The sequence below is a fragment of the Marmota monax genome, unplaced genomic scaffold (genome assembly GCF_021218885.2).
Source record: "Marmota monax isolate L192 unplaced genomic scaffold, Marmota_monax_Labrador192_F-V1.1 WCK01_AAM20220418_F8-fsc00055, whole genome shotgun sequence".
NCBI lineage: Eukaryota > Metazoa > Chordata > Mammalia > Rodentia > Sciuridae > Marmota > Marmota monax.
In genome coordinates, this window is record NW_026695205.1 from 13,123,714 (window position 1) to 13,192,536 (window position 68,823).

Consider the following 68,823-nt stretch of genomic DNA (forward strand, 5'->3'; position numbering starts at 1 on the left):
TGGAGAGATCCAGCTTTATTTTCTGGAGAGGTAACAGTGAGATCTCAATTCCAAGCATCATAGTACAATGTCCCCACCCCCAACATATGTAGAACACAAGCTCTACTCCTGGGAGTTGAGCAGTATTGGGGGTTGTCCAGGTACAGGCTTTGGAACCAGAAAGACTGAGCCAGGTCTTGACCCACCACATGTGAACTCTGTGATCTTTGAGCAAGTGACCTTCTGTACTTCAGTTTGCCCATCTGTAAAGTGGAAGGAACCGTAGTTCTATCCCAAAGGCCTGGGTGAATGCATGCAATGCTTTTGAACAGGGCACACAATGAGCCCCCAAATGTCAGCCATTGCTACAAATCTGCCAAGATGGGCAAAGAGCCCACTGTCCCAAGTCCCCTTCCCTTGGAGATCCCCAATCTCTGTGCTTATTGGCATTTATAACAAGATTGCTCCTAGAACAAGCATGAAGCCGAGATGCTGAAGCAACCCTCAGGGTCTCTGGAAGGCTACAGAATTCTTCATGGTTTTATCTTGGGATCTGTGTTCCTAAGTGAAGTGTGACAGGACAGTTGCTACTCGAAGCCTCGTCTCACAGGGGGTCTGGCCTCTCAGCCCCTCCCCACTTCCCTGGGTCAGGTTCTTGGCCTTCCTCTCACCCCTGCACCAGGACCATGGCTGTTCTCTGCTTTGAATGATTGGGTTGTTTGGGAGTAAGGAAAGGGTCACTGAGTCATCACCCTTTGTCCCCACAGGGGTCTTGAGAGGCAAGAAGAGAGCCCTGCCTTGTGTGCCTGGGCCAGACAGAGGCATCCACCCACACTCAGGCTGACAGCACAGCAGAGCTTTTGGCAGTGGCCAGGGTGGCTGGAGGGCAGGGATGGAGCTTATAGTGGCACCTGGCACCTTGGTGTCTGCCTGTCTGCCAGTGTGGGGCAGTGGGCCCTGGGAAATAGGGGTTGGCTGCCCCATCTCTGGCCAGGGAGTGGTTTTACTTTTTGCACTGGGTCTCCAAATTACGTAGTGAGTCTGACACTTTCTCAGGTTGGTAGCCATGGATAGATAACACCAGATACATTTGTGGAAAAACCCATTTCTACCAGAGGACTTTGGTAAAATCCTAAAATCCCATCAAGTTCAAGTCTTAGATCTTATCTGTGTCTAGATCATAACCAAACCCTTGCAAATATGCTCTCTGCTGTAAATTCCTAGTAGAACCCCCTCAGGGTCCAGTGATAACAATGGTAAGCAGGCAAAGACCAGAGGCCATCCAGCAGCACCTGCTCCAGCAGATTTGCTGGGTCAGGGCCGAGAACACCAGGGAAGACCATCCAACTCAGCAAGCAACAGGAGCTTTCCACTGGGAATAGATTCCTAAGCAGAAAATAGACATCACAAGCCACCTGGAGGCAATTTCTTGGGTGAAGATGGTTAATAAATAGCTCCACATGGGGTCTCCCCAGGTGGGAGAAGGAAGGGGCCCACCAGCCTCATGGTGTGGTGAATGGTTCCACCAGGGTCCCCCCAGGTGGGAAGAAAGTGTGGTGAATGGTTCCACAAGCCCCATGGGGTAATATTCCATTATGTATCTATGCCACATTTTCTTTATCTATTCATCTGTTGATGGGCATCTAGGTTGGTTCCATAGCTTAGTTATTGTAAATTAAGCAACTATAAACATTGATATGGCTGAATCACTGTAGTATGCTGATTTTAAATCCTTTGGGTATAAACTGAGGAGTGGGATAACTGGGTCAAATGGTAGTTCCATTTCAAGTTTTCTAAGGAATCACCATACAGCTTTCCAGAGTGGTTGCACCAATTTTCAGTCCCACCAGAAATGTATGAGTGTACTTCCCCCCACATCCTCACCAACATTTATTGTTGCTTGTATTCTTCATAATTGCCATTCTGACTGGAGAGGTACAATTGTCCCCAAAACAAAGGGTCATGGAATAAACAGACCCTGGGCAGAGTCGGGATCAGTATGGGGGTGAGACACCTGTTCTGGGAGAGAAGACCACCAGAGCCCTGGAGCTTTCTGGAAGAGGGACCGGAAGCTGGATCATGCCCTAAATCATGGAAAGTGTATGCAGCAGATAGGAGGCAGGCATACACTGACAGAAGAGCGAGGGCCGGGAGCTCAGCCTGGGCCCTGTCGACATGCTGTGTGGCAGCCAGGCTTCGGATGTGAGTCTGTCCCAAGCCAGACCTGGCTTGCCTCCAGGGTGGGGAAGACCACAGAGAGCAAGCTGCAGGCCCAAGTAGGCAAGCCACAGGGCACTGCAATCAGCAAACAGTCAGCACTGGCTTCTTGAATGAGTTGATGCTGAAAATGTTCCTGGTTTTAGCAGCATGCTCTTCTCTGCCAGGGAACACAGTGTGTCTACCAGCTACCTTCACTCTCTAAAGCTGACCTACACAGCAGCTGGAGGGTAAGTGCAAGCTCAGGTTTGCCTTTGGTAAAAAAGGTACAAGCCATGAGCTGGGAATCGGGGTTTTGGTTCCAGCTCTGCTCTAAGTACTTGCATGGCTGTTGGCAATCCATCCTATACCTCTGCATCTCAGCTCCTGTCCCAAAGAGGCAGCAGGACAGAAATGTCACATTATCTCTGAAGTCACTCTGTCAGCTTCCCACAATGGCCACATTGCTGCACACACAGTTAAAACACAATTTTCATGGTGAGATTACACAAAAACTGAACATCACAGGCTGCGCAGAACCTAGTCATTTTCCAGGCGTTTCAAGATCTGCACAGATGGAGGAGTCTCGTCCTTGAGGTTGTAGGGCCAAGGGCAGCCCCACGGTGTGCTCAGGCCTGGGAGCATGTTCCAGCTGGTCACTTTATCTGGAGGTTTACATGTTGTCCAGAAGGAATGTCCTATGCTCTGCTGCCAGACAAGAAATAGAAACCGCAGCAGAGAGGTTGCAGGTCTGGTTTGCGCTCTGGTGCCTGTGCATTAGGGTGGGGACAGGGAGGATGACAGGCACCAGGAGTGGAGAAGAGTGACACTGTGAGTGTGGTGGAGTCACTCACAGTCCTGCCCTACTCTACACCTTAGCCAGCTACGTGCTCCCCTACATTTCCTGTCAGATGCATGTGGGCCAGCAGCGGCCATCTGGACTCTAAAGTCATTTCTAGTCACAACAGGCAACTAAATCTAGTTAAAAACAACAGCATTACTCAAACCATCTGCCTTAGACTTGAAATGGCACAGTTAAGAAACAAGAGATGTCTCCTCCGTGGGGACATGGAGGATTGAAAGACATGGCCCCCACACATGGCTGACAGCAGCTGGCAGGTTCTAGACAAAGCACAGGGACTCCTCATGTGGATAACTGCTACTCTGCCCCCTCCTGCCGACCTGTGAGGAACACTGCACAGAGGCTCCTCAACGGGTTCCCTGCTGCTCTGTCCCTGGATGCCAACCTGGGAGGAGCACTGCACAGAGGCTCCTCACCTGGATCCCTGCTGCTCTGCCCTCTCCTGCCCACCCATGAGGAGGGCTGCACATGCACACACCTTGGTTCATTCTCTCAGATACATTTGGAAACAAGGTTTTGCTGCAAGCAGGGGCATATTAAGGGTATGTTGTCTTCAGCATTGCCCAGAAAATTGCCCTCTTCCTCAGAGCAGTGCAGGCTACCCAGGCCTCTGTGCAGGGACAGAAGGCTGCTCTGGTAACCCCATTGGTCCTTACTTTGTACCATACATGGCAGGTGCTGGAGAAAACACTTCCAGTCCTCCTCTCCAAGGCACACCTGGAAGTGTGGCTGTAAGACGGTGGTGGCCATTTGAGGACAGGAGACCATATGCCGGCAGTAGGGAGCCAATCCTACACCCTTTCCAAGGATGAGTTGAGATGTCTGCTCAGCTCAGGTCACCTTATGGCTACACTACAGGATCAGACACAGCTGGCCTGAGGAGCTCTGGATACCATCCCCTCCTGTCTGAAATATGTGTCCTGCCACATACAACCAGGCTATTGGGCAGATCTCTTCAGCTTTTTGCTTCCAAGACTGGTTCAACTCACCTGAATGCCAGCTCTGTCCCTCCTCCCTCCAAACTACTATTTGACCCAGTTATCCCACTCCTCAGTTTATACCCAAAGGACTTAAAATCAGCATACTACAGTGATTCAGCTATACCAATGTTTATAGTTGCTTAATATACAATAACTAAGCTATGGAATCAACCTAGACAATGGCTGGGAACAGTTTCCAAGGGACAGAACTTCCAGAGCCAAAACCAGCCCTAGTGCCTTCAGCCAGTCTCCCTGCTTTGTTACCCCTTACTCTCCTTTCTGGTCACAAGAAGATGAGACAAAAAGTATCTATGTCAAAAGCTGCCTTGAGAGAAATTAAAGAGATAATATATAAAAGGGTACAACAGCCCTGGTCCATATTCAGCACAGAGAGAGAGCTGGTCATGTGACATGGGAAGGGTCCATGTTCAGCACAGTGAGATTGCAGTCATCAAGTACATGGAAAGGTTTCCAACAGTTCTGGTTCACTTTAAACCTGAGGAGTACTGTTCAGTATCTCATGTGACCCCTAGATTCTCCTTTCATCTTCTGTATTCTTCCCACAGTCCCTAAGGAGAAGGACCATATGTTTTTCTGTTACCCATGTAGATATCTATATTCTCCCATAGTCTCTGAGCTTCTGGAGGAATAAGATTGTGGATTATTAAATCCTGCCTTCTCTAGTATAAAGCATTTTCCATCTAGTAGATATTGGAAAGTGTGTTGAATTAAATTGTTTGGAGAACTTCAACTAATAATAACTTTTATTTAATGATTGTTAAATGTATTGGGCCTTTTTCTAAGAACTTATTTATATTGATAGGTAATTTATTTAGATTTGATCTCACATATTCTTCTAGTTCACAAGTTTGGCTTTTAGAAGCATGAAGGAAAATGGGTACTTTAAACAGAGAGTTGTGGAATTAAGCCAAGATAAAGCACTAACTGGAGAAGTGGAAATGAAGACAATCTCTCACACTCAGCAATGGTAGAGAGATGTCAAAGACTATTGAGAGAAGGTGACTGGGTGGAGTTGGCTGGGCCTTGGGAAAGCTGACTGATGGCCAGAGGGAGTCATGCCACTCAGAGTGAGACGTGCTCAAGATAGCAGAAAAGCAGATAAGCACAAAACAACCACGATGGGTGCCAGGGGTGCCCCGAGCCAGCTGTGAGACCAGGCAGCACTGTCAGAGGCTGACTGCATCCAGTAGTACCTACTGAGGATGGCATGGAAGGGGCTGGAGCACTGGAGAGCCAGGGAGGCACTCAGAGAGGGCCTGGAGTCCTCCTGATGGCAGCAGAGGAAGGAAGCTCCATTGTGGCAGCCTTTCTTTCCCCCCACCAAGGGAAAGTGTTGGCAGACATCCATGAGGAGAACAGGCCTATCAAGTGGCACTGGTGCCAAGGTCGGTGGAAGGACACAAGCATGTCCTCGCCATGTCAAGACCTGAAACTTCTTGCCCAGCTAAATCGTGTGACTGGCACTAAAAGTCACACCCCCCCCCCATTTTTAACATTTTATGACTTTTTAAAAAGTTTTTTCATTCTGTAATTGTATGAATATAACTTCTGGAATTGGACAAGAACTAATGTGAACTTTGGGGCAGAACCCTCTGGGAATAAGTTTTGTTCTGACAAAGAAAAGAAGTTTTTATATCATTTTAGCATCCAAGAAAAAAAAATTGAACCTCATGGAATAGTCTTGCCCTTTTAAAAAGTATTTTTAAATGTCCCTTAATATCTATCATGAAACAAATAGCTTCCACATAGGTCACCTTAGCCAGAAGTGGTGGCCAAGCCTGCGATCCAAATGGCTGGGGAGGATCACAAGTTTAGGAGGATCACGAGCCTTAGCAACTTAGTGAGGCCCTAAGAAACTCAGTGAGGCTCTGTCTCAAAATTAAAAAACAAAATAAAAAAGGGCTGGGGATGTGCCTCAGTGGTTAAGCACCCTTGGGTTCAATCCTTGTACCAAAAAATAAAATAAAGTAAAAGCCCATCACCTCAAACAATGAAAGACAAATTTATGCTAGAGCCTTCTGTGGCTTCAAGAGGAAGAAGGTTACTGTAGAGGAAGGCAGGGAGGGGCGAGGCCCTGCTGACCAGCTCAATCTGGGACAGGGCCCACCAATCCCTGGTTTGCCGCAGAGGCTGGGTATAATGGTGTAGAAGCACCACCCGGTGTCAGGCCCAGGGACTGCAGCAAGGTTTTCCAAGACCTGAGGGAAGCTTTAACTGGAGACCTTCTGTGCTGTTCCAACCACAGCTTAATTTCAGGCCTGTGGGTCATTTCTGTAGCACAGGCAACTGAATCCCACACAATCTCCAAAGTCTGTACTTGATGATTTAAAAAACTGTCTCAATGCAAAACAGCCCTAGGAGCTTGGTCACATCAGCCACATTCGCCTGTTTTCAATGGCAGCAACCCTCCTGGGAGTGCAAGCTCAGTAGCAGGGGTCTATGTGCTGAATGTCCCTGTACTTCATGGTCAGGAGTCAGGGGCACTCCCTGGGCCTCATGGCCGCGACAGTGAGCATTCCCTGGACCTTATGGTCTGTGGCAGTGAGCACCTCCTGGACCTCATGGTCAGTAGCAGTGAATATTCCCTGGTGGCAGTGAGCATTCCCTGAACCTCATAGTCAGTTGCAGTGAGCACTCCCTGGATCCCATGGTCAGTGTTGGTAAGCCCTCTGGATCCCCTGGTCAGTGGTGGTGAGTGCTCCCTGGGTGCCATGGTCAGTGGTTGTGAGTTCTCCCTAGGCCCGGTGAGAACTCCCTGGACCTCATGGTCAATGGCAGTGAGCACCTCCTGGATCTCATGGTCAGAGGCAGTGAGGAGTCCCTGGACCCCATAGAAACAGCATTCCCTGGGCCTCATGGTCTGTGGTGGTGAGTGCTCCCTGGACCTCATGGTCAGTGGTGGTGAGTGCTCCCTGGTGCTTATGGTCAGTGGTGATGAGCACTCCCTGGACCTCATGGTCAGTTGAAGTGAGCACTCCCTGGACTCCATGGTTCAGAGTGTTCCCTCGGCCTCATGGTTAGTGGGGGTGAGTACTCCCTGGGTCTCAAGGTCAGTGGGTGGTGAGCACTGAAGTTTGCCTAAAATGTCAATCTTCTCAATGGAAGCTTCTCCTTTCCTAACTCTCAGTGCCCTGGCCCTTCTCTCAGGTCTGCTGTCCTCTCTGGTCTGTCCCTACCCTCATGCGCACGCTCCAGGCACAGCTCAGCCTCACTCACATCCCTGCTGCAGCTGGAGAACACTGCCCCTGTGTAATCTCCAGGACATTCTCCTTGGCCCAACACCTGCTGTGCTTACAAGCAGGAATTTAGGTTCTGGGAATAAGAAACGAGGGATTGTGGCATGGGGATGTGGGTGTTGGAATAGGGTGTAGACAGGGAACATGGGTACTTCAACTGCAACACAGGGTCCCCATGGTGTTTCTTCCTAGATCACCAGAAACACTAGAAACACTAACATTTTGCTTCCCTCAATCAATTTCTTCCAACAGCCTCTACTTATGGCTAGTAAAAATGAAAATGTCTGTAATTCCCCTTGCAGAGTTGGCCAAGTTGTAACGGAGCAACTGCTTTATCCCAGGTAGGTTGACTGAGTCCAGGCAGCCTAAAGAAGAAACCTGGGGTATGCCTTTATTAAATGGGTGGATAATCCATGCCACAGAAAGTCTGTTCACTTTGTATATGGAATTGCAACAAAGCCAGCAGCGTGCCAGGTGTGACAGCACAGATCACCAGGAGTACACATGTGCTGCTCTCCCTGACTTGGTCACTGCTTCCCAGACTTCTGGGTGAGGTGCCTGCTGACTCTATTTCCTTGCAGCTTCTTTTTTTTTGGTTTTGATATAAATGATCTCCACACCACTGAGAGGCTTCTGCTGATGACAGGACAAATGGCACTCGGGTTTTTAAGTAATTTCTCTGTGGTTATAATTTCCTTAACACATTACCTATTTTGTATCCTGTTTCTTGTTTGCAGAATATTTTTTAGAGATGGACAATTTCAGAATATCTGTATCTTTTAACTTATGCTTTCCCTACTAAATTTTGACTTCCTTAAGGCAAGAATTGTTTTCACCTTTCTCAGTATCTCTTGCTAGCACAAGAGTAATGCTCAATGCGAGTGTGCTAATATAGCTCAGAAAGAATAATGGTTGGATCTGGAGGAGACATCTTGACTGTGGTGACAGAATTCCTAATTCATGTCCAGGACTGGAAGTAGAATCCTTGGCACTGGACTTCAAGAACTAGCAGATCGAAGGGAAAAAGTAAGCCTTCCTAACAGTACTCAGATTTGTCACATGGCAATCTCCTGCACCCTCTTATCTTAGGCAATTTGAAATTATTTAACAAAATTTCATGAACTGGTACTTTATAAACAACAGAAATGTATTTGTCATAGTACTAAGGGCTACAAAGTCCAAGATCAAAGTTTCTGCAGATCTGGTGTCTGGTGAAGGCCTCAATCCTAGTTTATGGATAGCCATTCTCTTTTTGTATCCTCGTGGGAGGGAAGGAGTGGAGGTCTGGAGACTCTTTTCTAGGGACACTAATTCCATTCCCAAGAGTTCCAACCTCATGACCCAATCACATTTCTAAGGTTCAATCTCCTGTTGCTATCACATGATGATGGTGAGTTTTCAACATATAAAATGTGAGAGAATGCAGTCCATAGTTCTTCTGAACTGCTGCCCTACTTCAAAAAATGGAGAAAGGAGGATGAGGCAGGGATTAAACAGAGACTTCACTTTTTTTATTTGGCCACAGGTGACACTGATGGGCACTCTTGACTGCTGCTGTAACTTCTAGGAGCTTTCACAGTCAACCATTTCCATCTCAAAGCCATCCTCAGTCTCTTTTCTTGATGGAAGGGAGGCTAGACAGAGCTGTGAAGCCAAGTGCATCTTTAACTATCCAGGTTCACAGACTGCATCAGAGAAGAACATAAAACAGCCATGTGACACCAGGGTCTCTTTCTTGGGCAGTTGAGTTCAGAACCATGCTGGGCCACTTTGAAGCAAGAATGCAAATGAGAAGATCAGGTTGTTTGGTGAGGTCTGCCATCATGAAAGGTAAAGGAGTGGCTCTTCTCTGACCTGGGCATCTCACTCCTGGAATATTGCTCTCAAAGGTTCACTAGTGCTGTGGTCTGCAAACTTCTCACTTCCTTCCTCTCCATGAGATCGTTCAGGAAGAGTCAAGATCATTATGGTTTAGATATGAACCTTTTCCCCCAAGCTCATGTGTGAGACAGTGCAAGAAAGTTCAGAGGTGAGCCAGTGCTGGGTATGTTTCAAATTTCCTGCAATAAGCAGGTATTGATTTCATACTTGCCAAATATTAAACATTATCATTAAAAAAGAAATATTTTTCATGTGAATATTCATTCAATTTATTGCTAAGTTAAAATGACTCCTATTTTCTACCTTTTGAAAAGAGACAGGAATGAAATTCAATTCCATAAAAGATTGGGGTCCTGAAGGGCCTGGGGTTCCCTGCTATAAATCTAATTTATCTTGACACAATATATACAAGCGATCTGGATGTGAATTTTTCCATCATGCATGCTACATCTAGAGTTAATTTCTACTATACTTGTCATTTTAAGTTAAAGAATTATTTTTTATTTCTCAAAGACAGACACATTTTCAGAAAGTTTTAATTAAAGGAGTCACATGAAAAGCAGTTTGGTAGTGCAAGAAGACACCAAAGTAGACTCATCACTTTGGAGTCCATTACAATCATGTGAGGCTTATAAGACCAGGGACACTGGTGTAGGCCTCAGGAGGCCAGGGGACCCAGTGGGCATCAGGTGGTACGGGCTTTAGGAGGCCAGGGGGCACTAGTGAGCCTGAAGCAAGTAGTTGCACAGGGTCACAGTGCACAGCTCCCAGGAGTCCTTGGTCATGAGTGAGCAGAGCAAGGGAGCTCTAGAGGAGCTCCAGTGGACCTGGAAAAATTAGAATCAACTCCAGAATAGGTAAATCAAATGGTAAAGATGGTGGGCAATACGCATGTGCTCCTGGTAATTTCTAGCACTTGAGCAAAATCTGTTGTGCTTGGTAATTAAAATGCTGCAGTAAAAAGAATGAGGTAGCAACTGATCACAGAAAGTCATGCAGATTATACTTCTATAAAAATTGGAATTGAAAATTAGGTCACATGGAGAAAGAAAGAGCTCTGGGGAACTTCCTTAAAAATCCTTACCATGAGTTGAATTGTAGCCCCCAAGAAGACTTGTTGAAGTCCTAAGTCTGGTACCTGTGACTGTGGCCTTGTTTAGAAACAAGCTGTTTGTGGATGTAATCAACCTAGGAGGGATCACAGGAAGTTAGGGTGCTGGTGTTTTTACAAGATGAGAGGAGGCACAGAAAGAGGCAGAGTAAAGAAGGTCATGAGAAGATGAAGGTAGGTTGCAGTTATGCTACCACAAGCCAAAGAATGTGGGAGACCCCAGAAGCTAGAAGAGGCAGGTGGCCTTCCCCCAGAGCCTGCAGAGGAAGCACAGCTGCCACCTGGACTCTGACTCCCAGCATCCAGGACTGTGGAGAACACATTTCTGCTGCTTTAGGTCACCCACTTGTGGTACTTTCTTACAGCTGCCACAGAAATTGATAGCTTTGGCCTGCAGAACAGGGCAGAGATGGGTGTTTAGCCATGTAGGTAGGTGTTCTGGGACTAGATCATCATGGAGGGCACATGTTCCTTAAGTCACCTGTTAAACTGATGGAGAGATTTGCAGTGTTAGCTTAGTACCTTCGAGGATTCTGACTTGGTGAGGGTGGCTGCTGCTGTTGCTTTGTTGCTGTGTGGCCAGAGATTGAAGCTTGTTGCTAGAAATCAAGGGCCCTTCTTGTAAGGTTCTGAAAAAATAAATAAAATTGATAAGCCCTTAAACACTCTAACAAAAAGAAGGAGAAAAAAATTACTAAAATTTGTGATGAAAAAGGAAATATCATGTCAGACATTATTGAAATACAGAAGATGATTAGAAACCATTTTGAAAATTTATGCTCCAGTAAAATAGAAAATCTTAAAGATACAGGCATATGATTTGTCCAAACACAATCAGGAGGACACACACAATTTAAACATATCAATTTCAAGCAAGAAAATAGAAGACACCATTAAAAGCTTACCTTCCAAGAAAAGCCCAGAACCATATGGATTCTCAGCCAAGTTCTACAAGACCTTCAGAGAGAATTAATACCAATACTCCTCAAATTGTTCCATGAAATAGAAAAGGAGAGAGCCCTTCCAAATATTCTATGAAGCTAGTATCACCCTGATACTAAAACCAGACAAAGACACATCAAGGAAAGAAAACTTCAGACCAATGTCCCTTGCTGGGAGCCATTAGCCAAGTAGGTATGACAATTTCCTTGCCAGCGTACCCCATGTTGCTGACATGTTGCAGTGACATTGAATGTAAGTGACCTTGCTCAAGGACCAAGGCAGATTAGGGTGTTCCCGGTTTTAAGATAATCTTGTTTAGGGCGTTCCCAGTTTAGGTTCCAGGTTTAAGGTTTAAGATTATTCCTGCTGGGAATAGGGCGTATCCTGCTGCCTGAGTTCCCCTTGAGTTCTCATGGGATTCAGACAGTATATTTTTGGAGATAGAAGCCCAGTGGAGGTGAATTTGGGCAGAGAACGTGGATTTGGGCAGAGAACGTGGATTTGGGCAGAGAACTTGGATTTCCCCAGAACGTGATTGTAGACGGCTGGTGTGAGTTCGGGAATAAAGAGTTGCTGTTTGAATCTACAAGCTGTGTGGTGGCTCGTGATTTTGTGCCCAGCCAGACTGCGGCATTTGTGCCCAGCCAGACTGCGGCAGTCCCTGATGAGCATAGATGCAAAAATTGTCAATAAAATTTGTAATTCTGGCAAATTGCATACAAAAACATACTAAAAAGATAGTGTACACAATTAAGTGGGGTTCATTCTAGGCACACAGGGTTGGTTCAACATACTGAAAACAATAAGCATAATACATCACATCAATATACTTAAAAGACAAGAATCATATGATTGTCTCAATAGGTGCAGAGAAAGCATTTGGCAAAATACAGCACCTTTTCATATTAAAAACACTAGAAAAACTAGGGATAGACAGAAAATACCTCAACATTGTAAAAGCTATCTGTGCTAAGCCCAAGGCCAACATCATTCTAAGTGGAGAAAAATTGAAAGCATTCCTTCTAAAAACTGGAACAAGACAGAGATACCTTCTTTCATCACTTCTATTCAACAAAGTTCTTGAAACTCTAGCTAGAGCAATCAGACAGACAAAAGATATTAAAGAAATATTCATAGGAAAAGGAGAACACAAACTATTACTATTTGCTAATGACAATTCTATATTTAGAAGATCCAAAAGATTCCACCAGAAAACTTCTAGACCTAATAAATGAATTCAGCAAAGTTGCAGTATATAAAACTAATACCCATAAATCAAACATGTTTCTACACTAAGTGATGAATACACTGCAAGAGAAATTAGGAAAACCACTTCATTCACAATAGCCTCAATAAATAAATAAATAAAGTACTTGGGAATCAATCTAACAAAAGAGGTGAAAGTCCTCTACAATGAAAACTACAGAACACTAAAGAATTAAATTAAAGAAGATCTTAGAAGATAGAAAGATCTCTCATGATTTTGGATAGGCAGAATTAATATAGTCCAAACGGCCATACTGCTAAAACTGTTATACAGATTCAATGCAATTCTTATTAAAATCCCAGTGGTATTCTTCATAGACTAAAAAGAGCAATCATGAAAATTCACTTGAAAACATAAGAGACCCAGAATAGCCAAAGCAATCCTCAGAAAGAAGAGTGAAGCAAGAGCCATCACAAGACCTTAAACTCTACTACAGAGCAATAGTCACAAAAATGGCATGATATTGGTACCAAAATAAACATGTAGACCAATGGTACAAAATAGAAGACACAGAGACAAATCCACATAAATATGGTTATTTCATACTAGACCAAGGTGCCCAAAACATAGATTGGAGAAAAGATAGCCTCTTCAACTAATGGCCCTGGGAAAACCAGAAATCCATATGTAGCAAAATGAAATTAAACCTCTATCTTTCACCCTGCATAAAAATCAACTCAAAGTGGATCATAGACTTACACACTAGAACAGAGATCTTTCACCTAATATAAGTAAAAGTAGGCCCAAGTCTTCATCATGGTGGCTTAGGACCTGACTTTTGAAAACAAGACCCCTAAAGCATAAGCAGTAAAATCAAGAATCAATAAATGGCATGGATTTAAACTAAAACACTTCTCCTCAGCAAAGGAAACAATCAATAACATAATGAGAGAGCCTACAGAATGGGAGAAAGTCTTTACCACATGTATCTCAGATAAAGCACTAATCTCCAGGATATATAAAGAACACAAAAAAACTTAACACCCTAAAAACAAATAATCCAATCAATAAATGGGCTAAGGTACTGAACAGACACTTTACAGAAAAAGAAATACAATCAATCAACAAACAAATGAAAAAAAATTATCATTGCTAGCAATTAGAGAGTTGCAAATCAAAACTATGCTAAGATTTCATCTCAGTCAGATGGCAATTATCAAGAATACAAGCAATAATAAGTGTTGGCAGAGATGTGGGGAAAAAGGTACTCTCATACATAGTTGTTGGCACTGCAAATTGGTGCAACCACTATGGAAAACAGTATGGAGATTCCTCAGAAAACTCAGAATGGAACCACCATTTGATCCAGCTATCCCACTCCTCATTTTATACCTTAAGGACTTAAAATCATCATACTATAGTGATGCAGCCACATCAGTGTTTATAGAAGATCAATTTACAATAGCTAATTGATTGAACCAACCTAGATACCCTTCAACAGATGAATGGATAAAGAAAATGTGGTACATATACACAATGGAATATTACTCAGCCATAAAGAAGAAAGAAATTATGGCATTTGCAGGTAAAGGGGTGGAACTAGAGAATATCATGATAAGTGAAATGAGCCAATCCCCAAAAAACAAAAGCTGAATGTTTTCTCTGATAAGCAGATATGGATCCATAGTGGGGTGGGGAGGTAGGGAAGGATGGGAACTTTGGTTTGTGTAGAGGGCTGTGAGGGGAGGATTAAGGCTGTGGGAATGAGACAGACATTATTACCCTATGTACATGTATTTATACAACTGGAGTGACTCTGCACCATGTACAGCCAGAGGAATGAGAAGTTGTGCTCCATTTGTGTATAATATGTCAATATGCCATATATAACTAATTTGAACTAAATAAATAAATAAATAAATAAGGTGGAACCACAAGGCAAGGTGGACACACCTGAAGTCCTAGAGCTGCAAAGGTTATGATGGCTTGTGCTGCCCAGAATCCTTCAGACTCTGAAGGCTGAGGGAGAAGATACAAAGTTTAAGCCAACTTCATCAATATAGCAAGATCTTGTCTCAAAATAAAAAATTAAAAAGGACTGGGGATGTAGCTCTGTGGAAAATACCCCTGGGTAAAATCCCCAGTTAAAAAAAAAAACAAGAAAGAAAAAGAAATTGGACCTTTAAGAGGTCATAAAGCAATCAGAGCTTTGTCCCGTGACATTAGCAGATTAATAGGTTTATGGGTTAACTTGAGAAAAGTTGGTCCATTCACACCATGAACAGATTAATGGACATACGGGTTAACTGGACAATGAGGTTGCTATAGAAACCAGCTATCTTGAGAATCCCAGTCCCTTCCCTCTTATGTGATTTCCTGAGCCACCTCGATATTCTGCCAGCAAGAAGGCCATCACTAGATTCAGCCCTTCAATCTTGGACCAGAACCTTGAGCCAAAATAAACCTCTTTTATTTATAATTAAAACAAACAAACAAACAACATTACATCTGAAACATGAATAAAACAGAAAGGCTAAGAGAGCTCTTAACTTCCTTTTTGTGGAAAAAGTGGCAAAATACATATTTCACATTATCAGCCTTTAAACAAACCAGGCTCTGCTTATTACTTTCCAAAAAATACATTTAAATTCCTATCCCAGTATAAAGAGTAACACAAAATTTTATATATAACTTATTGATAACAGGTTACCCTTATCCAGTTATAAAACATTAAATAACATAAATAAATGCCAATCAAATTTGTTGTTTCTATATAAACCTGAAAGAGACTATTGCTACAGACAGTTTTAGTTTAGAAAACATCATCTTGGTAAAGGGCTCACAAGCCTTACATTTTAAAGGACTTGTATACTGTAAGAACATGAATATATCCAAAATATGAAAAAGCTAGTAATGGTTAATGTCACAATTAACTAAGTTTAACTTTTAAAGTAAAATTTAGAACCCATAGTGTAAAATAATTATAATCAAAGGTCTGCATATGTTAGCAGGACTAGCAAAAGTGAAAGGATAGCTTTAGATCTCTTAAACATTTAGGAAACAGTGTTAATAATCAGAAATAGACATAGTTAAAACAGATAAAATCCAGGTTTTTAAATGGCAGTGTGACCCTTTTATTTCAGATACAATGTAGAAAAGAGAACACTTATTGGTTACTACCCCAGAGCTCTCAGGAGTGGCTAGTGAGAATGTGGCCAGCAGCTCCCAGGAGGCTCTGGAGCAAGAGCTGCAAAGATTATTATGGCCTGTGCTACCCAGAATCCTTCAGGACCTGCAGTTCCTAGAGCCCTCTGCATAGAGGGCAGCATGGACCAAATGACTGAGCCTTAAGGGACCTGCAGCTTGCAGAGACCTCTGCAGTGAGGTCTGTGTGGGCAGAATGACAAACTGTACTTCTCATATCCCTTGGGTGCCTGCTGTTCCCAGGAGCCTATGAGTTGAGAGCTGCAAAGGCAGAACACCAGGCTCAATGCAGGGTATGTCTTCACTGCCTATAACTCACAGAGGTTTCTGTGATGAGAGCTATAGTACCTAGAATCTCCAGGGTACCAGGGAAAACATGGGTCTGCAGTTCTTGTGGTCCTCCCAGTAGGGCTATGCAGGAAAACACTAGACTACATTATCCAGAATCCACATGGGCTGCACCTTCTAGGATCCTCTGTGGCCATCAAATCATTAGCCTACATTACCTACAATCCTCAGGGGCTAAAGCTCCCAGAACCCTCTGTGGTGAATGGGCAAAACACAGGACTATGTTACCCACAAATCTTAGTTCCAGCAGCTCCCAGGATCCTCTGTGATGAGAATTGTAGGAAACAGAACTTAACTATACTACCCAGAATCATTTAGGGGACATGTTGCCTGGGTGAGAATGTGGCCTGCAACTCCTAGAGGCCTCCACAGCAAAGGCTGTTCATGCTAAAGTTTAGATTACACTATTCCATAATTCACCAGGGGATACCCTGATGACTGTGAAGCCTACAGTCCAAGAACCCTCCACAGTGAGGTCTGCATTACCAAGGCAAGCATGTGGCCTGCATTTATCCTGGCCCTCACAGGAGGCATGCAGGCAAAACACTGACTTACATTACCCAGAATCCTCAGGAAACTGTAGCCCCCCAAATACTATGTGGTGAGGGCTGCAGGGTAGAGAACTGAACTACACTACACAGAATTCTTGGAGATGTCCAGGTGCCTGTGTGGCCTGCCACTCGGAGGTCTACACATTGAGAGCTGTGAAGGCTGAAGGCAGAATCCCCCAGGGCCTGCAGCTCCCAGACATCTACCTCTTGAGGACTGCATGAGCAAGATTTGTATTGCACCACCCAGACTCCTCAGGGGTGTCCAGGCAGGCTTGTGGTGTGCTGATACTGGGAGCCTTGATGGTGAGGCCCACTTAGGTAGGATGGACTGCACTGCCCAGAGTACTCAATAGCCTGCAGCTCTAGACCTCTGAGGTCAGGAATGCTTGAGCAAACTGGACTACAATACCCAGAATTCCTGGGGCCTCAGAGCTCTGAGGAGCAACTATAGTGTGTACTGCACCAACCTAGCACCAGGATACAATGTTCATGATCCTGGGGGTCCTGAAGCCCCCAGATGCCTCTGCAGTGAAGGCTGCATGGGGTATGAGGGTGAATCTGCTACTTGCAGTTCTCATAGTCTTCTGGAGTGAGGGCCACATAGGCAGAACACCAGTCTCCACTGCCAGAGTCCTCCAGGGCACTTGGGATAGCAAGTAGCACACAGCTCTGATGGTCCTGATGGTGAGGGCTGTGTGGGCAGAACACCAAATTAGACTGTCCAGAATCTCTGGGAATAACTGTGCACCTCCCAGAGGCATTCATGGTGAGAGCTGGGAAAGAAAGACAGACTGAATTATCTAGAATGCCCTAGGGCAAGGGGATGCACCCTGCAGTTCCCAGAGGCTGCTGGGGGCTTGGTGTGAGCTCAGGGTCTCCCAACCTTGAAAGCAGTCAACATGAGCTGGGATTTAAGTGCTTTTCTTAAAACCCATGATCCTAAAATTCAGCAGTCCTTGGCTACATCACTCAGTCACTTCCTCTCAAAGACTGCACTTCGCAGAGGCCTCTGTGTTGACCTGTTTTGGGCCTTCTGCCCTTGGGCACAAGATTGAAGTGTCCAGGGCTCCCTGCAGGTGCTCATGTCTGCACCTCTGCCTGCCTGGCCCCTGGCTACAGCAGTGCATGGCCTGGTTGAGTACAGGGGCTGGGTTCTCAGAGAGGTCATCTCTTGGCTTCCCTTTTCTCCTCTCCTGAGATTCCACTTCTGGTGATGCCACAAATAAACACAGCCAGACTTAGTTAGAGAAGTGGGAACAGATCCTATTCAGTCACAGCTGTGGTTACAAAGAGGCGCTGACGGATTCGCCCAGAAGACCAGGCACCGCGCTGCCTCTGCGCATGAGCAGAGGCTTGCACTGGCCAGGGCCATCAGGGTGTGGTGCCTCTGCAAAGAGCAGAGGCCTGCATTGGGCGTGGCCATCAGGGAGTGGTACCTCTGCGCATGAGCAGAATCCTGCCCGGGTTGGGGAAAACAGGGGGCGGTGGCTCCCAGTTCCATCTTTGTCCCGCCTTCTTCAGGGTGAGAGCTAGAGCTTTTGCCTCAGGAACAATCATGAGCTTGATGCGTCAACCACCAGGGACCGGCAGAGCTCCATTCTCTTCAGACCAGCCTCCGGGAGATGTGAAGTTTGAGGGTACTGTGGGTCATGTGTGTGGGGAGACGGAGCTCCTACTCAGACCCCCTTCAGCTCTGAGGAGGTCCTCCCAGCTCGGGGACCCTGGGTCCTCTGTGCGTCTCGGGTCTGAGGAGGTCCTCCCAGCTTGGGGACCCTGGGTCCTTTTTGTGCCTGGGGTCTGAGGATGTCCTCCCAGCTTGGGGTCCCTGGGTCCTCCGTGTGCCTGGGGTCTGAGGAGGTCCTCCCAGCTTGGGGACCCTGGGTCCTTTTTGTGCCTGGGGTCTGAGGATGTCCTCCCAGCTTGGGGTCCCTGGGTCCTCCGTGTGCCTGGGGTCTGAGGAGGTCCTCCCAGCTTGGGGACCCTGGGTCCTTTTTGTGCCTCGGGTCTGAGGATGTCCTCCCAGCTTGGGGTCCCTGGGTCCTCCGTGTGCCTGGGGTCTGAGGAGGTCCTCCCAGCTTGGGGACCCTGGGTCCTTTTTGTGCCTGGGGTCTGAGGATGTCCTCCCAGCTTGGGGTCCCTGGGTCCTCTGTGCGTCTCGGGTCTGAGGAGGTCCTCCCAGCTCGGGGACCCTGGGTCCTCCATGTGACTCAGGTCTGAGGAGATACTCGCAACTCAGGGACGCTGGGTCCTCCGTGTGCCTGGGGTCTGAGGATGTCCTCCCAGCTTGGGGTCCCTGGGTCCTCCGTGTGCCTGGGGTCTGAGGAGGTCCTCCCAGCTTGGGGACCCTGGGTCCTTTTTGTGCCTGGGGTCTGAGGATGTCCTCCCAGCTTGGGGTCCCTGGGTCCTTCGTGTGCCTGGGGTCTGAGGAGGTCCTCCCAGCTCAGGGACCCTGGGTCCTTCGTGTGCCTGGGGTCTGAGGAGGTCCTCCCAGCTTGGGGACCCTGGGTCCTTTTTGTGCCTCGGGTCTGAGGATGTCCTCCCAGCTTGGGGTCCCTGGGTCCTCCGTGTGCCTGGGGTCTGAGGAGGTCCTCCCAGCTTGGGGACCCTGGGTCCTTTTTGTGCCTGGGGTCTGAGGATGTCCTCCCAGCTTGGGGTCCCTGGGTCCTTCGTGTGCCTGGGGTCTGAGGAGGTCCTCCCAGCTCAGGGACCCTGGGTCCTTCGTGTGCCTGGGGTCTGAGGAGGTCCTCCCAGCTTGGGGACCCTGGGTCCTTTTTGTGCCTCGGGTCTGAGGATGTCCTCACAGCTTGGGGACCCTGGGTCTTCTGTGTGCCTCAGGTCTGGGGAGATACTCCCAGCTTGGGGACCCTGGGTCCTCCATGTGCCTCGGGTCTGAGGAGGTCCTCCCAGCTTGGGGTCCCTGGGTCATCCATGTGCCTTGGGTCTGAGAAGATACTCCCAGCTCAGGGACCATGGGTCCTTCGTGTGCCTCGGGTCTGAGGATGTTCTCCCAGCTCGGGGACTCTGGATCCTTTGCATGCCTTGGTTTAGGAGGTACTCCCATCTGGGGGACCCTGGGTGCCATATATGCCTTGTGTTTAAGGACATACTTCCTATTCAGGGAGCCTGGGTCTTTCATGTGCCTCGGGTCTGAGAAGGTACTCCCAGCTCCATAACCCTGGAGTCTGAGTAGGTACTCCCAGCTCGGGACACTAGGTCCCCTGTGTGCCTTTGATCTGAGGAGACACTCCTAGCTTGGGTACCCTCGTGGGTCATATGTATTGAGACAGGGAGTTGCCTTCTTCTCAGCTGATTCAGGCCTACTCCCAGCTTGGGGACAATGTGGTTTAAGTGTAGAGGGACATGGAGCTTCCTCTTAGAGCAGACCGAGGAATACTACCAGCTTGGGGACACTTTGTGTTGTGTCTACAGGGATGTCTAGGGTCCCTTCTCTTTAGACTAGCCTCAGAGAGATACACAGCTTGGGGACACTGTAGATCAAATCTATAACTCCATTCTAAGACCAGCTGTGGGTCAAGGCTATAGGGACACCTAGAGCTCCATTCTTTTTAGACCATCCTCAGGCAGATGCCTGACTTGGAGATAGTGTAGGTCATGTGTGTAGGGTCATCCAGAGGTCCCTTCTCCTCAGAGCAACCTCAGAGCAATGCCTTGCTTGGGGACACTCTGAGTCATATCTACAGGGACGCCTAGAGCTCTCTTCTCAGACTAGCTTTAGAGAGATCCTGGCTTGGGGATACTGTGAGTCAAGTCTATAGGCATGCCCAGAGCAACCTCAGCGAGATCTTCCAGAAACTTCTGGATAAATAGGCAGCAGGTGAGGAAAAGGTGGAAAGAGTGAAGAGAAAGCAGATTTACTCCTTGCCCCCATTTGAGAGCTGAGGAAGGAGCCTTGCTCTTCGTCATTATTTCAGCAGGCTTGCTTTCGGAAAACATCCCTTCATGAGGCTCTGATTACCTGTCATCATAACACAGCTAGTTGGGTGATTTCTGGGTAACCCTGGCACAGAGGGAGGAGGAATTGTTTTAATTGCCAATTCTTACTGTGTTAAAGCAGGAAAAATATTTAAAAATTGAAAAGTAGATGTATGAAACCCACGACGTATTTTAAGTTTAAATATGCTATTTCTAATAAAGCCAGAATTTGTGAAAAAATAGTTCATGGATTTTATGGAACTAAATTAATCAACATTTTGATTGAGAATACATTTTGTCTTTGATTGAGTAGATCAGTTTAATTGGCAGTGTGTTTGTAATGGTATGCTAAATACTGTGCTGACATTCTATATCTGCTGAAATATCTTGACTAGATAAGGCCTTGGTATTATACCAAAAAGTTAATTGAAGAAATTCATTTAAAATAATTGAGAAAATTAATTTAAATTAATTGAAGAATTTATTTTAAGTAATAATTTCACTCTTTCCTCCTAGATTGTGAACATTTTAAGTAAATCCAGAATTGTTAAAAGTCAGTTAACACTCAACTGTGAATCCCTGTGTTCCTGTTTTTTTCCCCAATGGGAGATCTATAAGCATCATTTCAAACTTTTTAAGCTGATTGATCATTCATAGTTTTGTTATTTTAATCTTTTGTTAATGTGTATTTTTACTAGGATATTACCCATTCCCTTTAGGTTTCCAATTTTATGCAGTAGGTTTCTGCAGTTTGATTTTTAATTTCTCCTCTAACTTCTGCTATTTTCATCAGCAATATTTTTAAATATACTTTTTAGTTTAGATTGAATTATCTTGTTTGACAATTCTCATTATCTCAAAAAATTTTAATTATCTTCTGCTTATTAAGGTCTTTGGGGCTGTGTGTGTAGCTTGGTGGCAGAGCCAGAGTCCCTGGGTTCCATTCCAGCACCACACACAGACAGTATGTCTTTGACAGGACCCGAATGTCAGGGGAATTGTTTAAAATATTATGTATTTTTACACACACACACACACACACACACACACACACATACGCACACACAGATCTTTTCCAAATTGGGTTGAAATTATTCTAAGCAAAATTTGCTAATCAATTTTATAGATAGAAAGAGGATGGTAATGTTTTAAAATGCCAACTATTGATATTACATGATGCTTAAAACAACTGAAATAATTACTGTATATAAGAGAAAATTCAGTAGGTTCTTTAAAAAAAAAACAGATACATTTACCAAAAATAGATTTTGCAAAAGCAGACATTTTCTACCTTTTCAAATTTAGAAAGCATATTCGTATATCTTATTAAAGTTTTACATTCAACAAGTAGTTAGTTTCTCTTACTCCTTGCAAGCAAGGGAATTGACCTTCTAATAAGCATGCTTTATATATTGTCAGAAGTTCTTCTTGGAGACCTCAATTAAGTGTTTCTCCTATATTCAAAATATCATAAAAGCATTCCAGTGACCTTTTGATTTTATCAATTTTAATTTTTTTGAAATTATGTGTGTATATATTAGTACTTACTAAATATTACTTTGTGTGAGAAATGGACTGATTTCATTTTATATAAATGTTGGTGCCTCTATGTGCTTCAAAGGTAGTGTTTAGAGTAGAGTTGAGTATAACTCATATTTTGAAATCATTAAAAATGTACATACACTTTTTACCATATTTTAATGGATTAATTTGAAGTAATAGAAGTGGAGATTATACATGTTAATATCATTAGCTGAACAATAATTAAATATAGTAGAATTATTTTGGGGTGTTCAACATAATGGCTTCCACCCTTTTCTATAAATGCCCTAGTTGTCTCATATTATATGCTTGGTTTGGAGTTATTCTTTTTAATTTATTTATGGTGATGAGGATTAAACTCATAACTTTGACCATGCTAGGCAAGCAATGAATTTCAGCCCTTTTAAAATATTATTTTGAGACAGGTTTTGCTAAGTTCCTGAGGTATTTAGGCTGGCTTCAAACTTTGTGATCCTCATGCTTCAACTTCCAAAATAGCTGTGATTACAGGTCCAAATGCCTAGTATGGCCTAGATAATTTTTATGTCATTATCATGTTTCTAATTCTTAATAATTTTCTAATCTATATTATAGCCATTTGCTTCTTATAAATGGTCATCAAATTTTTTTTGTTCTCACAGGATATTTAATGTGAATATACTTTATGATGTGACTCATATGTTCACAATAGGCTATTTCTATTATACAACCCACTGTAAGAGTTTTTTGATTCTGATAGTCTTAAATGTTTTTCAGGCTTAACATTTTCCTAAGAGTGATAATTGTTCACTTTCTATTTGATTACACAAATAAGGCACTGATTTTTAAAAAATTTTGTGGTGCTAGGGATCAAACCCGGGGCTTCTGAATTATGGATAAGGTATGCTACCACTGAGGTACATCCCAGCCCCATAGATTCTTTGTTTTTATTAGCTTTATGACTAGCTCTATCAATGAGAAACTTACATAGAAGTACAACTACAGTTGAAAGCATTCAAGAGTTTGGGCATCCAATATTTTTTTGCGTTTTCTAAAATATAATTTCCCCATAAAACTCAGGAATATCTAAGATCATTCATAAACCATGCTTTCATTGATGTTTCTCTAGTTTTACCACTTCTGAAGAGCATCATGGAGGTAATTGACTTTGATATTCTTTTAAATTTTTCTTTTTTAGAAAGCATCATATGTTATTGTCACAAATTCTGTTTACATTTTTTTGTTTGAATATTTTTCCCAGTGGCAAATTTGATGCTATTACTGTTAAAGGATATGCATAAAAATGAACAAAAGATAAGAATTATTTTCAATGAATTATTCATTCACAATGAATCAATATGCTTTTGTAACATTTTTTTTATCATCACTCTTTTGAAGAATTTCAACCATGACTTGAAACAGTGTCTCTAAAATGGATATTTTTTCTCTAAAGTTTTGAAATTTTTAGAGAGAAAATCCAGAACCTAGCAATAGCAAAATAAATAATGATAAATAAGTTTAAACATGTTATTACTTTAACATAAAATATATAAAAGAAATACTTATCTTACATTATGTTAGTTTGAAATATTTTTGTTATAAATGCTCTTAACAAAATGCAGAACTAGTTAAGAATGTCAATTATTAGTAATTAGCATTCTGAGTAATTAAACGAGCAGGTGTTTGAAAAAATATAGCCATGTCTTAAGATTTTATTTTAGAGTAGTTTCATGTTTATGCAGAAATTGCAAAGAAAGTGCAGAGATCTACTGTGTAACTTCTACCCAGTTTTTTTCTCTTATGACTTACGTGAGCTATCTCAAATGTGTTAACATCCTACATAATTTTTCATGATGAACAGATACTGATATGCCCTTATTAACTAATATCTGTGTTTCCTTGATTTTCAGTACTGCCTCTTTCAGTTCCAGGACCCCATCCAAGATCCCGCCTGATGTCCAATCATCCTGTCTCCATAGGCTTTTCTTGGTGGCGACAGTTTCTCTGGCTTCCTTTCTATGATGCCCTTGATGGTTGAGGAGGACCTGACAGTTGAGGAGTACCTGTCAGGTACTTTTTAGATTTTCAGTTGGTGTTTTTCTCCTATGTAGACAGATTATGGTTTGGGGAAGGCATATTACAGATGAAGTGCTTCATTTCATCTTCATTTCATATCCTCAAGGTGAATTGTTCATGTTAATATTAACTGTGCTCATCTGACTGATGTAGTGTTTGCCAGGTTTCTCACTGTGAAGTTATGTTTTTTCTGCATGTCCACGTTATATATATTGTTTTGGAGTAAGTCACTGTGCAAAGCCCCCTCTTAAGGAGTGGGAAGTTAGGCTAACTCCTTGGGAGCCAAATGTCCACCTCAATTATTTGAAATTCTGCATGAGAGGTTTTTATTTAACCTCTTTTGTTTATCTGTTTAGTCATTTATTTGTACCAATGTGAGCATCTGGATATTTACTCCAAGTTTTGTTTGTTATCCAACTCTATAGTACTTTGTTGCTTAATTCATTCCTGCTTGAAGCCTTTGGGAATAGCTTTGACCTTTCTTTCCACTGGGAGTTCTTTCTATTGTTTCCTGTTTTCTTTTAACATACTTTAATGATTTTGTACAAAATTCCTACTTCTGATAGCAAGTTGGAGGATTACCCTGACTCATGTCTTTACTGTCTCAGTCATAATATCAGATACTTCTTCAAAGAGCCCTAGGTCTTTTGATTAGTGATATTAAAAACTTTCATCTGGCCAGTTGTGGTGGCACATGCCTGTAATCCCAGCAGCTGAGGCAAGAGCTTCACAAGTTTAAGCCAGTCTCAGCAACTCAGTGAGGTCCTAAGCAACTTAGTGGGACCCTGTCTCAAAATAAAACATGAGAAATGCTGGGAATATGGCTCAATGGTTAATCACCCCTGGATTCAATCCCTATTACTAAAATAAATAAAGACAAGAATTAAACAAAAGAAACTCCTCCCTCCCCCCAAAAATTCATTTGGCAGGTAAATGTACCCACTGATCTTGACCCTGACAACTGACAATGCAAAGAAGTTTATATGTGTGTTCTTTTTTTTTTAATTATTCTTTTTAGTTATACATGATGATAGGATGCATTTTGGCAAATTATAAATATATAGAGTATAATTTATTCTATTTAGGATTCCACTCTTATGGTTGTACATGATGTGGAGTTACTCTGGTCATATTTTCAAATACAAGGCTAGGAAAGTTATGTCCAATTAATTCTACTGTCTTTTCTATTCCCATCCCCACTTCCCTCCCTTTGTCTAATCCAATGGATTTCTATTATTCCCCTCCCCAACCTCCCTTGTTTTGGGTTAGCATCCACAAATCAGAGAGAACATTCAGTGGTATTTTGGGGTTGGCTATTTCACTTAGCATGATATTCTCCAGTTCCATTCATTTACTGGCAAATGCCATTATTCCATCATTCTTTATGGTTAACTAATATTCCATTGTGTATATATACCACATTTTCTTTATCCATTCATTCATTGAAGGACACCTAGGTTGTTTCCATAGCTTGATGATGTAAGTCCTTTGTTTATAGACCAAGGAGTGGGTTAACTGGGTCCAAGTGGTGGTTCCATTCTGAGTTTTCTGAGGAATACTCCATACTGCTTTTCATAGTGTTACACCAATTTGCAGTCTCACCAAGGTGTCTGAGAGTACCTTTCTCCCCATTTCCTTGCAACATTTATTGTTACTTAAATTTCTTTATAATTGCCATTCTGACTAGAGTGAAGTGGAATCTCAATGTATTTTTAATTTGCTATACGTATTTTTTAATCTAAACACACACCTAATTATAAATCTTTTATGTGGGACTATCTGTGTTTCTACTAAGCTAAATGTGAGTTTATTCTGATCTTCAGGCAATGGACTGTGATCCATTTGACCCAGATCCTTCTAGGCTTCCCCCCTTACCCCCTTGCTTATCTGTAATTTCCAGTCTTAGTAATGAGAAACCTGGTTTCTAGCATCTGCTTTCTAATTAATTCATTGTCCCATTGTGCACAATTAATTCATTATTGTTCCAGATTACAGGTTTTGATGTAAGAAATGTATATTTGGCCTCTGCCCCCCCATTTCTGGTGGAGAGCTCATAAAATACTCATACTTGCTAAGTGATAGACATACTATCTACTGAAGTCTCTAAAAAACATAATAAGGGCTTCATTGAGGACTGAAACTTCTGATATACATAATATTCTCAGTCAGGGCTTTCACATTTATATAAAATTCTTATTGAGTTTTCTGCTATTCATATAATGTCCTCAGTGAAGCTCCATCTATGTAAAAGATGTAATGACTCAATGATGTATTTTACAGAATATACTCATTGAGGTCTGTAACACTCAATAATATTTTCAATGATTCCTCTGACACTCATGTAATGAGGCCTCTGTTATCTATAAGGTCCTCACTCTGACAGTTTTCATAAGGTGGCAGCAGTCAAATCCACTGCTGCTATCTGGGATTTTCTTTCCTATCCTGGGGAGGATTGTTTCCCCTTAAGTCTGCTTTTTTCCCCAGATCTTTAGATGCAGATGAACACAATACCTTTATTTTGTTTATTTAGTTTTTTTTTTAATGTGGTGCTGGTGATCGAACCCAGTGCCTCATGCATGCTAGGCAAACGCTATACCACTGAGCCACGACCCCAGCCCAAGTCTATCTTTTTCTTAACATCCTAAGTGGGTTTTTTTTTGTTTAATTTATTAAAGTAATTTTATTCCTAATTGTCACATAGTAATTAGACATATGTTGGTATTATCCTGAGAAGTTAGAGCAGAACAGTTCAACCACGTACAGGGGCAATGTCTTCCCCACTTTGTCTTGATGAAAGGACTCATGTCAATGGGATTATCCTCATAGGACTGGTGTTGATTAAAAAGTCTTCATAGGGGCTGGGGATGTGGCTCAAGTGGTAGTGCACTCGCCTGGCATGCGTGTGGCCCGGGTTTGATCCTCAGCACCACATACAAACAAAGATGTTGTGTCCACCGAAAACTAAAAAAAATAAATATTAAAATTCTCTCTCTCTCTCTCTCTCAAAAAAAAAAAAAGTCTTCATAGGATTATAGATTAAATTATAGATTAAAGTGGCCTTACCAGATTGATATTGATTAAAGTAGCCTTACTGGATTGGTATAGATTAAATTTGCCTTATTGGATTGGTATTGATTAAAATCTCCTCACAGTATTGGCATAGTCCAAAATGGCCTTACCATGTTGATATTGATTAAGCAGTTTTCACAGGGCTTGGATCATGTAACTTCTCACAGTGGCCCAATGTTTGGAGAGGAATGAGCCCAATCTGTATGATGGGCTGACTCCTAGCTCTCACAGTCCTTATGTTGAAGTCCTAACTCAGTAGCTCAGAATGTGACCATATTTGGAGACAGGATCTCTGCTTGCCCTGGAGTGAGTCCTGAATCTGTTTTCTGAGCCCTTTTCTCCTCCCTATGCTCAGTTATAGACCTGGATAGGAGTCCACAGAGCCAAACCACAGCTGACCCAGGACTGTGTCAACACCCTTCAAGGAGCCTCAGAGTCCAGCTTCTGGGAGGCCATCACACTTCTCACCTATGTCCTAGCATGCCCCAGGTATTCCTCAAGCCTGGAAGAAGAGGAGGGCACTACTTCTGGCCTCTCAGGTTCCCTGAGCTCAGCAGGGTGTGTAAAGTTGGGGAACAGCTATCTGCCTGCCTTCCACAGCAGCATTGGGCCCCTGTGACCCCAGCAGGAATTCTGTCCCAGAGTCAGGGCAGAGGGAGTGACTACTGTGTCTTAGGCTGCTATAGGGTGTGGCAGCTCTGAGCTCTCTCAGGAAATATTCAGAGCCCTGGGCTCATCCCAGCCTCAGCCTATGGCCTTTCCTGAAAATGGGAGGGTCTAGAGTTCCAGTAGGGTGTAGCCTGTGATGAGCTGGTCAATTAGAGACAGGGACTGAGTGATGACCTCCAGGTCATTTTGCTTCCTATGCTGGACACGCAGTGGGTTCAGTCCTGAAATTTCCAGGACCCTGGAACTTCATCATCCGGCTTCATCATGTCCATTTTGGGGAAAATGGACTAAAGTGCCTGAAGCTGACCCTTGACTAGGACAGGACCTCCTGGGAAGGGGTACCCATGCAGTGTCCAGAGGTCATCTGGATGGAGGCAGGAGGCCCCTCCTTAGTTCCTGTGCTCAGCCCCTATGGAAAAAGGTGTCTACTCTCAGTATACTGACAGCCAGCCCTGCTTCCCTTCCACCTATCTGACTTTGTCTTATGGGTGTGGCTCCCAGCCTGTTCTGTGCTCTCCCTTAAAGGGTCAGGTGGGCCCAGTGGGCACAGGTGAGATACCATAACCAAGTGGAGTATTCCTGAGGGACTCTCCCTGCTGAGATTAAAAGAGATTTTTTGTCTGTTCCAAAGTGTGGATGGCAAGAGGGGAGCTGAAAGAGAATATGAGGGGTGGTTTGTTCAGCCCTGAACTTTCTGGGATCCAGGGCTTTGGGGACATAAAATATGGGTAGAAAATATTTAAACCATAGTGCCATCCTTTTAGATCAAAATATAGGATGATGGGCTCTATTTTAGCTAAAATATGCAAATGTATGTTGAATAACCAGAACAGTGAATTTCAAAAGTTGTGCATCAGGACTAGGTAGTGGCACAGCTCTCTGCAACACTAAACAAGCTAATTAATCAACAGAATCCAAGATCAGGATGCATTTGCAACCTGTGGAAAGAGATGAAATTAAAAGTTGGGATGGGGATATGAAGCTGTAGCATAATGTCCTCTAAGGGGATCAGAGGTGGGTCACAGGGGCCCTAATGGCATCCACTTCCAGGTTCTCCCCTAGATGTGGTTCTGTGGGGATACTGGGGGAGCCTCCATGTTTGTCTGCTGGCAGCTGGAAGTTTGCTGGGGCCCCAGCAAACTTCCAGCTGCCAGCATTTGTCTGTTGTTCCTCAGGAAGCTCCTTTTGGCAAAAATGCAGGCCTGTGTTGTGCTTGAATTTTTCTGAGTTTACCACCCACATCCAGAACTTTTTAATCTCTTTCCATAGGCAGCAACTGCATACTGAGCCTGAGTTTATCAGCTGCATATACAGGTGTTTCTATTCAGAATTCACTTTTCCCTCTGTGAGGTGTGCAAAGGTAAAGGCAGTCCAGAGTAGAGATCTGGGGGAGCTCAGAGACTCCAGGGCCTCCATGGCATGTATTCATAGCAGTTATGCTATTTTATTACCCATTGAAGCACATCCTGATTGCTTAAGGTATTGGGGCATTGTGAATAGAACTACTATATGTAATAGTGTGCTGTTATCTCGATATACATTTTTGAGGCAGTTGTCTATATTTTTAGGACCATGTGGTGAAACCATGTCTAACTTTGGGGAAAATGCCCATTTTTTTTGATAGTGTTGAACTGTTGTGTGCTCTTCCAGCAATGCACAAGAGTGCCTGTGGCTGTTCATCATCCTCATGGTTGATACTACACTTACTAAAGACCTTAGCAGCTCGGTAGGTGTGCAGTGCACTTGGGGTCTTAGTTTGTGCTTTTCTCATGACAGGTGATACTAAGAATCATTTCTATGCTTCTTTACCATCTTGTATCTTTCTTGTGCATTGTCTGTTCAGATCTTTACCCATTATGTTGTCTTATTGTTGAGTGTCTTACTATATTTTTTACACAAGTTTGTTTTAGACATATACTTTCCAAAGATTCCCCCAGTGTTTGACTTGTCTTTTCATTTCCTTAATATGATTTTTTTACAGAGGAATTTAATACAGTCCACATTATCAGGTTTTTCTTTCATGGATTTCTTGTTGTTATTGTTTGTTTGTTTGATAGCAGGGATTGAACCCAGGGTGCTTAACCACTGAGCCACATCCATAGCTTTCATGGATTTGGGGGGTGGGTTGTATTTAGAACCTCATCATGAAACATGTGGTCATGCACATCTTCTAGAGTTTTACAGTTTCCCATTTTAAATGAAAATCTAGAGAGTAGTTTGATAGGTTCTGGCATCCATATGTGTGCCTTCTTGAAGTGTGTGTCCTTTTGAAGTCAGTGATGTCTAGTCTAGGTTTAAAAACAGTTTGTTGGGAATTTCTGGAATGCACTGAATCTTCAGATCAGGTTTGAGGTAGTTTCATCTTAATTGTATTGAGACCTGAACAAAGACTATCTCTGTATTTATTTATATTTCATTTGATTTCTTTCTAAACATTTCAAGAATTTCTGAAGTATGATAGTACTTTAATACTTACATATAAATACTTCAAATTTGGGGTCTCTATTTTAAATATTAATGCTTTAAATTTTTTCTTATTCCAGTTTATATATTTCACAATTTCCCCTACATGATGGCTGAAATATAGGAAATCAATGAAATTTTGTCTATGGGCCATGTACTTTGCTGCTTGCTATCTCCATCCATTCTGATCAAGACATAGGAGGTAGGCTCTATTTCTTTTCAATTTCCAAAATCATGACCTGGAATAGTCAGAACTATGAATTTAAGAGCTTCATTGTGCCTAGCACAAGGGGGTGCAGCTCTGAACAGTGAACACCCAGCATCCTGCACTGTCTACAGTGGCCAGCAGGGAGCCACTTTCTCTGATCAATTGCTTATGGGGGCTGTGTTCTGTGCTCTAATCATACTTCCTTCTCCTGGGGACCCACCTGAGAGATGCCACATCTAGGGACTCCTAGGGGCTCTATCTAAGGTGTAGACCAGTGTTTTTTGTTTTTTTTTTTAATCCTGGGGACACACCTAGAAAGATACCATGGCCTGGGGTGCCTGGTGGATATATCTATGGTGAGGACCAGAGCTTCCTTCTCCTTGGCACCTACCCATGGAGACTCCACTGTGGATTCAGGATGCCTGAGGTCCATGTGAGGAAAACATGAGGAAGAAGCTTCCTGTGCACTACCTGATGGGCTGAGAAGTAAGTTCTGCCATGTTCTTTACTTTCTCAGGTAATATTTTAGGAGAACTTATTTTACAACAGTATTTCTTACTGAGGCTTTGGCTGCTCATTATCATGGTATGTCAATGTACTTTGTGTGGCTTGAGTGTCTGAGGACACAAATGCCCCCTCAAGATGGTGCAGGGAGGACCCAGTGCCTGGAGTCTCACTGGGGCCTGAGGGTAAGGGCTCATGAAAATGCAGCAAGAAGCTCTCAGGAGCCTCTAGGGTGAGAGATGCAAAGATTATGATGGATTGCGCTACCCAGAATCCTGGGTAACTGTAGAATCCTCATTGCAGTTACCAGAGCCTTCTGCAGGGAGGGCAGCATGGGTCAAATGACAGACTGTGCTACCCATAATTCTTAGGGACCTGCAGCTTGCAGAGACCTCTGCAGAGAGGGCTGTACTGACAAAAAATCAAACTATGCTGCCAATTACTTTTGGGTGCCTTCTCTACCCAGGAGCCTCTGGGGGTGAGAATTGTAAAGGCAGAATACCAAACTTCAATGCTCAGAATATCTGGGGATGCCTACATACCCTGTAACCCTGTAAGTCCCAGAGGATTTGGTGGTGATGGTTTTGTTGGTAGAGCTTACATCCTAGAATCTCCAGGGTCCCAGGGAAAGCATGGGGTCTTCAGCTCCTGTGATCCTCAGCAGGACTGTGCAGGCCAAACACTAGACTGCATTATTAGAACCCTCAGGGACTGCAGCTTCCAGAATTCTCTGTGGTGAGGGGCAAACCACTGAACTGCGTTACCCACAATCCTAAGGGGGAACTTTAGTTTCAGAATTTTCTGCAGTGAGTAGGAAAAACACAGGACTAAATTACCCACAAATCTCGGTGCCAGTAGCTCTCAGGATCCTCCGTTGTGAGGACTGTTGGACTGAGAGCTTAACTACAGTATCCAGAATCCTTGGTGGGGTGTGTTGCCCGTTAGTATGCAGCCTGCAACTCCCTGAGGCCTCCCAAGTGAGAGCTGTGCATTATGCAGGTCAGACTACACTACCTACAATTCCTGGGGACACACTGGTGAGTGTGCTGTCTGCAATTCCAGAAGGCTTCCACAGTGAGGTCTTCAGTACCAAGACAAGCATGTGGCCTTCAGTTCTCATGGCCCTTGCAGTAAGGGCATGTAGGCAAAACACTGGACTACCTTATCCAGAGTCCTCAGGGGGAACTGCAGTTCCCAGGATCTGCAATAGTGAGGGCTTCAGGGTAGGGAGCTGAACTATACTACCTAGAATTCTTGGAGGTGCCCCATGTCCATGTGGCCTGGAACTCTCAGAGGCTTCCACAGTGAGGGCTATGGAGGTAGAGGGCAATACTATACTACCCAGAATCCCTGGGGGCCTGCAACTCCCAGACACCTTCCTTTTGAGTACCGCCTGGGCAAACTTTGTATTGCACTACACAGACTCCTCAGGGGTGTCTAGGTAGGCTTGTGCTACAAAGATCCCAGAGCCGTGATGTGGGTGAAGTCCACTTAGGTAGGATGGATTGCACTACCCAGAATAATCATGGCCCACAGCTCTCAGTGACCTCTGCGGTCAGAGCTGACTGAGTAGAACTGATTACAATACTCAGAATTCCTGGAGGCTCCGAGGTCTAGGTAGTCACTGTACAGTTGAACATAGCCCCAGGCTATAATACCCATGATCCTTGGGGGCTTGCAGCTCCCAGAATCCACTGTAGTGATGCTGCATGGACAGAACACCAGAATACACTGTCTAGAATCCCTAGGGATGCCTGAGTGACTGTGTAGCCTGCAATTTCTAGAGACCTCTGCAGTGGGGGCTGCATTGTAGAAGACTGGATTTCACTACCCAGAATCCCGGGTGTGGGTATGAGGTTGAATGTGCTACTTGAAGCCCCCATAGGCTTCTGGAGTGAGGGCTGAATGGTCAGAATGCCAGACTACACTGTTCAGAATCACTAGGGGTTCCTGAGTAGCCTGCAGCTCACAGAGACCTCTGCAGATTGGCTGCATTGTAGAATTCAAGACTGCACTACCCAGAATCCTGGGGGTATGAGGGTAAATGTGCATGCTACTTGTAGCCTCTGGCTTCTGGGGTGAGGGCTGCAGGGGTAGAACACCAGAGTCCTCTGCCAGGGTCCTCAAGGGTACCTGGGCCAGCACATGGCACACAGCTTCCATGGTCCTGAAGGGCAGAGACGGTGTGGGCAGAGCACCAGACTACACTGTCTAGAATCCCTGAGAACCCTGAATCTGTGTAGCCTGCAGCTCCCAGAGGCATCTATAGTGAGAGCTGGACAGGCAGGACAGACTGAATGACCTAGAATGCTCTCAGAGACTACTGGGAATTTGGTCTGAGCTCAGGTTCTTCTACCCTCCTACAGTGGTCACCCTGGGCTGGGAATTAACAGATTTTCTTAAAACCCCTGATTCTGAATTGGAGCAGTCCCTGGCTAAGTCACTCTGTCTCAAAGACTACACGTCCCAGAAGCCTCTGAGGTGGTCTGTTTCTGGCCTCTGCCCTTGGGCTGAGGGTCTAGACTCCCTGTAGCTGCCTCCCTCTGTGCCCCTGCCTGCCTGTCTCAGGCTGCTGCAGCACTTGGCCTGGTGGAGTGCAGGGAGGGGGTCTCCTGGACTCCATTTCTCCTCTTCTGAGATTTGACTCCTCAGGTGCCACAGCCAGACCTAGTTAGAGCAGTGGGAACATATTTTATTCATTAACTGCTGAGGGTGGAAGAAGGTGCTGACATTCGCCAGGGAGCCAGGACAGGCCCCGCCTCTGAGCTGGGAGGAGCTCCTGCACAGCGCATGGCCAAAGGGGCGTGGTCAATAAGGGGCAGGGCCTTGCCGCCAACTTTAATTCTGCCTCCTTGAGAATGAGGAGCTGACTTCCCTCTCAGGACCAACCGGGAGAGCCCCAGTCCTGGGAGTGTTGGGTCACTCCACAGGGAGGGGCAGAGCTCCCTTCTCAGAGCAGATTGAGAGAGACACCCAGGTTGGGGACTCTCATGGGTCATGCCTCCAGGGGCTCAGGGAACTCCCTTCTCCTCAGAGCAGCCTCAGCGCGGACTCTTGGCTTAGGGACTTTTGTGAGTCATGTCTTAGGGATGCCCGGGGCTTTCTTCTCCTCACATTGGCCTGAGGGAGAAGCCAGATGTGGGGAGCCTTGTGGGTAACAACTCTATGTAGGCCCTGGCTTTTCTTCTCCTCAGAGCGGCCTGAGGGAGATGCCTGGTGGGTGGACCCTCGTGGTTTATGTCTCTTTGGATGCCTGGGGTTCCCTTCTCCTGTGAATAGCCTGGGGAAGATGCCTGGCTTGGGGACCCTCATGGGTTATATTTTTAGAGAAGTCTGGGGTTTTCTGCTCAGAGCAGCCTGAGGAGATGCGTAGCATGGGGACCCTCATGGGTCATGTCTCTAGGGACACCTGTGATTCCCTTTTCCTCAGAGCAGCCTCAGAGAAATGGCTCAGAAGCTTCTGGCAGCTCTGGCAGCTGGTGAGGGGATGGTGGGAAGCATGAGGAGCAAACCCTGTCCTGGACCTGAGAGCTGAGGGCATCCTTGGCTGTCAGCCCCTCTCTGTCCTTCACAATTTCATCCTGGCTCCCTGTGCAGCAGTGACCCTTCCTTAGGCTATGACCCTCATCATCTTAATATAGTGACCCAGGGTGGTTTCTAGGGAATCTGGCAGGGAGGAAGGAGGAATGTGTAGGGAGGGAGGAATGTACAGCCTAAGGGAAGGGGACCCCAGTCCACTTCCTTGTTTTCCTTAGTGTTTAAATGGTTTGCTTTTTCTTGCAGTGTTAAAATAGTAGAAAAAAATTGAAAAGTACATATGTTAACAGCCTACTATGTTATTTTAAAAAACTTTTTTAATTTTTATTTTGGGGTACTGGGGATTGAACTCAGTACTTATTTTGTTGTTGTTGTTGTTGTTGTTGCATGTGATCACTGAGCCATATCTCCAGCCCTATTTTGTATTATAGAGACAGGGTTTTACTGAGGTGCTTCATGCCTTGCTTTTGCTGAGGCTGGTTTTGAAGTCGAGAGCCTTCTGCTTCAGCCTTTTGAGCTGCTTAAGTTTAAATATATTACTTCTAACAAAGCCAGAATTTATTAAAAATACATCTCCTGTTTTTTGTGGAACTGAACTCATGAACCACATTTTTCTTTTTCTTTAATCTCTGCTTAGTTTTTCTTTCATTTTTTTTTAGTTGTAGAAGGGCACAATATATTTATTTTATTTATTTATTTTTATGTGGTGGTGAGGATCAAAACCAGTGCCTCACATATGCTAGGCAAGCGCTCTACCACTGAGCTACCACAGCCACACGTTTTTCTTTTGGTGGACAGTTTAATTAGCAAGAAGCCACCCCTCCAGGACCCTTTTTTTTTAAAAAAAAAGAGAATTTCAATATTTATTTTCCAGTTTTCGGTGGATACAACATCTTTTTATGTGGTGCTGAGGATCGAACCCGGGCCGCATGCATGCCAGGGGAGTGCACTACCGCTTGAGCCACATCCCCAGCCCTCTCCTGGACCCTCCAGACCCTGCCTCTCCTCTAGACCCCACCCATATTCTATGGCCCTGCTTGTCCTCCTGAACCACCCTTCCCCCTCCTTCCTACCATGCCTCTCCTCTAGGTCCTACTCATGTTCTATGGCCTGTCCCTCCCTCAGGTCCCATCCATCTGCAAAGCCCTGCCCCCTTGTGACTCATTCTCCCCCTCCTTCAGACCCTTTCTCTCCTCCAGATCTTTCCCTTCTTCCTGTCCTGCCCCTCCTGCAGACCTCACCCCTCCTCTTTTTAATTTTTTGTTGTTGTTGTTGCACATGGACACAATGCCTTTATTTTGTTTATTTATTTTTATGTGGTGCTTAGGTTTGAACCCAGTGCCTCACACATTCTAGGCAAGTGCTCTACCACTGAGCCATAACCCCAGCCCAACCCTCCTCCTCTTTAAGACCCTGCCTCTTCTCCAGACCCCACTTATCTTCCAGGCCCCCCCTCCTCCTGACCTTCCATCCCCCTCCTCCAGACTCTGCCCCTGCTCGTCTAGGATGAGCAGCTCCCTGGCTGCTGTGCTAATTGCCAGTATATTTGTCATGGTGCACAAATAACATCTGTTGTATAAACACTGAGGTTCTGCATTGGATGAATTATCTTGACTATTATCAAAATTTGACATACCATAAAATAAATTTAGAAAAGTCACCTTTCTCTCTCTTTTATTCTCTATAGATCATGAACATTTGAAATAAAATCAGAATTTGTTAAAGGGCAGATGACAGCCAGCCTTGAGCCCTGATGATCCCAGGATCCCATCCAGTGGGAGAACTCTAAGTATCAGTCCAAGCTTTTGTATGCTAATTGATTCATTTATTTTTCTTATTTTAGAGTTATTTTGCTATGTAATTCCCCATGGCCTTCAGTTCTGTGTAATAGGTTTTTCCTATTCAATTTTTAATTAATATTCTTTAAATTTTCTACAGAATTTAAAAATTTTTTTTTTAGTTGTCAGTGGCTCTTTTTATTTTATTTATTTATTTTGTTTATTTATATGTGGTGCTGAGGATTGAACCCAGGGCCTAACACATGCCAGGCAAATGCTCTGCCTTTGCACCACAACTCTAGCCCTGTATAGGATTTTTAATTCTGTGAACTTCTATTTTTTATTCATTTTCTATTTGATTACACCAATAAGGAATATTTTAAAAATTTCTTTTAGCTTACTTTGTTTTTGATTGAGAAAATTGTTTTGAGAGAATTGTCTTGTTTGGAAATGCTCATAATCAAATGATTTTAATTAATTTCCGTTTATTAAGACATGTTTGAGACTGGGTGTGCAGCTCAGTGGCAGAACACTTGCCTGGCATGTGAGAGGCCATGGAGTCCATCCCAGCACCACACACACAGAAGATGTCTTTGACAGGACTCAAGCATGAGGGGTATAGTTTCAAAAGATCATGTATTGGGGCTGGGGTTGTGACTCAGTAGTAGAGCACTCGACTAGCACGTGCGAGGCCATGGGTTTGATCCTCGGCACCACATAAAAATAAGTAAATAAAACAAAGGTATTGTGTTGAACTACAACTAAAAATAAAGAAAAAATTTTTTAAAAAGATCATGTATTTACACATATACACATATACCAAAGTGCGTCTTCCAAATTCATATGAAATTATTCTAAGAAAATCTCAAATCAGTTTTAAAAGAGAAGAGGGATGATGATGTTTTTAATGTTAACTATTGATATTTCATGATATTAAAAACCACTATAGATGAAATCTCCTGAGATGCAAATCATTACAAAATGTAAGAGACAAGTCAGTAGCTGCTTTTTTTGTAATTCAGATACATTTACTAAAAATAAGCTTTTTTTAAAAAAAGATATTTTCTTCTTTTCAAATTTAGAAAGCATTTCCATATGTCCTATTAAAGTTCTATATTCATCAGAAAGTTCTCTTATTCCTTGCATACAAAGGGATGAGCCTTCTAATGAGCATGATACTTTATGTTGTCAGGAATTCTTGTGGGAGAACTCTTTTAAGTGTTTTGCCTTTGTTCAAAATATCATTTAAAAATGTATCAATTTGCTTTTGATTTCAGAAATTTGTCTTTCTTTTGAAATTATGTATTTATTAGAATTTAGGGTTATTTCATGTAGGAAATGCCATGATTACATTTTATCCTAATGTTGGTGCCCCTATGTGCTTATAAGATGACTTTTAGAATGCAGTTGAGTATCTCACTCATATTTGTTGGATTCGTTAGAAAAGTACATGCACTTTTGATCATATTTAAATGGTTGCATTTGAATTATTAGAAGCAGAAATCAGACATGTTATTATTGTGAGCTGAACAAAGTGCAGGTTTACTTTGTTGAGGAGGTTGACATAATGGCTTCTGCCTTGTTCTGTACCTGCCATAGTTGTCAGATGTCTCACCCGGACATCCTGCCTCAGCCTCCCAAGATGCTGAGATTACAGGCATGTGCCACCATGCCAGGCTTAGTTTTATCTTTATACAGAAATTGAAAAGAAAGTGCAGAGATTTCCCAGGTAGCCTCAACCTGGTTTCTTCCCTTGTTATGACTTCGGTGAGCTGTCTCTAAAGTGTTAACATCTTAGACCATTTGTCATGAAGAAAAAATAATGGTATGTTAACATTAACTGAAGTCACATATCCTTTGGATTCTCAGTTCTGTGTCTTCCTGTTCTAGGATCTCATCTAGGAGCCAACATGACATCCAGTCATCATGTCTCCATAGACTTCTCTTGGCGTGACAGTTTCTATGAACTTCCTTCTTCTGATGACCTTGACAGCATTGAGGACGACTTGTCAGGTATTTTTTAGAATTTTTTTTGAATTTTCCTTTTTTTTTTCATTTTTAAACTGGGGCTGTGGGTCTGGGGGAGGCAGGTCACAGAGGTGAAGAGCTGCTCTGTCATCTCTTGTCCTTATTGTCATATTAGTATTGACTGTGCTCACCTGGCTGAGGCAGTGCCTTTCAGGTTTCCTTGTGTTTCTCATATTTAGCCTGGGGCTATTGGACTGGGGAAGCTGGTCACTGACATGAAAAGCAGCTCTATCATCTCATGCCCTCAAGGTGAAATGGTAGTATTGATTGTGCTCACCTGCTTGAAGAAGGGCCTTTCAGGTTTCTTACTGTGAGGTTACTCTTTTTTTGCATGTCCACATTGTCTGTTCTTCTGGAGGAAGTCATAATGCAGAGCTCACGCTTAGGGATCAGAGAGTTAGCTCTACCTCCTTGATGACTGTGTCTCTCTCAATTATATGGAATTCTTCTGCACAAGAGGTTTCTACTCAACCTCATTTGTTTGTGTATTCAGTCATTTATATATATCAGTCATCTGGATAGTTTCCTTAAGCTGTTTTTTGTCCCCTCCCTTTTAAAAATACTACTTTGCTGCTCAATTCATCCCTACTTTAACCATTGGGAATTCTTTCCATTGGAGATCTTTCCATTATCTCCTGTTGTCCTTTAACATATTTTCTGGTTTTGTCCCAAAGTTTTTTCTTTCTGAGATTTAAATTACCCTGACTTATATATTTACTGTCTTACTCTTAGTATCAGCCATTTCTTCAAAGAGTCCTGGCTCCTTTGATTAGAGAGTGATATTAAAATCTTTCATCTGGCAGGGGCTGTGGCTCAGTGGTAGTGCACTCATCTGGCATGTGTGAGGCACTGGGTTTGATCCTCAGCACCACATAAAAATAACAAATAAAATAAAGGTCTTTAAAAAAGTCTATAAAACATATTTCATCTTGCATCATGATCCACACAACTGACAATGCAAAGAAGTGTATATGTATTCTAATCTTTTCATATCCCCTAGTTATAACTATGTTTATGTGGAACCATCTGTGAATGTTTTAAGCAAAATGTGAGTTTATACTCATCTGCAGTCAGTGGATTCTGACCCCTTATGACATAGATCCCTCTGCCTTCACCCCTTGTTTATCATAACTTCTCACCCCATCTAGCTCCCAGTTTCTGACATATAATTAATTCATTGTTTCATTATGAGCAATGAATTTATTATTGCTCCAGATTATGGGCTTTGACATAATAAGAAATACACATTCAGGGCTGGGGATGTGACTGAAGCGGTAGCGCGCTCTCCTGGCATGCATGTGGCCCGGGTTCGATCCTTACCACCACATACAAAGATATTGTGTCCGCCGAAAACTAAAAAAAAAAAAAAAAAAGAAATACACACATTCAGCCTCTGCACCCAGTTCCTGGTACAGCACTCCTAAAATCTTCATATTTTCTGAGTGACAGAGGTGTTAGGAGCATTTTTTGTTCTAATATTGATTCTTTTACCTTGGTTATTTGCACAGAGCTCCTAAATCCTGTAGAATCTCCTGGGGGCCTAGGAGGGGCTTGTGCTTTAATAAGGACTTTTGGTGGGCTCTAGGGCAGCTTCAGGATGGAGGATGGTCATGAGAAAAACCACAGGCAGGGTGGTGTACCCCAACTCCATGTAAATGGAGACTCCTGTGCTGGGAGGCTCCTGGGCCTCATCCTGCACAACTTTTCCTCTGTAATTTGGTCTTTTCTAGAATGTCATAAAAGGTAAACCATACAGCATGTAGCCTCTTCAGCCTGGCTTATTTTACTTAGCAGTATACCAGGTAGGTTTTATCTATGTCTCTGTGAAGGGTGGCAGTTCATTCTTTTATATTCTGTGTTGGTTATGCATTCAGCTATGGGAGGACATTCTTATTTATGATCTGATCAGCATCATAGAGCTGCTATGCATAATTACATGCTAGTTTTGTTTTGACATACTTTTTCAAAGAATTTCTCTAAAAGAAGATGATTTATAGGGACACTGCTGGGTTATAGATTGGACTTTTTTGCTTTGGGAAGAACTGGCACATCGTCTTCCAAAATGGCCATGTCACATATTCTCCTAGTAATGCCTGAGACTGCTGGTATCTCACATCCTGCAGCTGTTGGTGCACTGCTGTTTCTTTAGTTCAGTAGTTCTAAAAGATGTGCCATACTACCTCACTATTGTTTTAATTTATGATTCCCTGATGATATGGGATGCTGAGCATCATTTTGTATAACTATGTGCCATCTTTTACAGAGTAGGAAAAAAGTGTGTGTGTGTGTGTGTGTGTGTGTGTGCTTGTGTGCATGTATGAGTGTGTGTATGTGTTGTGCTGGGGATTGTACCACAGGCCTCACATAAACTAGGCAAGTGCTCTACCACTGAGCTAATCCCATCCTTTAAAAAATTTCCTAGCCTGGGCTCAAGTTTGCAATCTTCCTGCCTCAACCTTTTCAGTAATTGGGGTTGTTGGCATGCAACAGTGCACTTCGTAAAAAATTGAACTTTATTTATTTTTTTTAAATTTTTTTTTTAATTTTTTAAATATTTATTTTTCAGCTTTGGGCGGACACAACATCTTTGTTTGTATGTGGTGCTGAGGATCAAACCCGGTCCGCACGCATGCCAGGCGAGCACGCTACCGCTTAAGCCACATCCCCAGCCCCCCCCAAAAATTGAACTTTATAAAGTCCATGTTATTGGTATTTTTTTTCAGTCAGTTGGTATTTGGTATTGTGAGTTAAATCTCATCAGCAAGGACTGGCGAAGTAACTCAGTATTAAAAAGTTTGTACAGCATGTGTGAGGCCCTACATTCAAACCCCCCAGAAACAAATATACACTACCATTACTAAATCTAAGATTACATAGGTTTTCTTATTTCTTTCCAGAATTTTTTTTTAGTTTTATCACATTTTAGTTGTGGACTATTATGAGTTAATTTTTGTAGGAGTTTCTGTTTGTGTCTACATTCATTTCACTTAATAAGGTTTGAATAATTTGTTCAATTACCATTTCTTAAAAAACAAGGATACTCGGTTTCATTTTAGTTTGAATTTCCAAAATCATGGCCTTGAGTAATCTAGATACAGTACTGAATTTCATCCATTTCTCAGGAATGTCATGGGGTGCCCATACACCTCTGAATTGAAGCATTCTGTGCTGGGTCCTAATGACCACCAGAGGGTATGTGCCACCTTCCTGGATATGGCAGTGTCATAATACTGTTACGGTGGAGTGATAATGCTAACATGTTGTCTGTGTGCAGCCTCTAATGCTAATGTATTATCCATAGTAGCCTTTGATGCTATTGTGACCATATGTGGCCTCTAATACAAATATAGTGTCCATAGAGTAGACTTGAACACTAATATAACAGCTTCCATATTAATATAATGTCCACATCATGGCCTCTAATACTAAAATAATATTCACAACATGACATAAAAAACTAATATAATAGCTGCCCTGTGGTCTCTAATCCAAATATAATATACATACTATAACATCTAAAGCAAAATAGTATCTCCCTGTGATCTTTAATACTAATATGATATCCATAGTGTAGCACCTAAGGCTAATATAATAGCTGCCCTGTCTCCTTCATGTTTTTATGGTATCCATAGCTATTATGGTTTAGATATGAATTATCCTTTAAAAAACTCATGTGAGTCAATGAGATAAAATTTAAATGTGTAATGACTGGATCCTGAGAGCATTAACCCACATCAGTGCACCAATTTAATGAAAGCATTAACCTAATTATCCACTGATAGGGATTAACTGGGTGGTAACTGTAGGGTGTAACTGGACAAGGTGGGTAAATGGTGGCATTCCTTTGAGGTTAATATTTTCTCCCTGGGGAGAAGAGCTCTCTCGTGCGCGCTCTCTCTCTCTCTCCCCCCCCCCCTCCTTGTTTGCCAGCTTTTCTTCTCTACAGTTTTGGCAATGATGTTCTGCTTCAATTTGGACCAAGAGCTCAGTGGTAGAGTGCTTGCCTAGCATGTGTGAGGCACTGGGCTCAATTCTCAGCACTCCATATAAATAAATAAAAGTCCATTGATTACTAATTTTTTTTTTTAAATGAGCTATTGAGTTGTGTGTCTTTCGAGTGAGGCCTCTGAAACCATGAGCAGCAAATAAGCTTTTCCTTTTTAAAATTTTTCTTGTCAGATCTTTTGGTCACAGTGGTGAAAAAGCTGACTAAATCAGTGAGTGGGTTTTTGCTATGAATAACTTATACGATTCAGTAGTCTTTGGAGATGGTTTTTTGGGGGAGGAAGTTTGAAATATTTAGAGATAAAGCTGGGAAAGGTTTAGTATGTTGCAGGTGGAGCTTAATTTGAGGGATTCTGGTGGGTTCTCAGAAGTCTAAAATGCCAATAGGATTGTAAGAAACAAAGAATGGAGTTGTAAGGTTTCAGAGGAAGAGGACTGTATTGAAATACGACTAGAGGGCATTCATATTACACTCTTGCTAGGAAGTTGTCTACATTTTGCCTGTGTCCTGAGACATTCTATGAGGTTGAATTAAAAGGTGATGAACTAATTAATCTGGCAAAGGAAATTTCAAGGCAACACAGCATTCAGGTAGTGAGATGGATATTGCTGGTGACCTTTAGTCAAATTTACTGTGGATCAGATTAGAAAGCAGAGCAGAAAGATTTTAACAATTTCCAGTTTGCCCAGAAAAATGTAAAATTGGGGTGAAGGAAGTTGTTATTGTTTAGGACATTACCACTACTGCAGAGATGCTAAATTACTTTACCCAGAGACAATATAAAAGATGGCTTGTGGGCATCTTAGGAATTGAAAAGATCTCACCTATCTCTGGCTCAAGGTTATAAAAGTAAAAATTCTTTGAGACCATTTGTGCACCTGCTTGAATAAGGGGGTTGGGAAGTTGTTTCACCATGCCAGGCACTCAGAGGATACTACAGCCATAGTCATAGAAATCTTGCCTACTGGTTGAGATGGTAAAAGAACTTGGCATCAACCACATGGTGCTTTTTCTATTATCTTTTTTTTTTTTTTTTTTTTTTTGATTGGGGAACATTGGAGTTAGGGAGTTATGGAGGCTTTCACTGAGATTTCAAAGGAAACCTGGGAGGCCAGGGAAATGGTTAGTTGCTGTGGGCAGCCTCTGAGAGTGTGATGTATGAAGCGAGAAGGCAGCTGGAACTGTAGTGGAGACCCCAAGATTAAAGATTCCAGCTCAGAGACACCAGGGCCTCCATGGCATAGATTCATAGCAGTTATGCTATTTGTTCACCCATTGAAGCACATCCTGATTGCTTAAGGTATTGGGGCATTGTGAATAGAACTACTATATGTAGTTATGCTGTTATCTAGATATACATTTTTGAGGAAGTTGTCTATATTTTTAGGATTGTGTGGTGACACCATGTCTAACTTTAGAGAAAATGCCCAGTTTTTTGATAGTGTTGAACTGTTGTGTGCTCTTCCAGCAATGCACAAGAGTGCCTGTGGCTGCTCATCATCCTCATGGTTGATACTACACTTAGTAAAGACCTTAGCAGCTCAGTAGGTGTGCAGTGCACCTTGGGGTCTTAGTTTGTGCTTTCCTCATGACAGGTGATACTAAGAATCATTTCTATGCTTCTTTGCCATGTCGTATATTTCTTGTGAGTTGTCTGTTCATGTCTTTACCCATTATGTTGTCTTATTGTTGAATGTCTCAGTATATTTTTTACACAAGTTTGTTTTAGACATATATCTTCCAAAGATTCCCCCAGTGTTTGACTTGTCATTTCATTTCCTTTATATGATTTTTTTAACAGAGAAATTTACTACAGTCCACATCAGGTTTTCTTTCATGGATTTCTTGTTGTTATTGTTTGTTTGCTTGGTAGCTGGGATTGAACCCAGAGCTTAACCACTGAGCCACGTCCCCATCTTTTATGGATTTTTTTTTGCGGGGGCTACATATAAAACCTTATCATGAAACATGTGGTCATGCATATCTTCTGGAGTTTTAGTGTTTCACATTTTAAATTCAAGTCTAGGGAGTATTTTGATAGGTTCTGGCATCCAGATATGTGGCTTCTTGAAGTGTATTCTTTTGCAGTCAGTGCTGTCTAGTCTAGGTTTATAAATAGCTTGTTGGGAATTTCTGGAATGCACTGAATCTTCAGATCAGATTTGAGATAATTTCATCTTAATTATATTGAGACCTGAGCAAAGACTATCTCTGCATTTATTTATATTTCATTTGATTTCTTTATAAACATTTCAAGATTTTCTGAAAGTATGGTTGTACTTTAAGATTTACATGTAAGTACTTCAAATTTGGGGTCTCTATTTTAAATATTAATGCTTTAAAATTTTTCTTATTCCAGTTTATAAATTTCACTGTTTCCCCTACATGATGGCTGAATTATAGGAAATCAGTGAAATTTTGTGTATGGGTCATGTACTTTGCTACTTGCTATCTCCATCCATTCTGATCAAGACATAGGATGGTAGGCTCTATTTCTTTTCGATTTCCAAAATCATGACCTGGAATAGTCAGAACTATGAATTTAAGAGCTTCATTGTGCCTAGCACAAGGGGGTGCAGCTCTGAACAGTGAACACCCAGCATCCTGCACTGCCCACAGTGGCCAGCAGGGGGCACTCAGAACAACTTTCTGTGATCAACTGCTTTTGGGGGCTGTGTTCTGTGCCCTAATCCAACTTCCTTCTTCTGGGGATCCACCTGAGAGATGCCACATCTAGGGACTCCTAGAGGCTCTATCTAAGGTGTAGACCAGAGGTTTTCTTTCTTTCTTTCTTTTTTTAATCCTGGGAGACACCTGGAAAGATATCATGGACTGGGGATGCCTGGTGGATATGTCTATGGTGAGCACTAGAGCTTCCTTCTCCTTGGCACCTACCCATGGAGGCTCCACTGTGGATTCAGGATGACTGAGGTCCATGTGAGGAAAACATGAGGAAGAAGCTTCCTGTGCACTGCCTGGTGGGCTGAGAAGTAAGTTCTGCCATGTTCTTTACTTTCTCAGGTAATATTTTAGGAGAACTTATTTTACAACAGTATTTCTTACTGAGGCTTTGGCTGCTCATTATCATGGTATGTCAATGTATTTTGTGTGGCTTGAGTGTCTGAGGACACAAATGCCCCCTCAAGATGATGCAGGGAGGACCCAGTGCCTGGAGTCTCACTGGGGCCTGAGGGTAAGGGCTCATGAAAATGCAGCAAGAAGCTCTCAGGAGCCTCTAGGGTGAGAGATGCAAAGATTATGATGGATTGTACTACCTGAATCCTGGGTAACTGCAGAATCTTCATTGCAGTTACCATAGCCTTCTACAGTGAGGGCAACATAGGTCAAATGACAGACTGTGCTACCCATAATTCTTGGTGACCTGCAACTTGCAGAGACCTCTGCAGAGAGGGCTGTACTGACAAAAAATCAAACTATGCTGCCAGTTACTTTTGGGTGCCTGCTCTGCCCAGGAGCCTCTGGGGGTGAGAATTGTAAGGGCAGAATACCAGACTTCAATGCTCAGAATGTCTAGGGATGCCTACATACCCTGTAACCCTGTAAGTCTCAGAGGATTTGGTGGTGATGGTTTTGTTGGTAGAGCTCACTTCCTAGAATCTCCAGGGTCCCAGGGAAAGCATGGGGTCTTCATCTCCTGTGATCCTCACCAGGAATGTGCAGGCAAACCCTAGACTGCATTATCCAGAACCCTCAGGGACTGCAGCTCCCAGAATCCTCTGTGGTGAGTGGGCAAACTATTGAACTGCATTAGTCACAATCCTAAGGGGGAATTTGAGTTTCAGAATTTTCTGCAGTGAGTAGGAAAAACACAGGACTATATTATCCACAAATCTCAGTGTCAGCAGCTCTCAGCTTAACTACAGTATCCAGAGTCCTTGGTGAGGTGTGTTTCCCAGGTGAGTATGCAGCCTGCAACTTCCAGAGGCCTCCCAAGTGAGAGTTGTGCATTATGCAGGTCAGACTACACTACCTACAATTCCTGGGGACACACTGGTGAATGTGCTGCCTGCAATTCCAGGAGACTTCCACAGTGAGGTCTTCAGTATCAAGGCAAGCATGTGGCCTTCAGTTCTCATGGCCCTTGCAGTAAGGGCATGTAGGCAAAACACTGGACTACCTTATCCAGAATCCTCAGGGGGGAATCACAGTTCCAGGATCTGCAATAGTGAGGGCTACAGGGTAGGGAGCTGAACTACACTACCTAGAATTCTTGGAGGTGCCCATGTCCATGTGGCCTGGAACTCTCAGAGGCTTCCACACTGAGGGCTATGGAGGCAGAAGACAGGACTATGCTACCCAGAATCCCTGGGGGCCTGCAGCTCTCAGACACCTACCTTTTGAGTACTGCTGGGTCAAGGTTTGTATTGCAATACATAGACTCCCAGGGGTGTCTAGGTAGGCTTGTGCTACAAAGATCCCAGAGCCGTGATGTGGGTGAAGTCCACTTAGGTAGGATGGACTGCACAACCCACAATAATCAATGGCCTATAGCTCTCAGAGACCTCTGCGGTCAGGGCTGACTGAGTAGAACTGACTACAATACTCAGAATTCCTGGATGCTCCAAGCTCTAACTAGTCACTGTACAGTTGAACATAGCACCAGGCTATAATACCCATTATCCTTGGGGGCTTGCAGCTCCCAGAATCCACTGTAGTGATGCTGCATGGGCAGAACATCAGACTACACTGTCCAGAATCCCTAGGGATGCCTGAATGACTTTGTAGCCTGCAATTTCTAGAGAGTTCTGTAGGGGAGGGGGGGGCTGCATTGTAGAAGGCTGGTTTATACTGCCCAGAATCCTGGGTGGGTGTATGAGGGTGAATGTGCTACTTGAAGTCTCCATAGGCTTCTGGAGTGAGGGCTGAATGGGCAGAATGCCAGACTACACTGTTCAGAATCACTAGGGGTGCCTGAGTAGCCTGCAGCTCACAGAGACCTCTGCAGCTGGGCTGCATTGTAGAATACGAAACTGCACTACCCAGAATCCTGGCACTATGAGGGTAAATGTGCTACTTGCAACCCCTAGGCTTCTGGGGTGAGGGCTGCATGGGTAGAACACCAGAGTCCACTGCCAGGGTCCTCCAGGGTTCCTGGACCAGCACATGGCAAACAGCTTCCATGGTCCTGAAGGGCAAAGACAGTGTGGGTAGAGCACCAGACTACACTGTCCAGAATCCCTGAGAAGCCCATCTGTGTAGCTTGCAGTTCTCAGAGGCATCCATGGTGAGAGCTGTATAGGCAGGACAGACTGAATGACCTGGAATGCTCCCAGAGGCTACTGGGAATTTGGTCTGAGCTCAGGTTCTTCTACCCTCCTACAGTGGTCATCCTGGGCTGGGAATTAACAGATTTTCTTAAAATCCCTGATTCTAAAATGGGGCAGACCCTGGCTAAGTCACTGTCTCAAAGACTACATGTCCCAGAAGCCTTTGAGGTGGTCTCTGCCCTTGGGCACCTGCGTGAGGGTCTAGACTCCCTGTGGAAGCCTCCCTCTGTGCCTCTTCCCACCTGGCTCAGGCTGCTGCAGCCCTTGGCCTGGTGGAGTGCAGGGAGGGGGTCTCCTGGACTCCATTTCTCCTCTCCTGAGATTCCACTACTCATGGTGCCACAGCCAGACCTAGTTACAGCAGTGGGAACAGATTTTATTCAGTACCGGCTGAGGGTGGAAGAAGGCACTGACATTCACCAGGGAGCTGGGTGAGGCCCCGCCTCTGAGCTGTGAGCAGCTTGGGGCTGGAGCACCTGCACGTGGCCAAAGGGGCGTGGTCAAGAAGGGGCAGGGCCTCGCCGCCATCTTTAATGCTGCCTCCCTGAGAGTGAGGAGAGCTGGCTTCCCACTCAGGACCAACCCTGGAGAGCCCCAGTTCACTGGAGTGTTGGGTCACTCCACAGAGAGGGGCAGAGCTCCCTTCTCAGAGCAGATTGAGAGAGAGACACCCAGGTTGGGGACCCTCGTGGGTCATGCCTCCAGGGACTCCCAGAGCTTCCTTCTCCTCAGAGAAGCCTCAGCGGACTCTTGGCTTAGAGACTTCGTGAGTCATGGCTCTAGGAATGCCTGGGGTTTCTTTGTCCTCAGAGCAGCCTAAGGGGGACACCTGTCTTGGGGATCCTCGTGTGGCATGTTTCTAGGGTTTCCTGAGGGAGATACCAGGGTTGGGAACCCTCACAGGTCATGTCTCTAAGTAGGCCTGGGGTTCCCTTCTCCTCAGAGCCGTCTGGAGGAGATGCCAGTGTGGGGACTCTCTTGGGTCACGTCTCTAGTGACGCCCGGGGTTCCTTTCTCTTCAGAGTTGTCTGAGGAAGACTCCTGGTGTGGGGAGCCTTGTGGTTCGTGTCTCTAGGGACACCTGGTGTTCCATTCTCCTCAGAGCAGCCTGAGGGAGATGCCTGGTGTGGGGCAGCTCTATTTTGTATTATAGAGATAGGGTTTCACTGAGTTGCTTCGTGCCTTGCTTTTGTTGAGACTGGTTTTGAACTCAAGATCCTTCTGCCTCAGCCTTCTGAGCCACTTAGGTTTAAATATATTACTTCTAACAAAGCCAGAATTTATTAAAAATACATCCCCTGTATTTTTAATAATGAACCACATTTTTTCTTTAATCTTTGCTTAGTTTTGTCCAATTTTTTTTTTAGTTGTAGAAGGGCACAATACATTTATTTTATTTATTTTTATGTGGTGCTGAGGATCAAACCCAGTGCCTCACACATGCTAGGCAAGCACTCTACCACTGAGCTACCACTGCCACACATTTTTATTTTGGTGGAGAGTTTAATTAGCAAAAAGCCACCCCTCCAGGACCCTCTTGCTAAGGGACCCTCGTGGGTCCTGCCTCTTCTCCAGACCCCACCCATATTCTTTGGCCCTGCCTGTCCTCCTGAACCACCTTCCCCCTCCTTCCTACCCTGCCTCTCTACATCCTACTCATGTTCTAGGGCCTGTCCCTCCCTCAGGTCTCACCCATCTGCCAGGCCCTGCCCCCTTGTAGCTCATTATCCCTCTCCTTCAGACCGTTTCTCCTCCAGATTTTTCCCTTCTTCCTGTCCTGCCCCTCCTCCAGACCTCACCGTCCTCCTCTTTTTTTTTAATTGCACGTGGACACAATGCCTTTATTTTGTTTATTTATTTTTATGTGGTGCTAATGTTTGAACCCAGTGCCTCACACATGCTAGGCAAGCCCTCTACCACGGAGCCATAACTCCAGCCCAATCATCTTCCTCTTTAAGACCCTGCCTCTTCTCCAGACCCCACCCATCTTCCAGGCCCCCTCCTCCTCCTGACATTCCCTCCACCTCCTCCAGACTCTGTTCCTTCTAGTCTAGGATGAGCAGCTCCCTTGCTGCTGTGCTAATTGGCAGTATATTTGTAATGGTGCACAAATAATGTCCGTTGTGTAAACACTGACATCCTGCATTGGATGAATTATCTTGACTGAATCAGAATGCGATATACCATAAAATAACTTTAGAAATGTCACTTTTCTCTTTTTTAATTTTCTCTGTAGATCATGAACATTTGAAATAAAATCAGAATTTGTTAAAGGGCAGATGACAGTCAGCCTTGAGCCCTGATGATCCCAGGATCCTATCCAGTGGGGGAACTCTAAGTACCAGTCCAAGGTTTTGTATGCTAATTGTTTCATTTTCTTATTTCAGAGTTATTTTGTAATGTAATTCCCCATGGCCTCCAGGTCTCCAGTTCTGTGCAGTAGGTGTTTCTAATTCAATTTTTGATTAATATTCTTTCAGTTTTCTATAGAAATTTTAAAATATTTTTTTTAGTTGTCAGTGGATCTTTTTATTTTATTTATTTATTTTGTTTATTTATATGTGGTGCTGAGGATTGAACCCAGGGCCTGACACATGCCAGGCAAATGCTCTGCCTTTGCACCACATTCTAGCCCTTTATAGAATTTTTAATTCTGTGGACTTCTATTTTTTTATAAGGAATATTTTTAAAATTACTTTTACCTTACTTTGCTTATGATTGAGAGAATTTTGATTCTGAGAGTCTCAAGTGTTTTAGGTCCAACATGTTTCCTTAAGAGGAATAATTATTCATTTTCTATTTGATTACACAAATTCTTTTTTTTTTCCTTTTGTGTTTCTGGGGCTTCCTGCATGCTAGGAAATCTTTCTACCACTGATCTACATCCCCAGCCCCATAGATCCTTTAGTTATCATTAGCTTCATGATGAGCTAGTGACAATAAGATTACTTAGAATTTCAACTAGATTTATACTCATGCAAGAGTTTGGGCATCCATAGCTCCCTGTGATTTCTAAAAGGTAGAGTTTCCCACAACACAGCAGCATCTAATATCACTCCGGGACTGATCTGACACCTCTGCTTCTCTTGTCTCACCACTTCCTGTAGAGGTCTTGGAGGAAATGGATGTTCTCTGACTGTTTGTCCCAGTGACAAATATTTGATTATATTGCTGCTAAAATGTATGCATAGAAATAAAATAGAGACATTTTTTATAAAGTCACTCAGGAAAGTTAAATCATGAGTTGAAATAAAATCTCCAAAATGTCATTTTTTTCCTCTGTAGTGATCACGTTTTAAGAAGGAAAACCTAGAACCTAGTGACAGCATAAAAATATAATAAGTTAACATATGTTATTACTTCAACATGAAATATGTAAAAGGGGCATATACTTTGAAGTTTTAAAAAAAATTTTTTTAGTTGTAGTTGGACACAATGCCTTCATTTTCATTTATTTATTTTTATGTGGTGCTGAGGCTCAAACCTAGCACCTCACACATGCTAGGTGAGTTCTCTATCACTGAGCTACAACCCCAGCCCACATACTTTGAATTTTATATAATATCTGAATTTTGGTCCTTACTACTAATATCCACAGTATAGCATCTAAAAGTAATAAAATATGTGCCCTGTGTCCTATAAATGTCATATGATAGCCATACTATAGCATCTAAAACTAATATAATGGCTGCCCTGTAGCCTTTGATTTTAGTATAATATCAATACTTTGTCCTCTGAAACTAACAGAAAAGCTGTCCTGTAGGCTTTTAATACTAATTTTATCCATATGTAGCATCATTATAGTCTCCATGTAGCCTTTTATTCTAATATTATATTCATACTGTAGACTCTAAAATAAATAAAATAGCTTCCTTTTTGCCTTCAAGAGTAATATGATATGCTCTATGGTACCTAGAAAATATTATAATAGCTTCCCTGTGGTCTTTAATACTAATAATATCCATGCTATAGTACCTAATACTAATAGGTGCCTGTTGTGTTTAATATTAAAGATGTCCATACTATACCTTCCAAAAACTAATATAATAGCTGCTCTGTGACCTGTAATATTAACATAATATCCATACTGTAGCATCTAAAACTGGCATAATAGCTGCCTTGTAGCCTTTAATATTGAGATAAAAACTGTGGCCTCTGAAATTAATGTAATAGCTTCAAGTGATGTTTTAATACTGATAGTGCATACATACTATAGCACCAAAAACTGATAATACAGCAGCCTTGTAGAATTTCATAGTCATATAATAATTATAACAGAATATAAAACTTTAATATTAATAAAATATACTGTTGATCTAAATCTGATGAAATGGCTGCCTGTAATCTATAATAACGATAAAATATCCATACCAAAGCTTCTAAAACTAGAATAATAGTGCCCTGTGGCCTTTAATGTTAATAGGTATTCATACTACAGTATTTAAAGCTGATACAATAGCTGAATTGTGGTCTTCCATATCAATGCAATGTCAATATTATAGCATATTGAACTAATTTAGTAGCTTCCCTATGACATTTATATGCCAATATAATATCTAACCTGTTCACTTTAATACTAACATATTTGTACTGTAGCCTCTGAAACTGATATAATAGCTAATTTATATCTAAAACTAATATAGTAGCTGCCCTGTAACTTTAAACCTATTACAATTTTTATAGTATAGCATCAAAATTAATATAATAGCTTCCCAGTGGCTTTTATATTAATATGATATCTGTGCTACAGTATATCCAATACTAATAAAATAGTGGCACTGTGGCTTTAAATACCAATATGATATCCATGCTACTGCAACTCAAACTAACATAATAGATGATTTGTGTCTTTTAATCTTACTATAATATCCATATAATAGCATATATTGTATAATAGATGATTTCTGGCTTTAAATATTAATATTATATCCATAATATAGCATCTTAAATTAATATTACATATGTCCTGTGTCCTTAGGACAAATATTATATCCATACTGTTGGATTTAAAACTAGTATAATAGATATGTTGTGGACTTTAATACTAATATGATATCCATACCGTAGCTCCTCAACTTAATATAGTAGCTGCCTGGGCCCTTTAATATGATATGTAATATGATAAACATATTGTGCTCTTTAAAACTAAAGTAATAACTGCTCTGTGGCCTTTAGTGCTAATATAATATACCATGAAAAACTAATGTTATAACATCCTTGTGTCCTTTAATATTGATAGTATAGCATTCAAAACTAATATGATACCTGCCCTCTAGACTTTAATATCATAATATTCATACTTTGACCTCTAAATTTAATACAATAGCTGTCTTGTGGCCTTTATTACTGTTTTTTTATTCATACTATAGCATGGAAAACTGATTAAATAACTGTTCTGTGGCCTTCAGTATTAATATGATTTCCATATTATAGCAAAAAAACCTGATATTGGAGGTCTTTATTACTAATAGATGCAAACTATAATATCTAAAACAAGTAAGTAGCTGTGCAATAGAATTTAATACTAAGTGACATCCATACTAAAGCATATTAAACTAATAGCTCCCCTGTAGCTTTTGATACTAATATTATAGCCTCCAAAACTGATGTAATAGATGTCCTGTGGCCTTTAATATTAATGTTACATCATTCCCATAACCTGTGAAGCCAATTTAATAAGTTTCTTATGAAATTTAATATTCATTTAATATACATATTATAAATATAAAACTGATAAATACGTGCTTCATATAAAACTGGTAAATAGGTCCTATAGTATTAATATGATATTGTATCACCTTAAACTAATATAATATCAGCTTTGTGGCCATTAAACTAATATGATATTTATAGGATAGTGTTAAAATCAATATACTGCCATGTTGACTTTAATGCTAACATGATATCCATACTTGAGTATCTAATAGTACATAATTATTGACCTGAAGTGTTTAATTTTAATATGATATTCATATTGGAACATCTGAAACTGATGCAACAGTTGTCCTGTGGCCTTTGATATTTATATGATATCCATCCTATAGTATCCAAAGCTAATAAAATATATTAGCTACCCTGTGGCCTTTAATATTAATATAATATCCATACTGCAGCATTTAAAATAATAGATGCACTGTGGCCTTAATACCAAATAATTGGTTTGGATATGCTCATGTGTGAGACAATTTAAGGAAGTTTAAAGGTGAAATGATGGGTTATGAGAGCCTTAACCCAAATTAGTAATCCTCTGAAGGAATTAACTGAGTGGTAACTGCAGGCTGATAGTGTGTAGCTGGAGTAGGTGGGTCATTGAGGCTGTGCCTTTGGGGTACATATTTGATGAGCTGAGCTTAGGTTCTCTGCTTCCTGATCACCACTTTCCTTCACCACATTCTTCTGCCCCACCTTAAGCCCCAAGGAATAGAGTTGGCCATCTATTGGCTGAGATCTCTGAAACTGTGAGCCCCTAAATGAACTTTTCCTCCTTTAAAATTGTTCTTGTCAGGTCCTTTGGTCAAAGCAGTGAAAAAGATGACTGAAATAATAACATACATGTCATAGATCTAAAACAAATACAATAGTTGCCCTGATGCCTTTAATACTAATATGATATTAAGAGTGTAACATCTAAAACTGATATATAATAGTTTCCCTGTGACATTTATTGTTAATATAATATTCATGCCATAACATCCAAAACTAACATTATAGCCTCCCTATAGCCTTTTATACTAAAGTAATATCCCTATTATAACATTTCAATCTAATATAATATCTTCCCTGTGGCCCTTAAAGCTAATGTAATACATAATATTGCATCTAAAATTGATATAATAGCTGCTCTGTATCCTTTAATATCAATAGACATCCTTATTATAGCATCTTAACTTGATATAATAGTTGCTCTTTGGTCTTAATATTTATATGATACCCATAGTAGCATCTAAAACTGATAAAATATTAGCCCTGTGGCTCTTATAGGTAATATGATACCCAAACTATAACTCCTAAAACTAATCTAATAGCTAGACTGTGGCATTTAACATTAATAATTTATCCATATTATGCACTCTAAAACTAATAAAATAGGCTTCTTGTCATTTTAAGTGAAATATCCATATGATAGCAATAAACCTTATAATATAGCATATCCATATGATAGCATATAAAGTTAACATAATAGCTGACCTCTGGCATTTAATAGTAATCTCTTGGGCTGGGGATGTGGCTCAAGTGGTAATGCACTAACCTGGCACTGGGCTCGATCCTCAGCACCACATATTATTTTATAAAGATTTCAGTTGTGTCCACTGAAAACTGAAAAATAAATAATAAATAATAAATATTAAAAATTCTCTCTCTTCCTCTCTCTCTCTCTCCTCTCTTTCCTTCTCTCTTTAAAAAAAAATAGTAATCTGTTATCCAAAGTATAGTACCTAAACTAATATAATTCCTTATACTAATAAGATAGTCATCACATAGCATATAAAACTAATATAATAACTGAACTTTGGAGCTTTAATATTAATGTAATATGTATACTACAACATCTCAAAATACTGAAAGAGCATCCTTGTGCATCCTGTGCATTTGCCATTAATATTTTATCCATACTGTGGCCTGTTAATGGAATATTATAGCTCTTTGTGGCTGTTCATATTAATATCCATTCAATAGCATCTAATGCTAATATAATAGATGCCCTATGGCCTTTAATACTAATTCAGTATCAATACTGTGACCCCTAATACTAAAATAATAATTCTCCTGTGGCCTTTTAATATTACATAAAGTTCATTTATAGCAATTATATGAATATAATTCCTGCCCTATGGCGTTTAGTACTAATCTGATATCCATATCATAGCATCTATTAATGATCTAAAAGCAGTCCTCTTACCTTTGTACTGTTATGATATTCATATTATAGCATCTAAACTAATATAATTGTTCTCTTATGACCTTTAATTCCTATATATTTACCATAGCATCTAAATATAGTATAACATCTTTGTAGCTTTTAATACTAATGTAATGTTCTTACAATTACATCTAAAAGTGATATAATAGCTACCATGTGGTCTTTAATACTGATATTATATTCATGTTAGATCATTAAAAACTGATAGAGTAGCTTCCCTGTGGCTTTATTAGTAATATGACGTTCTTATTACAGCATGTAAAATTGATATGATAGCTGCCTTTAATATTTATATGATATCCATTATATAGTGTCCAAAGCTGATATAATATCTGCAATGTGCATTTCACAGGTAATATGACATCCTTACTAAAGCATTTAAGAACATTATAAGCCAGGCTCAGTGGTACATGCCTGTAATCCCAGTGGTTTGGGAGGCTGAGACAGGAGAATTGTGAGTTCAAAGCCAGCCTCAGCCACTGTGAGGCATTAAGCAACTCAGTGAGACCCTGTCTCTAAACAAGCTACAAAATAGGGCTGATGATGTTGCTCAGTGGTCAAGTGCACCTGAGTTCAATCCCTGATAAATAAATAAATAAATAAATAAGTAAATAAATAAAATATAATAGCTGCATAATGGTATTTAATACTATTATTATATCTATATTATAGTATTGAAAATGAATATTATAGCTTCTCTGTGGCCTTTTGTATTAATGTAACCATAGCATTGCATTGAAAATGGATATAATAGCAGCCCTGTGGCTTTTAATTCTATTGTGATATACATGTGGCATCTAAAACTGATATAAGAGCTGTTTTATTGCCTTTAATACTCATATAATATCCATATTGTAGCATCTGAAAATAATTTAAAAAACTACACAGTGGTGTTTTATGCTAATATGATATCCCTAGTGTAGAATCCTTACTAAAACAATAGGTGTCTTATAGCCTCTAATACTATTATTATATTCATAGTGTGCCTTCTGAAATTGATTTAATAGCTGCACTGTCACTTTTAATATTTCTACGATATTCATACTATTGATCTAAAAGTAATATCTATTCTGTGGCCTTTGATGCTAATATGATATCATACTATAGCATTCAAAACTAATATACTGGCAGTCCATTGTTGATTAAAATTAATATATTATTCACATTATATAATCTAAAGCTAAAGCAATTGCTGCCATGTGGTCTTTAATACTATTATAATACCCATACTATAGCATCTAAAGCTAATATAATAGCTATACTGTGGCCTTTAATATTACTGTGATATCCTAGTATAGCATCTAAAACTAAATACAACTACCTTTTTGCCTTTAATTGATATAACATTAATATTGTAGCATCTATTTTTTTATTAATGTAATATTCATATTTAACATAAAAAATTAATAACTTCCCTGAGGCCTTTAATATTAATATATGTACTATAGCATCTAAAAATAATAAAAGTAATCAAATACGTGTTCTAGTGCCCTTTATATTAATATGATGTTGATATTATACCATGTAAGCATGACATAATAGCTTCCCTATGGTCTTTAATAATAATGTGATATTCAGGGGCTGGGGTTGTAGCTCAGTAGTAGACTGTTTGCCTAGCATGTGTGAGGTGCTGGATTCATTCCTCAACACCACATATAAATAAATAAATAAAGTGCATCAAAACCTAAAAATATTAAAAATAATAATAATGTGATATCCATACTATAGCATGTAAAACAAATGTAATAGCTGTCTTCTCCTTAATATACTGTCTATATTATAGATTCTAAAACTAATATGATAGATGCCCTGTGGTCTTTAATATAAATGAACTATTCATACTATACCATATTAATATATATAATATATGTCCTATTGGCCTTTAATACTAATGTGATAACCATATTTTGCATCTATTACAAATATAGTAGCTGCCACATGGCCTTTAATAATAATATGATATCTGTAGGAGCTGGATTTATACCTCAGTGGTAGAGCATTTGCCTTGCACATGTGAGGCAATGGGTTTGATTCTCAGCACCACATAAGATAATAAAATAAAATAAAGATATTGTGTCCATCTTTAAAAAAAGAACACCTTTTAATTTGTTCAGAGTCAAATTAAATGTGTGAGTCAAACTGGAGCTTAGGAAGGTGTGATTGTTAAAACATCATGACCACTAAAGAGATGCTAAATACTTTGCCCAGAGACAATAGGAAAGAAGACTTGAGTGCATCTCAGAAATTGGCAAAACCACCCCAGTTTCAGGCTCAAAGATTTAATTTTTCTTTTCTTTTTTTTTTTTTTGTACCAGAAATTGAACCCAGAGGTACTTAACCACTGAGTCACATCCTCAGCCTTTTTAAATATTTTATTTAGAGACAGGATCTCATTGAGTTGCTCAGGGCCTTGCTAAATTGCTGAGGCTGACTTTGAACTTGCAATCCTCTTGCCTCAGCCTACTAAGCTGCTGGGATTACAGTCAGGCACCATCTTGCCTTGCTCAAAGTTTTAAAAATAAAAATTCCTTTGAGAAGAGATCAGTGAGGCACCATGATTGAAGAGAGAGGCCTAAGAGGTTATTTCACCATGCTTAGCTGCCCAGGCACTCAGAGGTTGCTGTAGTCATGGTTTTAGGAGGTTTGTCTACTGCTTGAGATGGTGGCAGATCTTGGTATCAACTACATGGTGCTGGTTTTTTAAGTTTGCAAGACATTGGCATTAGGGGGTCATGGAGGCTCCCGCTGTGATTTCAAAGGACAACCTGGGAGGTCAGGAAAAATGTATTAGAGTTGGAATACCATCAGGCAGCCCCTGAGAGGATGAAGAAAACTATAGTGGGGACTCCTGAGATTAAGAGATGCTAGTAACATGGATCATTTTCCAAGGAAACCCATAGGAATTGAACAAACACAAGTCAAGCTAGGCCATGTGGACCGCTATTAACAAAGCCATAGGAGTGGAGATGCACAAGTCCTTTGGAGAGAATATCACAATGTTATTTGCCCCAAATATGCTTGATGTGGAACTACAGATCTTGTTTGCCCAGCTGGATTTTGGTCTTGTTTTGGTCCCATCTCTTCTTTCTATGTCCCTATTTATCACTTGTAGAATGGAAATGTTTAATCCATGCCATTATATATTGGATTATATAGCTTGCTTTGATTTTTATGGGGTCTCATGCTGAGTTTTCCTTAAGTTTCAGAAGAGGTTTTGGACTTAGACTTTTAGGGAATACTGGAACTGTTAAGAACATGTGGACTCCTGGATATGAACTCAATGTATTTTGCATCATGAGATGGACATGAACTTTTGGGGGCCAAGGGCAGAATGTTATGGTTTAGATATGAAGTGTTACTCTAAAACTCGTGTGTGAGAAAAGGCAAGAAAGATTTAAAGGTGAAATTATTTGGTTATGAGAGCCTTAACCTAGTGAGTGCATTAATCCACTGATAGTGTTTAACTGGATGGTAACTGTAGGAAGGTAGTGTGTAGCTGGAGAAGGTGGGTCACTGGGGGCATTTCTTTGGAGTATATATTTGTCTCTGGTGAGCATAACTCTCTATCTGCTTCCTCTTTGCCATGTTCTGATTTGCTTCCTACCTCTATATCATTTGGTCAAGAGCTGTGGAGTTGGTCTTCTATGGACTGAGACATGGAAAATATAAGTGTCAAATAAAATTTTAATTCTCTAAAAATTGTTCTTGTCAGGAATTTTTGACACAATGGCAAAAAAGCTTACAAAAACAATACTGTACTATCTAGAAATAATATAATAGTGGCCCTTTGGCCTCTTATATCAGTAATATAGCATCTAAAATTAATAGTTACCCTGTGGCATTTAATCATATTATGATATAAATACTATAGCATCCAAAACTTAGATAATACCTGCAATGGCCTTTAATACTACTATGATATCCATAATAATGCAAGTAAAACTAATATTATAGCTTCTCTGTGGCCTCTGATATTAATGTAGTATCAATAATGTGGTCACAGGGTAGCTATTATATTACTTTTATAGATCACTGTATGGATATTAATATTAAATGTAAGGAAAATAAAAAGAGACATAGAGAGAAGATGCAGAGTCAGAATGGCAGAATGGTCAAGCTGCCAGCTTTATTTATATCAATAGGTTGCATTAGGTCATTGGCATCAGTAATATACTATTGTTTATTGTGTTATTTGGAAGGTTATAGAGTTAGCATCGTTATGCAGCTTATTCCTCAGTTACATTCTACAGTTACAATATGCAATGTTAGAAGCTTTGTGTAGCTATCAATAAAGTTTGTTGTTTACAGTTACTGTTAGATGGACAGGTCCAGGAGCATGGGAGCTTGGTGAAACATTTTTATTGTATAACAAGAGTGTTTCTTTATTCCCAGGAGCTGTGTGCCTGAGATCAAGGCCAAAGCTGATAAGACTCCAGCACAAAGCCTTCTAATGCAGGACATTGCTATAGCAGGTAGGCATCCCGTGTCTTTGCACAGAAGTTTTCCTAGCATCCAGGCATTCCACATCTTTGCACAGAAACTTCCTAGCCACCAAGTATGCCACATTCATGAAGCCATCAGAGACCCCAGTCCCAAACACAGAACCCTTACAATTAAGGCCAAAGGGAAGCTGTTATATCAGTTTTACATGCTATAATGTGGACATAATATTAGTTTTAAAACTGAAGAGCTGCCTGTGACCTTTTAATACAAACATACCATACTATGAAATTATAATGAATATAATAGCTCTTTTGTGGACTGTATAACTAATATGGTATCCATATTAAGGCATCAAAAACTGACATAGTAGCTGAAATGTGTAATTTAGTGTTAATATTATATCCATACTATGGACCTAAAACTAATCACATACCTTTCCTGTGGTCTTTCATTTTAATACAATATCCATATTATAGCATCTAAAACTAATATAATAGCTGCCCTGTGGCTTTTAGAACTAATATGATATCCAAATTATAACATTTGCCAAGGACCCTTAATATTAATATGATATTGATAAACTAGCATCTAAAACTAATAAAATATTTGCCTGTGACCTTTAATACTAATATGATATTCACATATACCACCTAAAGCAATATATTAGCTTGCCTATGGCCTTAAATATTAATATAATATTCATACTGTGACATAAAAAACTATATAATAGCTACCCTGTGAATTTTTTTAAAATATTGTTTTAGTTGTTGATGGACACAATTCCTTTACTTTATTTATGTTTTTTAATGTGGTGCTGAGGATTGAACTCAGTGCCTCACATGTGCTAGGCAGGCACTCTACAAATGAGCCACAACCCCAGACCAACTACCCTGTGACTTTAATAATAATATAACATCCATAACTTTTAATAATAATATAACCCATAAAACTAATATTGTAAATTCCCTGTGTATTATATTAATATAATCATTATATTATCATTATATTATTATTAATTATTATATTAATATAACATCCTTGGTATAGTATCTAAAACTGAATAGCTCTTCTATGGCCTTTAATACTAATAAAACATCCATACTATAGCTGTTAAAAGTGGCATAATAGTTTTCTTGCAGCCTTTTATAGTATACTAACATGATATCCATACTCTACCATCTAAGTATAATAAAATAGCTTCCCTGGAGTCTTTAATAATAATGTAATATAGTACTACAGCATCTAAAACAAATAGAATAGCTGCCATGTGGCCTTCAATACTATCTTATTCATATTATTAGATAATACTGACAAAATAGCTGCACTGTGGATCTTTAACACAAACATGATAGCCATATAATGGCATGTAAAACTGATACAACAGCTGTCCTGTGACCTTTAGTACTAACTTTATCCATATGATAGCTTTGAAAATTGATATATTACCTGCCTGTGGATTTAGTGTTAATATTTTATCCTTACTATGGCATCTAAAACTAATTTAATAGGTTCCCTGTGGATTTTAGTACTAATATAATATTCATATTATAGAATCTAAATCTAATACAATATCTGCCTTGTGATCTTTAATACTAATAAGATATCCATACAATAGAACCTAAAATTAATATTATAGGTGTCCTGTGGGCTTAAATACTGATATGATATTCATATTATAGCATCAAAATTGAATATAGTAACTGCCTGTGTTTTTTAATTCTAATATGATATGCATATTATTGTATCAAAACCTAAGATAATGTATGCCATGAAGCTTTTAATAATAAGATATTCATATTATAGTATGTGAAATGAATAGCTGCACTGCCTCCTTTATTACTAATATAATACTCATCCTTTATCATCTAAATCTGATATAATAATTGCCTTGTTGCCTTTATTACTAATATAATATATAATAATATCTAATTACTACTAATATAATATCCATAAAATAGTGTATAACTGTAATGTAATAGCTGCAAAGTGGCTTTTATTATTAACTCAAACTCCATTCTATAACTCCTTAAACTAGTAGCTTGTTGTGGCCATTAATATTTATAAAAGAAGTATCCTGTGGCTTCTAGTACTAATATAATAGGTAGCCTTGAATATTAATATAATATCCATATTATGAACTCAAAAACAAATATACTAGCTGCCCTGTGATCTTCAATATTAATATACAATCTGTACTATAGCATATAAAACTAATATCATGGCTGCTTTGTGGTCTTTAACTAAGATGATATCCAAACTAAAGCATTTGAAGCTTACATAATTGTTGCCCTTTGGCATTTCATATTAATAGTATATCCATAACAGAACATCTAGAACTAATATACCTTTAATACTAATACTGTATTTCCATTTGTATTAAAGATTACATTATGTATGTTATATTAATATTAAAGGCCACAGTTCAGCTATTCTATTGGTATTAAATGTGACTGGGTGGGTGTGTATATACTAATATTTATGACCTCTAATACTAAAATAAAATCCAAAATATAGCATTGGAAACAGACATAATAGTTTCCCTATGGCCTTTAATACTAATATAATGTACATATCAGAATATCTGAAACTGATATAATGACTACCCTGTGCCTTTAGTATTAATATGATATTCACACTATATCATTTAAAGCTAATGTAATAGCTGCTCTGTGTTTTCCAATACTAACATGATATTCACATCATATCATCTAAAACCAACATAACCACTGCCTTGTGCCTTGAATACTAATACAATATTCATGCTATACCCAATAAAATAATGGCTACCCTTCAGCCTTTAATAATAATATGATGTGAGTATACTAGCATCTAAAATTGATAATAGCTGCTCCATGGCCTTTAATATTGATATAACATCCATACTTGGCTTATGAAACTAAAATAATAGCTGTCCTTTGTTCTTTTAATACAAACACAGAATCCATACTGTAGTATCTAAAACTGATATAAATAATAGCTGCTCTGTGGCCTTTATAACTAATATGATTTCCATACTATAGTATCTAAAATTAATATAATTGCTGCTCTGAAGAATTTAAGATTAACACAATGTGCAAACTGTAGCACCTAAAACTACTTGCTGTCCTGTGTACTTTAACACCAATATGGTATCCCATATTATAGAATCAAATATTATACATTAAGTGTATATATTTATATTTCAGTCTCTGAAACAAATGTAATACCTTCTCTGAGTCCTTTATTACTAATATCCACAATGTAGCATCTGACATCTGATATATTAGTTGCACTATGGCCATTAATATTAATATGCTATCCATGCTACAGCATCAAAAGTTTAAAAAAATGTTGACTTTTGGCCTTTAATACTAACATAATATGTATACTATAGCATCTTAAACTACTATGAGAGCCATCCCATTGCCTTTACTACTATATCCATAATCTGGCTTCTAAAACTGATGTAATAGCTGCCCTATTCCTTTAGTATTAATGTAAAATATGTCCTACATCAAAACTTGAAGAATAGGTACCCTGAAATTTCAGTATTACTATAATATCCATATTATTGCATCTAAAACTAATACAATATCTTCCCTGTGTACTGTGTACTGTAGCATCTAAAACTGATGTAACAGTTGTCCAATTGCCTTTGGTATTAACATAATATTCACACTAGTGCATCTACAACAAATTTAGTAGCTGTCCTGTCTTTTAACAATACTATATTCATACTATAGTATCAGAACTGATATTATAGTTGCTCTATGGTCTTTCATATTAATGTGATAATCATACTCTTGCATTGAAAACCCTTACCATAACTATCCTCTAGCTTTTAATTTAATGTGATATATATCATTTAAAATGGTATATATCACACTGCTATTCTTGCTTATCCACTGCTCTTCCCGTGCACGACATTACCTCACAAGAATGCGAAGGTCATCCTGCTGCACATCTTGAGTACCTCCAACAAGGTGAGTGCAGGTTTCTAATTAGTGGGTTAGGGTTAGGGTTAGGGTTAGGGTTAGGTTTAGGGTTAGGGTTAGGGTTAGGTTTAGGGTTAGGGTTAGGGTTAGGGTTAGGGTTAGGGTTAGGGTTAGGGTTAGGGTTAGGGTTAGGGTTTAGGGTTTAGGGTTAGGGTTAGGGTTAGGGTTAGGGTTAGGGTTAGGGTTAGGGTTAGGGTTAGGGTTAGGGTTAGGGTTAGGGTTAGGGTTAGGGTTAGGGTTAGGGTTAGGGTTAGGGTTAGGGTTAGGGTTAGGGTTAGGGTTAGGGTTAGGGTTAGGGTTAGGGTTAGGGTTAGGGTTAGGGTTAGGGTTAGGGTTAGGGTTAGGGTTAGGGTTAGGGTTAGGGTTAGGGTTAGGGTTAGGGTTAGGGTTAGGGTTAGGGTTAGGGTTAGGGTTAGGGTTAGGGTTAGGGTTAGGGTTAGGGTTAGGGTTAGGGTTAGGGTTAGGGTTAGGGTTAGGGTTAGGGTTAGGGTTAGGGTTAGGGTTAGGGTTAGGGTTAGGGTTAGGGTTAGGGTTAGGGTTAGGGTTAGGGTTAGGGTTAGGGTTAGGGTTAGGGTTAGGGTTAGGGTTAGGGTTAGGGTTAGGGTTAGGGTTAGGGTTAGGGTTAGGGTTAGGGTTAGGGTTAGGGTTAGGGTTAGGGTTAGGGTTAGGGTTAGGGTTAGGGTTAGGGTTAGGGTTAGGGTTAGGGTTAGGGTTAGGGTTAGGGTTAGGGTTAGGGTTAGGGTTAGGGTTAGGGTTAGGGTTAGGGTTAGGGTTAGGGTTAGGGTTAGGGTTAGGGTTAGGGTTAGGGTTAGGGTTAGGGTTAGGGTTAGGGTTAGGGTTAGGGTTAGGGTTAGGGTTAGGGTTAGGGTTAGGGTTAGGGTTAGGGTTAGGGTTAGGGTTAGGGTTAGGGTTAGGGTTAGGGTTAGGGTTAGGGTTAGGGTTAGGGTTAGGGTTAGGGTTAGGGTTAGGGTTAGGGTTAGGGTTAGGGTTAGGGTTAGGGTTAGGGTTAGGGTTAGGGTTAGGGTTAGGGTTAGGGTTAGGGTTAGGGTTAGGGTTAGGGTTAGGGTTAGGGTTAGGGTTAGGGTTAGGGTTAGGGTTAGGGTTAGGGTTAGGGTTAGGGTTAGGGTTAGGGTTAGGGTTAGGGTTAGGGTTAGGGTTAGGGTTAGGGTTAGGGTTAGGGTTAGGGTTAGGGTTAGGGTTAGGGTTAGGGTTAGGGTTAGGGTTAGGGTTAGGGTTAGGGTTAGGGTTAGGGTTAGGGTTAGGGTTAGGGTTAGGGTTAGGGTTAGGGTTAGGGTTAGGGTTAGGGTTAGGGTTAGGGTTAGGGTTAGGGTTAGGGTTAGGGTTAGGGTTAGGGTTAGGGTTAGGGTTAGGGTTAGGGTTAGGGTTAGGGTTAGGGTTAGGGTTAGGGTTAGGGTTAGGGTTAGGGTTAGGGTTAGGGTTAGGGTTAGGGTTAGGGTTAGGGTTAGGGTTAGGGTTAGGTTAGGGTTAGGGTTAGGGTTAGGGTTAGGGTTAGGGTTAGGGTTAGGGTTAGGGTTAGGGTTAGGGTTAGGGTTAGGGTTAGGGTTAGGGTTAGGGTTAGGGTTAGGGTTAGGGTTAGGGTTAGGGTTAGGGTTAGGGTTAGGGTTAGGGTTAGGGTTAGGGTTAGGGTTAGGGTTAGGGTTAGGGTTAGGGTTAGGGTTAGGGTTAGGGTTAGGGTTAGGGTTAGGGTTAGGGTTAGGGTTAGGGTTAGGGTTAGGGTTAGGGTTAGGGTTAGGGTTAGGGTTAGGGTTAGGGTTAGGGTTAGGGTTAGGGTTAGGGTTAGGGTTAGGGTTAGGGTTAGGGTTAGGGTTAGGGTTAGGGTTAGGGTTAGGGTTAGGGTTAGGGTTAGGGTTAGGGTTAGGGTTAGGGTTAGGGTTAGGGTTAGGGTTAGGGTTAGGGTTAGGGTTAGGGTTAGGGTTAGGGTTAGGGTTAGGGTTAGGGTTAGGGTTAGGGTTAGGGTTAGGGTTAGGGTTAGGGTTAGGGTTAGGGTTAGGGTTAGGGTTAGGGTTAGGGTTAGGGTTAGGGTTAGGGTTAGGGTTAGGGTTAGGGTTAGGGTTAGGGTTAGGGTTAGGGTTAGGGTTAGGGTTAGGGTTAGGGTTAGGGTTAGGGTTAGGGTTAGGGTTAGGGTTAGGGTTAGGGTTAGGGTTAGGGTTAGGGTTAGGGTTAGGGTTAGGGTTAGGGTTAGGGTTAGGGTTAGGGTTAGGGTTAGGGTTAGGGTTAGGGTTAGGGTTAGGGTTAGGGTTAGGGTTAGGGTTAGGGTTAGGGTTAGGGTTAGGGTTAGGGTTAGGGTTAGGGTTAGGGTTAGGGTTAGGGTTAGGGTTAGGGTTAGGGTTAGGGTTAGGGTTAGGGTTAGGGTTAGGGTTAGGGTTAGGGTTAGGGTTAGGGTTAGGGTTAGGGTTAGGGTTAGGGTTAGGGTTAGGGTTAGGGTTAGGGTTAGGGTTAGGGTTAGGGTTAGGGTTAGGGTTAGGGTTAGGGTTAGGGTTAGGGTTAGGGTTAGGGTTAGGGTTAGGGTTAGGGTTAGGGTTAGGGTTAGGGTTAGGGTTAGGGTTAGGGTTAGGGTTAGGGTTAGGGTTAGGGTTAGGGTTAGGGTTAGGGTTAGGGTTAGGGTTAGGGTTAGGGTTAGGGTTAGGGTTAGGGTTAGGGTTAGGGTTAGGGTTAGGGTTAGGGTTAGGGTTAGGGTTAGGGTTAGGGTTAGGGTTAGGGTTAGGGTTAGGGTTAGGGTTAGGGTTAGGGTTAGGGTTAGGGTTAGGGTTAGGGTTAGGGTTAGGGTTAGGGTTAGGGTTAGGGTTAGGGTTAGGGTTAGGGTTAGGGTTAGGGTTAGGGTTAGGGTTAGGGTTAGGGTTAGGGTTAGGGTTAGGGTTAGGGTTAGGGTTAGGGTTAGGGTTAGGGTTAGGGTTAGGGTTAGGGTTAGGGTTAGGGTTAGGGTTAGGGTTAGGGTTAGGGTTAGGGTTAGGGTTAGGGTTAGGGTTAGGGTTAGGGTTAGGGTTAGGGTTAGGGTTAGGGTTAGGGTTAGGGTTAGGGTTAGGGTTAGGGTTAGGGTTAGGGTTAGGGTTAGGGTTAGGGTTAGGGTTAGGGTTAGGGTTAGGGTTAGGGTTAGGGTTAGGGTTAGGGTTAGGGTTAGGGTTAGGGTTAGGGTTAGGGTTAGGGTTAGGGTTAGGGTTAGGGTTAGGGTTAGGGTTAGGGTTAGGGTTAGGGTTAGGGTTAGGGTTAGGGTTAGGGTTAGGGTTAGGGTTAGGGTTAGGGTTAGGGTTAGGGTTAGGGTTAGGGTTAGGGTTAGGGTTAGGGTTAGGGTTAGGGTTAGGGTTAGGGTTAGGGTTAGGGTTAGGGTTAGGGTTAGGGTTAGGGTTAGGGTTAGGGTTAGGGTTAGGGTTAGGGTTAGGGTTAGGGTTAGGGTTAGGGTTAGGGTTAGGGTTAGGGTTAGGGTTAGGGTTAGGGTTAGGGTTAGGGTTAGGGTTAGGGTTAGGGTTAGGGTTAGGGTTAGGGTTAGGGTTAGGGTTAGGGTTAGGGTTAGGGTTAGGGTTAGGGTTAGGGTTAGGGTTAGGGTTAGGGTTAGGGTTAGGGTTAGGGTTAGGGTTAGGGTTAGGGTTAGGGTTAGGGTTAGGGTTAGGGTTAGGGTTAGGGTTAGGGTTAGGGTTAGGGTTAGGGTTAGGGTTAGGGTTAGGGTTAGGGTTAGGGTTAGGGTTAGGGTTAGGGTTAGGGTTAGGGTTAGGGTTAGGGTTAGGGTTAGGGTTAGGGTTAGGGTTAGGGTTAGGGTTAGGGTTAGGGTTAGGGTTAGGGTTAGGGTTAGGGTTAGGGTTAGGGTTAGGGTTAGGGTTAGGGTTAGGGTTAGGGTTAGGGTTAGGGTTAGGGTTAGGGTTAGGGTTAGGGTTAGGGTTAGGGTTAGGGTTAGGGTTAGGGTTAGGGTTAGGGTTAGGGTTAGGGTTAGGGTTAGGGTTAGGGTTAGGGTTAGGGTTAGGGTTAGGGTTAGGGTTAGGGTTAGGGTTAGGGTTAGGGTTAGGGTTAGGGTTAGGGTTAGGGTTAGGGTTAGGGTTAGGGTTAGGGTTAGGGTTAGGGTTAGGGTTAGGGTTAGGGTTAGGGTTAGGGTTAGGGTTAGGGTTAGGGTTAGGGTTAGGGTTAGGGTTAGGGTTAGGGTTAGGGTTAGGGTTAGGGTTAGGGTTAGGGTTAGGGTTAGGGTTAGGGTTAGGGTTAGGGTTAGGGTTAGGGTTAGGGTTAGGGTTAGGGTTAGGGTTAGGGTTAGGGTTAGGGTTAGGGTTAGGGTTAGGGTTAGGGTTAGGGTTAGGGTTAGGGTTAGGGTTAGGGTTAGGGTTAGGGTTAGGGTTAGGGTTAGGGTTAGGGTTAGGGTTAGGGTTAGGGTTAGGGTTAGGGTTAGGGTTAGGGTTAGGGTTAGGGTTAGGGTTAGGGTTAGGGTTAGGGTTAGGGTTAGGGTTAGGGTTAGGGTTAGGGTTAGGGTTAGGGTTAGGGTTAGGGTTAGGGTTAGGGTTAGGGTTAGGGTTAGGGTTAGGGTTAGGGTAGGGTTAGGTTAGGGTTAGGGTTAGGGTTAGGGTTAGGGTTAGGGTTAGGGTTAGGGTTAGGGTTAGGTTAGGGTTAGGGTTAGGGTTAGGGTTAGGGTTAGGTAGGGTAGGGTTAGGGTTAGGGTTAGGGTTAGGGTTAGGGTTAGGGTTAGGGTTAGGGTTAGGGTTAGGGTTAGGGTTAGGGTTAGGGTTAGGGTTAGGGTTAGGGTTAGGGTTAGGGTTAGGGTTAGGGTTAGGGTTAGGGTTAGGGTTAGGGTTAGGGTTAGGGTTAGGGTTAGGGTTAGGGTTAGGGTTAGGGTTAGGGTTAGGGTTAGGGTTAGGGTTAGGGTTAGGGTTAGGGTTAGGGTTAGGGTTAGGG

General features: G+C 41.7%; 1 long non-coding RNA gene across 5 annotated transcripts; it reads left to right on the forward strand.

Moving 5' to 3' along the window:
- Positions 1-17,931: 17,931 nt before the first annotated feature.
- Positions 17,932-60,254, forward strand: LOC124083401 (uncharacterized). 5 transcript variants are annotated; one of them, XR_009225473.1, is made up of 11 exons: positions 17,932-18,155; positions 23,883-24,042; positions 27,473-27,675; positions 29,411-29,512; positions 30,330-30,451; positions 30,773-30,943; positions 36,186-36,305; positions 38,167-38,289; positions 45,121-45,300; positions 49,835-49,949; positions 59,912-60,254. It is a non-coding gene; the product is annotated as an uncharacterized LOC124083401 (long non-coding RNA). The 5 variants fall into 5 exon arrangements; XR_009225474.1 differs by having other exon boundaries at positions 29,437-29,512; XR_009225475.1 differs by having other exon boundaries at positions 23,952-24,042.
- Positions 60,255-68,823: the final 8,569 nt, after the last annotated feature.